At 37.5% G+C, this 62,056-nt stretch overlaps 2 protein-coding genes across 6 annotated transcripts; one reads left to right on the plus strand and one right to left on the minus strand.

The window, feature by feature from the left end:
* The first annotated feature begins 23,917 nt into the window (after nucleotides 1–23,917).
* On the plus strand, nucleotides 23,918–48,451 carry CIBAR1 (CBY1 interacting BAR domain containing 1). Of its 2 annotated transcripts, XM_060116585.1 has the most exons (9): nucleotides 23,918–24,034; nucleotides 24,555–24,789; nucleotides 27,031–27,099; nucleotides 28,072–28,173; nucleotides 31,069–31,074; nucleotides 32,153–32,257; nucleotides 41,032–41,145; nucleotides 46,219–46,338; nucleotides 47,364–48,451. In XM_060116585.1, the coding sequence occupies exons 1-9, from the start codon at nucleotides 24,009–24,011 to the stop codon at nucleotides 47,448–47,450; spliced, it is 864 nt and encodes a 287-aa protein (XP_059972568.1). In that variant the 5' UTR covers nucleotides 23,918–24,008; the 3' UTR covers nucleotides 47,451–48,451. The 2 variants fall into 2 exon arrangements, with proteins under 2 accessions (XP_059972568.1, XP_059972567.1); XM_060116584.1 differs by lacking the exons at nucleotides 28,072–28,173; nucleotides 31,069–31,074.
* A 149-nt stretch (nucleotides 48,452–48,600) lies between these two features.
* On the minus strand, nucleotides 48,601–60,052 carry RBM12B (RNA binding motif protein 12B). Of its 4 annotated transcripts, XM_060116581.1 has the most exons (4): nucleotides 59,890–60,052; nucleotides 58,724–58,789; nucleotides 56,014–56,060; nucleotides 48,601–55,432 (listed from the first exon to the last, which is right to left on the minus strand). In XM_060116581.1, the coding sequence occupies exon 4, from the start codon at nucleotides 55,402–55,404 to the stop codon at nucleotides 52,420–52,422; it is 2,985 nt and encodes a 994-aa protein (XP_059972564.1). In that variant the 5' UTR covers nucleotides 55,405–55,432; nucleotides 56,014–56,060; nucleotides 58,724–58,789; nucleotides 59,890–60,052; the 3' UTR covers nucleotides 48,601–52,419. The 4 variants fall into 4 exon arrangements, with proteins under 4 accessions (XP_059972564.1, XP_059972566.1, XP_059972565.1 ...); XM_060116583.1 differs by lacking the exon at nucleotides 58,724–58,789; XM_060116582.1 differs by lacking the exon at nucleotides 58,724–58,789 and having other exon boundaries at nucleotides 59,872–60,052.
* Nucleotides 60,053–62,056: the final 2,004 nt, after the last annotated feature.

Consider the following 62,056-nt stretch of genomic DNA (forward strand, 5'->3'; position numbering starts at 1 on the left):
CCTTCGAAGTTCAGGCAATGCATCTAGTAGGCCAGCATGCTGACATGGTATACAAGAAGGCCAGCTGGAACTTACAGGATGATAACATGTTAGTCCAGCACTGGGCTTTAACAATCATCATGTCCAGAAGATGGTGTAGTAGTGGGAGGATGCGGAGTTCACACTTCCTCACAACTAGGGCATCTACTAGGTGCTGGTGGGGGACCTCGGACACCTAAGGGGATGGGAGGAATCCCCACATGACCAGGTAGGATGTGGGAGGGAATGTAGCCACCACAAGATTTATAATTACAAACACAGCTCATTTTATATTTTTATTAGACAGTGGTATTAGTTCACAGCAATAGAACTTGTAACTTTAGGATATGACTTGAAGGATTAGTTGTGACTCTTGGAGATCACAAATAGAAACTGCAATCATAGGGATTCCTAAAAGTTCAGTGTGAATAGTAGATAACACAATACACTAGGAAGAAGGAACATTATTCATTCTGCAAATATGAATTTAGCACCAATTATTGCCAGGAACATGCCTGGCATTTGATCAGGACTATAGACTCCTTGATAACTGTATAACTTTGACCTTGTCAAAGCATTAAACTTCTCTGAGTCCCATGGATTCACGTGTAAAATTGCCCTTGACTGAAGAGAAGAGATTAGAATGAATGCACTCTTGAAATCCTTTTCTGCATCAAGATCTATGATTCTGTACATATTTCAATTTTGTAATCAAGGTCTCTAACTGGATATAAAACTGTATTAGAAAAGCTTACATCATAAATTTATAAACCACATTTTTGCACATAATTTACTATGAACATTTTCTCTCAGCATGTAACTATATTTCTTTAGTGTGTAAAACATTCAATTCCGTAATCAATAGTGAGCTAAAAAGAGAGAGAAAATCATATTGTGTACCATATTCTGACAGTTTTATTTTGAGGTACATAGATTTTTTTTTCATTCATTTATTTAACACATTTAATGAGTATAAGGCCAGATGCTATACAGGAAACAAACATTCATAATGATAGTCCCTGTTCTCAAGTAACTGATCGCTGTAAAGCTTCCCCAATTTCCCTGGCCAGAGTTACTCCTAAAGGTAGAAATAGTTACTCCACTGTTCATGCCTCTATTACAACATTCAACATACTTTTTCTGTTTATATTTCTGCTTCCTCCCTAGACCATAATCTCCTTGGCAAAGGGATTATCTTATTCATCTTTGAACCCAGTACTTAACATATAAGGGATGCATGTTGAACAACTGACATGTGACTATTACCATAATCAATAAGGAAAAGATGGACAACCTGTGCTCCATATGTGACACCCTGAGAAGAACACACCATCAACTACGTAGTATTTTTGCCAAGAATGCATAACCTCAGTCTGTTATTAGGAAACACCTGACAAGCACAAAATGATAAACATTCTACTAAGAAAGCGGGGCACAGAGGATTACATTCTTACAAAATATTAATGTCATAAAAGACAAAGAAAGGTTATAGAAATGTTCTATAATAAAGAAAGCTAAAGAAACATTGACAATTAAATGTGATACCTTATCCTAGACTGGATCTTTTACTGGGCTGGAAAAACTACTATCAGGGATATTATTAGGTCAATGGACAAAACTGGACTATGAATGATAGACTAAGGTATTGTACCAATACTAACTTATGAATTTGATAACTTCATTATGGTTATGTAAAAAAGTATTCCTATTTTTAGGAAATATACGTGAAGATACTTTAAAGGATTAAAATATATGTAACCTTCAAATAGGTCAGCAAAAAATGCTGCACGCATACACACACACACACACACACACACACACACACACACACCCATGCAAACATATGCAGAGAGAGCAAATGATAAAGCAAATGGGGTCAAATGTTAGCAATAGATGAACCTGGGTAAATAGTGTGAATATGTTCCTTGTACTGTTTTTTATATTTGCAGTTTTGAAATTATTTCCAAATGAAATGTTTTTAAAAGGACAAATATATATACATATATATGTGTGTGTGTATATATATATATGTATATATATATATATATGATGCTCAACTTCACTGCTATTCACAGAAATGCAAATTAAAACAAGGAGAAAGCATTATTCACTATTGACGAAATTTTAAAGAATAGATCATATTCAGTAAAGGCAAGGGTGTAGAGAAAGTAATACTTTTCTCACACACCGTTGAAAGGAACAGAAATTTATAAGTCTTTTTAGAGGATAATTTGGCACTTAAATCTTTTAGCCCAGAAATTTAAACTTTAAACCATTAACCTTTTAAACCCAAAAGTTCAACTTCTAGGAATTTTTCTTAAAGATTGCACACACCTTGTGCACATTGATAAGGTATAAAGTGATCACTTCAGTATTGTTTGTAATAGCAAAAAATGGTAGATAACCTACATATCCAACAGTAGGTTAATAGTTAATGCATAATGAAACATTCATACCATGGAGTACTACATAGCCACTAAATAGAATGAGATAGATGTATATTCTGTTATAGAAAAATTTCCAAGTACATTATCAATATATTTTAAACAATTTACAAAATAGCCTACATAGTATTTACAATTCCATAAAAACTTAACTTGTGTCATTGTATGTTTTATATTAATAGAAATAAATATATATATATATACATATACATATATATATATATACATTTCTTTTTTATTGGCTGGAGTTTTATATAAAATAGTTACCACACCATATATATATATATGTATATGTACCATCTAAAACTCTAGTCAATAGAAAAGAAATATTTACCAAAAGAGAGAGATCAAGCTGGCAGAGTAGGAGGATGCTGGGTTCATCTTCCCTCATGAACACATCAAAACTGTAATGACATATAGAATGACTCTTGCTGAAATTGACCTGGGGACTAGCAGAACAGCTCTTCTACAACTAAGGTTATAAAGAAAGACCCACACAGAGTCTGGTAGGAAGTGAGGAGAAGCAATTTGGTCGGCACCTGCACCCCTAGTGGGGGAAACAGAGAGGAGAGGACATTACAAGCTCGGGGATCCTCCCAGGGGAGTAAGGGGTCCGAGCTACATATTAGATATGCCGGCCCTGGGGTGTGACACCATGAAGATGAAGCATCTTAGCTGGTCTAAAACCCACTGGGGCTTATCCGAGGGCTGTAAGAAACTGAGACTCCACTCTTAAAGAGCATGCACAGAGCCTGGCTTACTCCCAGTCATAGCGCTAAGGCAGCACTCCCCAGCATGCCAGGGCTGCCCCAGAGCACTCCTCCAGCCCGCACTGGGCTCCTGCTCCAGCCCCTCTTGCTCCAACACTGCTCCCCACTAAGAGGGAGTCTGCCATTGCCAACAAGAGTGCACAAACTTGGAGGGAATGGAGCCAGCTTGGACTCTGACCCTGCCTCTGACCAGCATGGAGGCAGTCATTGCCAGCACATGCCTTCTGAATGCACACAACTGGAAGGGAATGAGGCTAACTCCAGAGCAGAGACCACCATCGTCATAGCATGAATCCCTGTGTACACTTGGGACGGGATAAGGCTAGCTCAGTGGTGTGACACCAACCCCTCCAGCCCAAACACAGGCTCTAACCAAGGTGCTTACCCCAGAGGAAAAATGAAACCAACACAGAAGTACAGCCCCAAGCCTCAGGCTCAGGCCACATCCCAAACCAAGGCAAAGACTACCATCACACCTGGGAGAAACCTAGCTTCCTCAAAGCTCCTGCTCCAGCCCCATGGGCCCTGCCCTAGCCCCTGATAGGGCAGTAACAGCCACTGATCATGGAGAAACCCCAACTTGCACCTGGCTCTTGCTCTAGCCACTCCACTTCCAGACCTACTCACCACCAAAGTGGTGGCTGCCAGCACACCTTGGGGAAGACATGATCCCTGCCTACTTCAGATCCAGTTCTCTGACCAAAGCCACTGGGCACACACAGACTAAAAAGGGATGCTCCCACACAAGGACACAACTTCAAAACCAAGTAAGGTAACTGGGTCACCTAATTTCATAGAGACAAAGTTGAACAAAATGAAAAGACAGAGGAATATGCTTAAAATGAAAGAAAAAGAAAAACCCTGAACAAAAAACCTGATGAAACAGAAAGAAATAATTTATGAAAAAAAAAAGAGCTCAAAACAATAATAAGCTGAACTGGGGAAAAGAATATATGAACACAGTGAGAATTTTAACAAAGAACTAGAAAATATTTTTTTAAAAAAGAATCAGTCAGAACCAAAGAATACAATAACTGAAATGAAAAATACACTAGAGGGAATTAACAGCATATTAGGTGATAGAGAAGAGCACATAAACAATCTGAAAGGTTGAATAATGGAAATCATCCAATCAGCAGCAAAAAGAAAAACACATTTTAAAAAAATGAGAATAGTTTAAGGGACCTCTGAGAAAACATCAAGCATACTAACATTTGCATTATAGGAGGCCCAGAAGAAGAAGAGAGAGAAAAGGGTAAAAAGGTATTTGATGAAATTATGGCTGAAAACTTACCGAACCTGAAGAAGGAAACAGATATCCAGGTCCATGAAGCACAGAGAGTCCCAAACAAGATGAACAAAAAGAGAAGCACACCAAGACATATCATAATTAAAATGGCAAAAGTTAAAGATAAAAAATAATTCTAAAGACAGGAGGAGAAAAACGAGTTATATACAAGGGAACCCCATAAGGCTATCAGATGATTTTTCAGCAGAACCTTTGCAGGCCAGCAGGGAATGGCAAGATATATTTAAAGTGCTGAAAGGACAAAACCTACAACCTAGGATACTCTACCCAGCAAGGTTATCATTCAGAATTGAAGAGGAGATAAAGAACTTCTCAGAGAAGCAAAAACTAAAAGAGTTCATCAATAATAAACCAGTCTTACAAGAAGTGTCGAAGGGTCTTCTTACTAAGTGGAAAGAAAAGGCTACAACAAGAAATAAGAAATTATAGAAAGGGAAAAATCCTGCTGGTAAAGGCTATGGATCAACCACTTAAATTAGCTAGTACAAAGGTTAAAAGACAAAAATTGTAAAATCAACTATAACAACAATAAACAGATAAGGGATAGACATCAAGATGTAAAATATGACATCTAAAACACAAAACATGGTGGGGCGGCTGAAATGTAGAGCTTTTAGAATGTGTTTGAACTTAAATGACTACCAGTTTTTAATAAGTAGAAATGGTTATAGATCAACATGTAAATACAAATCAAAAAGCCTACAATAGATATACAAAACTAGAGAGAAAAGAACACAAATATAACACTAAAGAAAATCATCAAACCACAAAACAAGAGACTAAAAGAAGAAAAAAAGAACAGAGAAGAACTACAAAACAACCAGAACACAGAAAAAAAAATGGCAATAAGTGCATATCTATCAATAATCACTTTAAATGTCCATGGATTAAATGCCCAATCAAAAGACACAGAGTGGCTAGCTGGATGAAAAAATAAGACCCATCTATATGCTGCCTAAAAGATACTCACTTCTGAGCTAAAGACACACAGACTGAAAGTGAGGGGATGGAAAAACATATTCCACGCAAATGGAAACAAAGAGAAAGCTGGGTAGCAATATTCATATCAGAAAAAAATAGACTTTAAAATAAAGTCTATAATAAAAAACAAAGAAGGACATTATATAATGATAAAGAGAACAATACAAGAAGCAGATATAATGTTCATCAACATATATACAAATATTAACAGACATGAAGGAAGAAATTAACAATAATACAATAATAATAGGGGACTTTAACACCCCACTTACATCAATGGACAGATCATCCAGAAAGAAAATCATTAAGGAAACACTGGCCTTAGATCAGGGTCCCCAACCCCCCGGCCGCAGACCAGTACCAGTCCTCAGCCTGTTAGGAACTGGGCCACACAGTAGGAGGTAAACAGTGGGTGAGTGAGTGAAACTTCATCTACCATTCACTCCCAATCACTGGCAATCATTCGCATTACTGCCTGAACCATCCCCACCGCCCCCCGGTCCATGGAAAAATTGTCTGCCACAAAGCTGGTCCCTTGGGCCAAAAAGGTGGGGGACCACTGCCTTAAATGACACATTAGACCAGTTGGACTTAGTAGATATCTACAGGACATTCCATCCAATACCAGCAGAATACATATTCTTTTCAAGTGCACATGGAATGTTTCTAGGAAAGACCACATACTAGGCCACAAAACAAGTCTCAACAAATTTAAAAGGATAGAAATTATATCGAGCATTTTTTGACCACAATGGTGTGAAATCAGAAATCAATTACAGGGAGAAAAATGGGAAAAACACAATCACATGGAGACTAAACATGTTAATAAAAAAACCAATGGGTCAATGAAGAAATCAAAGAGGAAATCAGAAAATACCTTGCAATCAATTAGAATAAAGCCATAACCTTCCAAAAATCTATGGAATGCAACAAAACTAGAGAAGTTTATACTGACAGAGGCCTACCTCATGAAACAAGAAAAATGTCAAATAAACCACCTAACCTACCAACTAAAGGAATTAGAAAAAGAACAAACAAATACCAAAGTCAGAAGAAGGAAGGAAATAATAAAGATCAGAGAGGAAACAAATTAAATAGAGACAAGAAAATGATGTAGAAAAGATCAATAAAACCAAGAACTGGTTTTTGGCAAAGATAAACAAAATTGATAAGCCATTAGCGAGACTCATTAAAAAATGGGGAAAGGACCAAAATGAACAAAATAAGAAATGAAAAACAAGTTACAGTCAGTATCACAGAAATACAAATAATCATAAGAGAATACTATGAACAACAAATACTATATGCCAACAAATACTATATGCCAACAAACTGGACAACCTAGAAGAAATGGATAAATTCCTAGAAACATACAATCTTCTGAGACTGAATCAGGAAGAAATAAATAATCTGAAAAGATCAATTACTAGTATTGAAATTGAAGCAGTGATCAAAAAACTCCCAACTAATACAAGTCCAGGATCAGACAGGGGAATTCTACTAAACATAAAAAGAACAGTTAAGGGCCTCCCTGGTGGCGCAGTGGTTAAGAGTCCGCCTGCTGATGCAGGGGATACGGGTTCGTGCCCCGGTCTGGGAGGATCCCATATGCCGCGGAGCGGCTGGGCCCGTGAGCCATGGCTGCTGGGCCTGCGCATCCGGAGCCTGTGCTCCGCAACGGGAGAGGCCACAACAGTGAGAGGCCCACATACCGCAAAAAGAAAAAAAAAAAAAAAAAAAAAAAAAAAAAAAAAAGAACAGTTAATACCTATACTTCTCAAACTATTCCCAAAAATGAAGAGGAGAGAAAATTCCCAAATTTATTCTACAAGGCCACTTTTACTCTAATACCAAAACCAGACAAAGACACTACAAAAAAAAAAAAAAGAAAGAAAGAAAGAAAGAAAGAAAAGAAAGAAAATTACAGGCCAAAATCCCTGATGAATACAGATGCAAAAATCCTCAAAAATAATTTAGCAAATCAAAATCAACAACATATAAATAGGTTCATAGACCATGATCAAGTTTGATTTCTTTCTTTTAAAAACTGTTTTTTTTTTTTCTTGGCCATGCCACACAGTATGTGGGATCTTTGCTCCCCAATCAGGGATCAAACCTGCAGCCCCTACAGTGGAAGTGCAGAGTCTTAACCAATGGACCACCAGGGAAGTCCCAAGTTTGATTTCTTCCATGGATATAAGAATGGTTCAATGTCTGCAAATCAATCAATGTGATATACCACATTAGCAAAAGGAAAGATAAGAATCACATGATTGGGCTTCCCAGGTAGTGCAGTGGTTGAGAGTCCGCCTGCCAATGCAGGGGACACAGGTTCCTGCCCCAGTCTGGGAAGATCCCACATGCCGCAGAGCGGCTGGGCCCGTGAGCCATGGCTGCTAAGCCTGCGCGTCCAGAGCCTGTGCTCCGCAATGGGAGAGGCCACAACAGTGAGAGGCCTGCGTACGGAAAAAAAAAAAAAAAAAAAAAAAGAATCACATGATCTTCTCAATAGGTGGCAGAAAAAGCATTTGACAAAACTCAACATCCATTTATGATAAAAATGCTCAACAAAGTAGGTATAGAGGGAATATATCTCAATATAATAAAGGCCATATATGACAAGACCACAGCTAACATCATACTCAATGTAGAAAATCGGAAAGAATTTCCTTAAAGTTCAGGAATAAGACAAGGATGCCCACTCTCACCACTTTTATTCAACATAGTACTGAAACTCCTAGCCACAGCAATCAGTCAAGAAAAAGAAACAAAAGGCATCCAAACTGGAAGGGAAGAAGTAAAACTGTCACTATTTGCAAAATAACATGATACTGCATATAGGAAACCCTAAAATCTCCACCAGAAAACTATTAGAGCCAATAAATGAATTCAGTAAAGTTGCAGGTACAAGATTAATATACAGAAATCTGTTTTTTTATTTTTTTGTTTTTTTAATTTGGCTGCACTGCATGGCTTGCAGGATCTTAGTTACCGACCAGGGATCAAACCCAGGCCCCAGCAGTGAAAGTGCCATATCCTAACCAGTGGACAGCCAGGTAATTGCCCTAAGAAAACAATCCCATTTACAGTCACATCAAAAAGAATTAAATACCTAGGAATAAATATAACTAGGGAAGTGAAAGACCTATACTCTGAAAAATATAAGACATAGATGAAGGAAATTGAAGATGATACAAATAAATATAAAGATCTCCCATGTTCATGGAAAGAATTAATATCATTTAAATATCCATACTACCCAAAGCCATCTATAGATTCAGTGCAATCTCTATCAAAATACCCATGACATATTTCATAGAACAAGAACAAATAATCCTAAAATTTGTATAAAACCACAAAAAAAACACAAATAGCCAAACAATCTTCAAAACAAAAATGAACAAAGCTGGAAGTGCCCTGCCTCTGACTTCAGAATACACTACAAAGGTACAGGAGTCAAAACAGTATGGTACGGGCACAAAAACAGACACATTGATCAACGGAACAGAATAGAGAGCCCAGAAATAAACCCATGCACATATGGTGACTTAAGCTATGACAAAGGAGGCAAAGCGATACAATGGATAAAAGACAGTCTTTTCAATAAGTGGTGATGGGAAAACTGGAGAGCTATATGTAAAAGAATAAACTTAGAACATTTCCTCATACCATATACAAAAATAAACTTAAAATGGATTAACGACTGAAATATAAGTCTGAAAATAAGAAAACTCAAGAAGATAACCTAGGCAGTACACCCTTTGACATAAATCTTAGTGATATTATTGGCAGGGGGGGTCTGTCTCCTCAGGCAAGGGATACAAAAGCAAAACTAAACAAATGGGACCTAATTAAACTTAAAAGCTTTTCCACAGTGAAGAAAACCATCAACAAAACAGAAAGGCCACCTCCTGAATGGGAGAAGATATTTGAAAGTCACATGTCTGATAACAGGTTAATATCCACAATATAAAAAGAGCTCATAAAACTCAATATCAAAAAAATGAATAACCCAATTTTAAAAATAGGCAGAATACCTGAGCTGACTTTTTTCAAAAGAAGACCTAGATGGCATATATATGATCATCTCAGTAGATGCAGAAAAAGCTTCTGGTAAAGTTCAATGTCCATTTATGATAAAAAAAATCTCCAGAGAGTGGGCATAGAGGAAAAATACCTCAACATAATAAAGGCCATATATGACAAACCCACATCTAACATCATACTCTATGGTGAAAAGCTGAAAACTTTTTCTCTAAGATCAGGAACAAGAAGAGAATGCCCACTCTCACCACTTTTCTTCAACATAGTTTTGGAAGTCCTAGCCACAGCAATCAGAAAAGAAAAAGAAATAAAAGGAATCCAAATGGAAAGGAAGAAGTAAAACTGTCACTGTTTGCAGATGACATGCTACTATACTTAGAAAATCCTAAAGAAGCCACCAGAAAACTACTATAGCTCATCAATGAATTCAGTAAAGTTGCAGGATACAAAATTAATATATAGAAATCTGTTGCATTTCTATACATTTACAATGAACTATCAGAAAGAGAAAATAGGAAAACAATCCCATTTACCATTGCAATACAAAGAATAAAATACCTAGGAATAAACCTACTTAAGTAAGTAAAATACCTGTACTTGGAAAACTATAAGACACTAATGAAAGAAATTGAAGAGGACACAAAAGATGGAAAGATATACCATGCTCATGGATTGGTAGAATTAATATTGTTAAAATGACCATAATACCCAAGGCAATCCACAAATTCAGTGCAATCCCTATCAAAATACCAATAGCATTTTTCACAGAAATAGAAAAAATAATTTTAAAATTTGTATGGAAAAACAAAAGACTCCTAGTAGCCAAAACAATTTTAAGAAAGAAGAACAGAGCTGAAGGAATTATGTTCCCTGACTTCATACTATTGTACAAAGCTACAGTAATCAAAACAGTGTAGTACTGGCACAAAAACAGACACATAGATCAATAGAACAGAATAGAGAGCCCATAAATAAACTGACACACTCATGGTCAATTAATCTATCACAAAGGAGGCAAGAATATACAATGGAGAAAAGACAGTCTCTTCAATAAGTGGTGCTGGGGAAACTGGATAGCTACATGTAAAAGAATGAAATTAGAACATTCTTTAACACTATATACAAAAATAAACTCAAAATGAATTAAAGACCTAAATCAGATACTATAAAACTCCTAGGGGGAAAAAAAAACATAAGAAGAACACTCTTTGACACAGCAATATTTTTTGGGATCTGCCTCCTAAAGCAAAGGAAACAAGAGAAAAAATAAACAAATGGGCCTAATTAAACTTAAAAGCTTTTACACAGCAAAGGAAACCATTGACAAAATGAAAAGACAACCTACCGAATGAGAGAAGATATTTGCAAATGATATGACCAATAAGGGATTAATATCCAACATATATAAACAGCTCATACAACTCAACATCAAAAAAACAAACCACCCAATTAAAAAATGGGCAGAGGGCCTCCCTGGTGGCGCAAGTGGTTGAGAGTCTGCCTGCCGATGCAGGGGATACAGGTTCGTGCCCCGGTCTGGGAGGATCCCATATGCCGCGGAGCGGCTGGGCCCGTGAGCCATGGCCGCTGAGCCTGTGCGTCCGGAGCCTGCGCGTCCGGAGCCTGTGCTCCGCAACGGGGGAGGCCACAACAGTGAGAGGCCCGCATACCGCAAAAAAAAAAAAAAAAAAAAAAAAAAAAAAAAAAAAAAAAAAAAAAATGGGCAGAAGAACTGAATAGACATTTTTCCAAAGAGAAAATGCAGATGGCCAACAAACACATGAAAAGATGCTCAACATTGCTAATCATCAGGAAAATGCAAATCAAAACCACAATAAGATTTCACTTCATGCCTGTCAGAATGGCTATCATCAAAAAGAACACAAATTACAAATGTTGGTGAGAATGTGGAGAAAAGGGAACCCCTGTACACTGTTGGTGGCAATGTTAATTAGTGCAGCCACACTGAAAAATAGTATGGAGATTTCTCAAAAAACTAAAAATAGAGCTGGCAAATGACCCAGCAATTCCATTCCTGGGTATATATCCCAAAAAACCCCCAAAAACACTAATTCAAAAAGATACATGCACTCCAATGTTCACAGTAGCATTATTTACAATAGCCAAGATATGGAAGCAACTCAAGTGCCCATCAACATATGAATGGATAAAGAAGATGTGTTATACATACACAATGGAAGGCTACTCAGCCATCAAAAAAGAAAATATTGCCATGTGCAACAACATGGATGGACTTGGAGGGTATTATGCTAAGTGAAATAAGTCAGACAGAGAAAGACAGATACTGCATGACATCACTTATATGTGGAATCTAAAATATATAACAAACTAGTGAATATAACAAAAAAGAAGACTTACAGATATAGAGAAAAAACTACTGGTTACCACTGGGGAGGGGGACAATATAGGATTTAGGGATTAAGAGGTACATAGTATTATGTATAAGCTACAAAGATAAATTGTACAACACATGGAATATAGCCAACATCTTGTAATAACTACAAATGGAGTATAAGCTTTACAAATTGTGAATCACTATATTGTACACCTGCAGCTTATATAATAGTGTACATCAACCATAACTCAATAAAAAAAGATAATATTACACACAACTTTCAGCTTATAGTCAACAACTTAGATAACATGGACTGGTAGGGAGCATTGAGTTGATGTAAATGTATAACCAAGACTAAACCACTGTATGGGTTGTAGTTTCAAATATATTGTTAGTAACATTGATAATGTGCCATGAAAATATTATTAATAAAAACAAAATGTGAGGAAAGGGAAGAGGTAGGAATTATGAAGATGCTAATTTCCTTATTTTTCATAGGAGAGTTAAACATAGAACCTGAAATTTAAGCACATGTTTACAAAATATGAAAACTTCTATTCTTAATGACTTCCCTTTTTTTAATCTTAGATCTTTTAGGAACTAATATCTTGTGGAACAGGAATATTATTTCCTAAATTTCAAGACCTCCTTATATTGTACTTTATTTCTTTTTTCTCTGTTATTAAATTCAATAAAATTAAAGTTAACATTTTAATTAAAAACAATGTCTTTAAAGGTATCCTATCTTTACCCCAATTTCAAAACAACTACAAAATTATAAGACTGTATAGTACTGACCCAAGGATCAACATAAAAATCAATGGCAAGAAGTTGAGATCCAGAAATTAACCCTTACATTAATGATCAGTTATTTTCAACAAGGGTACCAAGACACTCAGTGGGGAAAAAATAGTCTCTTCCATGAATGTTCTGGGACAACTATAATCACATGTAAAAGAAAGAACTTTGACCCCTCCTCACACCATACACAAAATTTAGCTCAAACTAGACCATAGACATAAATGTAAGTGCCCAAACTATAAAATTCTTGGAAGAAAATATACGAGTGATTCTTCGTGACCTTAGGTAGGCAAAGAAAGCTTTGCCTAAACTGAGCACCAAAAGCACTAGGAACAAAAGAAAAATTAGATAAACTGAATTTCATCAAAATTAAAAACTTCTGTGTTTCAAAAGATACTATCAAGAAAGTGAAAAGACAACCCATATATAGGAGAAAATATTTGCAAATCTATATATCTGATAAGGACTTATATCTAGAATATATAAAGAACACTTATAAGTCAGTAATAAAAAGACAAACAACCCAGTTTAAAAATAGACAAAAGATACAAATAGTTACTTCTCCAAAACAGATTTACAAATGGCCAATAAGAACATGAAAAGATGCTCAACGTTACTAGCCATCAGGGAATGGAAATCAAAACCATTTTGAGATACCACTTCATACTCACTAGGATGGCTAGAATCAATAAAGTCAGATAATAACAAGTGTTGGTGAGGATGTGGAGAAATTGGAGCTCTCACACACTGCTAGTGGGAATATAAAATGGTGCAGCCACTTTGCAAAATTGTCTGGAAGTTCCTCAAAAAGTTAAACATAGTATTATCAAAGGATCCAGTAATTCCACACCTAGGTATATACCCAAGAGAAATGGAAACATGTGTCCACACAAAAACTTGAAGGCACATGTTCATAGCAGCATTATTTGTAATAGCCAAAAAGTGGAAATAACCCAAATGTCTATCAACAGATGAATGGATAAGTCAAATTGGTATATCCATACAATGGAATATTACTCAGCAATAAAAAGAACAAAGTTCTGATACATATTATAAGATGAATGACCCTTGAAAACATTATCTTAAGTGAAAAATGTCAGTCACAAAAGACCACATATTGTATGATTTCATTTATATATGTCCCAAAGAGGTAAATCTATAGAGACTGAAAGTAGATTATTGATTGCCTGGGGCTGGAAGGATTGAGGAGAAATAGAGAGTGACCACTAATGTGTACAGAGTTTCTTTTGGGGGTGATAAAAATGTTCTAAAATTGACTGTGGTAATAGATGTACAAGTCTGTAAATGTACTAAAAAAGATGGAATTGTACACTTTAAATAGGCAAATTGTATGGTGTATAAATTATATCGCAATAAAGCTGTCCCCAAAAAATGGATTAGGAAAATAAATTGTGGTTACAGTTATTAAAAATTTTTTTCATGTTAAGGCCAACTTGATTTATCTTAAAAATCAATGAACAAGTTTCTCTTGTTTCGAGTAATTAGATCCATTCAGAATATCTCTAATTTAAATTGTTTAGAATTGGTCCAGCTATAAACAAATAGGCCAGTAGAACAGAATGCCTAGAAACAGGCAAAACTATGTATGGGAAATTGGTATAAGACAGAAGTAGTAATAAAAAAAAAGAAAAAGAAAAAATCAGTTGGGATAGGGGGGTGTTGAACCAAAAATTCAATACATTAATTTGGCACAAGTGGTTATCCATATAGAAAAAGATAAAATGAGATCTTTACCTCAGAATACATACAAAAGTAAATTTCAACTAGATTAAAGACCTAATATTAAAAACTTCTGCTCTGCAAAACTGATTACAAACAACATGAAAAGACAAACCATTTCTATACAGATACTCTAAAGAAAATAAAGTACATATACATTGCAGCATATTTTGTAAATAGGAATAAAAACAACCAATATTTACCAGAAGAACGAAAACACCGTCATTTATTCATACAAAAGAAATCTATACAGTACTAAATGTAACAACATGGATAAATCTCTAAAACATAATGCTGTGTTAAAAAGTAAATTTCAAAAAGGTATTTAAAATATTATACCAGTTATGTAAAGTTCAAAAACATAAAAATAGTACATCATTAATAAACACATACATGCAAAGTAGAAATATACAAACAGGCATGGAAAGAATTACACACCACCTTGAAGATAGCGATTATTATGAGACAAAAGGGACGGGGAACAAGATGAAGGGGTAGGGCTTTAACTCATCTGGAACTTTTGCTTATTTAAAAAAAAACTGAAGTGGGCTTCCCTGGTGGCGCAGTGGTTGAGAATCTGCCTGCTAATGCAGGGGACACGGGTTCGAGCCCTGGTCTGGGAAGATTCCACGTGCCGCGGAGCAGCTGGGCCCGTGAGCCACAACTACTGAGCCTGCGCGTCTGGAGCCTGTGCTCCGCAACAAGAGAAGCTGTGACAGTGAGAGGCCCGCGCACCATGATGAAGAGTGGCCCCCGCTTGCCACAACTAGAGAAAGCCCTTGCACAGAAACGAAGACCCAACACAGCCAAAAATAAAAATAAATAAATTAAAAGAAGGCTCAACATCAAAAAAAAAGAAAAAAAACTGAAGCAAATGTGGTAAAATCTGCCCAGTAAATATACTACTATAGGGGTCAGTTAATTATTTTCTGTATGTTTGATATATTTCATAATGTAAAAAAAAATCAAATAATGCCCCAAATAAAATATTAACACACATATAAAGATCTTATTTTTATAAGATTGTTTGTTTTCATGCCTATGTATGTTTATATATGTGTGTGTATATATATATGTGTGTATATATATGCATATATATGCTCTACCTCTACGTTTTAGATAGGTAGATAGATCCAGAAAAATGTTCACCTAATATTAACATAACATTTTATCATATAGCATCGGCATTTATTTTCTTTACTATGCTTTTCAAGTTTTGATGGTACTTCTAATAACAAATATATGTCTTTTTTTTCTAAAAGTCAAAGAGTTTTGCTTTATTTTTTTCCATACCTTATTCATATTTCCTTGGTTTTTACCTAATGTACATTTCCTGTTCCAGGACCCACCCCATCCAGTATATCACATTACATTTAGTTGTCATGTCTCTTTAAGGTCTTCTTGGCTGTGACAGTTTCTCAGACTTCCCTTATTTTTGGTGACCTTGACAAATTTTAGCAGTAATGGTCAGGTATATTGTAAAGCATCCCTGAACTGGAATTTATCTGATGTGTGTCTCATGGTTACACTGGGGTTATGGGTTATCAGGAAGAAGACCATAAGTTTAAGGTACATCATAAAAAGGGTACATACTAGTAACATGACTTACCACTGTTGATATTGACCTTAATCACCTGGCTGAGGTGGTGTGTGTCATGTTTCTCTGCTGTAAAGTTACTCTTTTTTTCCCTCTTTGCAAGGAAGACACCATGTGCTGCTCACACTTAAGGAGTGGGTAGCTATTCCCCACGTCTTTGAGGGCATAGCGTCTACAGAGAATATTTGGAATTACTAACATGGGAGATTTGTCTCTTCTTCTCCATTTATTTGTTTGTTTATTCCTTCCTTCCTTCCTTCAATCATTTATTTATCTCAGCATGAACTCAGGGATATTTACTTTTTAATGTGGGTTATAATCAATTACCATTTTATTTTATTGCTCAAATTGTGCCAACTTTGGTCATTGGTATCCCTTTCAATTGGCCCCTCTGTCTCTTTGACATAGCCCCCTCAGTGTGTCGTTTTGTTTTGTTTTGCATCAATTTTTCAAAGCAATATGCATAAAGATCAATGTATTAATGAGAGAGATGCTAATAGATATGTTAATAATGCTTAGTACACTGTCAAGCACACTCAATCATAAGTAAAATTACTGATATAACTTAGCTAACAATAGTAGCTCAACAACAATATTATTAAGAAGTTCTACGTTATTTTTTGAATTTTTCACATCGGAAAACACTGATAGATCTATTACTAGGAGTTAACCTCTGTGGAGCACTTACTATGTCGGGTACCATGCTAAGCGCTTAACATCTACTGTTCCATTTAACCCTCACAATAGCCCTATGGCTAAACCTTGAGGAATATAAGGTTTAGTTTCATCACTCTAGGAGTCAAGGATGGTGCTTCTCAAAGTGTGGTCCCTGGACCAGCAGCATCAGTATCACCTGAGAATTTGTTATAAATGCATATTCTTGGCTCTCATTCCAGACCTCCCAAATCAGAAACTTTGGGGTAGGGCTTAGAAGGTTGTGTTTTAACATGCCCTCCAGGTGGTTCTGAGGCATGTTAACAGTTCAGAAAATGATGGAGCCAGAATTTAATTCCAGGTATGAGGCCTCAGAGTCCATCAAAGCCCATGTGCTTTATCACTTAATAATACTCCCCCGACTTCAGACTATACTACAAAGCTACAGTAATCAAGACAGTATGGTACTGGCACAAAAACAGAAAGATAGATCAATGGAACAGGATAGAAAGCCCAGAGATAAACCCACGGACATATGGTCACCTTATCTTTGATAAAGGAGGCAGGAATGTACAGTGGAGAAAGGACAGTCTCTTCAGTAAGTGGTGCTGGGAAAACTGGATAGGGACATGTAAAAGTATGAGATTAGATCACTCCCTAACACCATACACAAAAATAAGCTCAAAATGGATTAAAGACCTAAATGTAAGGCCAGACACTATCAAACTCTTAGAGGAAAACATAGGCAGAACACTCTAGGACATAAATCACAGCAAGATCCTTTTTGACCCACCTCCTAGAGAAATGGAAATAAAGACAAAAATAAACACATGGGACCTAATGAAACTTAAAAGCTTTTGCACAGCAAAGGAAACCATAAACAAGACCAAAAGACAACCCTCAGAATGGGAGAAAATATTTGTAAATGAAGCAACTGACAAAGGATTAATCTCCAAAATTTATAAGCAGCTCATGCAGCTCAATAACAAAAAAACAAACAACCCAATCCAAAAATGGGCAGAAGACCTAAATAGACATTTCTCCACAGAAGATATACAGACTGCCAACAAACACATGAAAGGATGCTCAACATCTTTGCTCATTAGAGAAATGCAAATCAAAACTACAATGAGATATCATCTCACACCAGTCAGAATGGCCATCATCAAAAAATCTAGAAACAATAAATGCTGGAGAGGGTGTGGAAAAAAAGGAACACTCTTGCACTGCTGGTGGGAATGTGAATTGGTACAGCCACTATGGAGAACGGTATGGAGGTTCCTTAAAAAACTACAAATAGAACTACCATATGACCCAGCAATCCCACTACTGGGCATATACCCTGAAAAAACCATAATTCAAAAAGAGACATGTACCAAAATGTTCATAGCAGCCCTATTCACAATAGCCCGGAGATGGAAACAACCTAAGTGTCCATCATCGGATGAATGGGTAAAGAAGATGTGGCACATATATACAATGGAATATTACTCAGCCATAAAAAGAAATGAAATTGAGCTATTTGTAATGAGGTGGATGGACCTAGAGTCTGTCATACAGAGTGAAGTAAGTCAGAAAGAGAAAGACAAATACTGTATGCTGACACATATATATGGAATTTAAGAAAAAAAAATGTCATGAAGAACATAGGGGTAAGACAGGAATAAAGACACAGACCTACTAGAGAATGGACTTGAGGATATGGGGAGGGGGAAGGGTAAGCTGTGACAAAGTGAAAGAGCGGCATGGACATATATACACTACCAAACGTAAGGTAGATAGCTAGTGGGAAGCAGCCGCATAGCACAGGGAGATCAGCTCGGTGCTTTGTGACCGCCTGGAGGGGTGGGATAGGGAGGGTGGGAGGGAGACGCAAAAGGGAGGGGATATGGGAACATATGTATATGTATAACTGATTAAATTTGTTATAAAGCAAAAAATAAAAAAAATTTTTTAAAAATAATAATAATAATACTCCCCCACTTAATTACTAAAAAGAAAACCAGCTATAGGTGATCTCTACTTAAAAACTGGTGTTAAATGAGATAGGATTCTGGGGTAGTTTCATTCTATACTCTTGGCTTCTAGTGCTTGACCAAGTAATTTTAAATACTAAATTCACCACTAGAAGGAGCCCTTATATCCCCTCAAGTATTGACTCTTTAAAGCAAAAAATAAAATCATACAAACCAAGAAAAGCCTAAAATTTTACTGGAGAGAGGTTTTATTTCTGTGCATCAGCATTAAAACAATTTGTTTAAGCTTCTTAACATGGGACAGCGGCATCTGAAGTTATATTGTTTTGGCATAAACACTAGCAAATAAATACAATATATCATGGTTGGTCATTTAACATCTTTCTTCATTTCTAAAATGCGACAGACACTTCCCTGGTGGTCCAGTGGTAAAGAATCTGCCTTCCAATGCAGGGGATGCAGGTTCCATCCCTGCTCAGGGAACTAAGATCCCACATGCTATGGGGCAACTAAGCCCACGCACCACAACTATTGAGCTCACACACTTCAACGAGACGCCTCAGCTAGAAAGAAGCCCATATGCCGCACCTAGAGAGAAAACCCGAGCAGACAGTGCGCCTTAACGAAAAGATCCTGCACGCCTCAACAAAGATCCCGTGTGCCACAACTAAGACCCGACGCAGCCAGAAGAAAAGCATAAGGAAAATAAATAAATACTTTCTTAAAAATAAAATGGGACAAAAGGGTAGGGGAGGAGAAAGATTAACAAAATAATAACATAATTTAAATAAAATAATCTAATTTAAACATCATCACCTCTAAAGTTCTAAAGAATAGAAAAAAAATTTTAATGATCCAGTTATGCGTATAGCTGTCTCTTTCCACATTATTCAGAGCACTTGCATTAAAGATTGGTAAATCCAGCATCTGGTACATGATGAGTTCTCAGTAAGTAGGGCTAAATAAATGAGTGAATGAAGTTAATGTAACTCTGTCTCCACTGGACCTCTCTTAAGCCATCCCGCATTGGAATTTATTCAATTTTATGCAAAATAAGATTGTGCTGTTTTTCACAATAAATATACAAATATCATATAGTGGTTTAAGAAAAGGCAGTTGTAGTTTAAGAAAAGTCAGGTTACACTGCTTGTAACCTGGAACAATAATCCCGAGAGATTTTGGAATGCTACAACCAATGATGGGCACACCCTCTCCTTATTCCAAACATGAAATGACATTCATTGACTACTTAGTACTTTATTTATGTTTACATTTGTTTAATAACTTTGCAAAAAAGCATCATGGAGGGGGGTGGATCCTGGTACAGTGGAAAGAGCACTGGAGAGAGAGGGAAGACAAAGGATTTAATTCCAGCTCCCCTACTATCTCATCATGTGACCTTGGCCATGGCACTTGGCCTCCCCAGGCCCCCAGCTCCTCTTCTATGAAAGGTGTCCTAGGAGAAAGTATAGCCTATAAGAAAGAAAGTTTCTCCAAGCAGTGCAAAGACTGGAGAACAATTGTACTGATGCATGTTTTGAAATGTCTGTTGACAGGAGAATAAGATCAAAGAGACTAAATCTCAGGAGAAGGGTTCCTAGAACACATTCAGCCCATACGTTGGGTGGAGACTGAAAGAGTGCACTTCAATATATATTTATTCAACAATTACTATACTATATATGAGGCATCTGCTAAAAGATTTGAGTTACATGATGAATAAGATAGTCCTTGCTATAGCACATCAATATCTTCACATAGATACCAAGATAAGGACTTTGATGGTTAATCTGTGTCAACTTGACTAGGCCACAGGATGCCCAGACATTCGGCTGAAACATTACTCCGGGTGTGTTTGTAAGGGTGTTTCTGGATGGGCTCAACATTTGAATTGGTAGGCTGAGTAAAAGGGATTGCCCTCCCTAATGTGGGTGGGCCTCATCCGACCAATTTAAGACCTGACAAGAACAAAAAGGCTGAAAAAGAGGGATTTCCTCCTGCCTGACTGTGTGAGCTGAGATTTTGGTTTTTTCCAGTCTTCAGACCCAGCCAGAAACATCAGCTCTTCTTGGGTCTTGAGCCTTCTAGCTTTCATACTGGAATTCATGCCATTAGCTCTCCTGGGTTTCCAGCTTGCTGACTACAAATCTTGGGAATTGGCCTCCATAATTATAGGAGCCAATTCTTTATAAGAAAACCATATATATGGTTCTCTCTGGAGAACTCTGACTAATAGAAGAACCAAACTCCTTAGCATGGCCGAGATGCCCTACAAGACCTGGCCCTACCTACCCTCCCACTGCAACACATATCATCATGCCCATTTCCTCTACTCCAGCCTCACCGGTTTTCTTCCATTTCCTCACACACACCATGCTCCCTCTGTCATGGGGTTTTCACTTACTCATTCACTGACAAACTCAGCTAATTACTGAGTTCCTACTATGAGTCAAGGACTGTGGTGGTATGGAAAATCTAACATGAACATGACAGCAAAGTGCTTGGTTTCATGGAGAATATATTCTAGTCATGGGAGGTAAACAGCATATAAACAAAGAGTAGCATGTGCTTCAAAGGAAACAAAAAAGGGTGATATGGTAATAGCTAGGTGATCAGAGAAAGCCTCCCTCTGTAGGTCTCTTTTAAGTAGAATTCTATATGATGAAAAGGGGCCAGGCATGTGGAGATATGAGAATGGAGTGTTCTAGGCAGAGAAAACAAACACAAAACTGACTCTGAAATGAGCTAGATATATACCTAGAGACAGAAAGAAAGATATTGTAGCTAGAGCACACTGGGGCAGTGAGAGAAGGTAGATGGGGAGGCAAGAGTGAGATACAGCCTTAAGAGCCAGAATAAGAATTTAAAATTTTATTTTAAGTACACTGGGAGTGTGTCTTAGTCCATTGAGCTGCTATAGCAAAAATGCCACAAACTGGGTAGCACAGAAAAAAAAAAAACCCAGAAATTTACTTCTCACAATTCATGATCCAAGATCACGGCACTGGCCAATTCAGTGCCTGCTGAGACCGTCTGCTCAGTACACGATGTCAGCAGGAGCTAGGGAGCTCTCCGGAGTCTCTTGTATAAGAGCACTTAATCCCATTCATGAGGTCTCTGCCCTCATGCCCTAAGCACCTCCCAAAGGCCCCACATCCTAATACCATCACCTTAGTGGGTAGGATTTCAATATATGAATTTTGGGGAGACACAAACATTCAGACCCATCCAGTAGAGGCTCTGAAAGGTTGGCATGATCTGACCCACATCTTTTATTCTGCATTTCAATGTGTAACTATGGACATGAAGAGACCAGTAAAAAGGGTTTGCAGTAAAGGTGTATGATGCCAGTAGTCTGGATTATGGTGATGTAGAAATGAAGAAGGAATGGTTCAGGATACGTTTTGGAGGTAGAACAGGTGAGAACTGCCAGCATGCCTGGGGAAAAGAAAGGATGACTGCTAGGTTTCTGACTAGAACAATCAGCTGGAGGTTGGTACCATTTTCTGAAAGATGGAAGTTGAGGTATAGATGGGAACGGGGTGGAGGGGGGAGGGCAATTTGCCTGTATTATCCCTCTCTTTGGACTGTTTTTCCTTCCCTCTTCACCTAGTTACCCCCTTCCCAATTTTTGGATCTCAGCTCAAACGTCACTTTAGTCATTTCTCCAAATAGTTCAAAACAAACGTCTATATTCAGTATATGCTCTCTTGGTGTCATCTATTTTTCCTTAGTACTTGTGTCGCATTGCAAACGTGGCTACTAACATGTTGCCTTTTTTGCCCCTGCTGACAGCCTTCCCACCAGAAGACTTGGTAGGGAGACCATCCTAGATCATCCAGCCACCAGCAGACCCGCCAGCTGACCAGGAATGTATGAAAGAGCCCAGCTGAGCAGACCCAAAGTAGAAAAACCACCCAGCTCACTCACGGAATCCTGAGTTTGCTAAAGCATTGCTGTAAGCCACTAGGTTTTGTGGTAGTTTGCTACACAGCAAAAACTGATACAATAGCACACAACTCAGTTACAATCTTACATGTATCAATATTTGTTTGATTAGTGCCTATCCCTCCAAGTGGGCTCTGTAAGAGCAAAGACTATTCTGGTTTTAAGTTACCACTCCATGCTCAGAGCTGGACATAACATCTGGAACACACCAGGCAGTCAATGGATAACTTCCTGAATGAATGCAAGGGGAGAAGAGAGGCATACACTGTAACATGAGAGAATAAAAGTTCTGTAAGAGAGGTAACATAGGACTGGGGACATCCGTTTGTCCAAAACAAACTTTTATCAGCACCAAGTGCTGAGGAATACAAGGCCAAGATTACATTGCCTCTGCCTCCAAGAGCTCAAAAGTCTAGACTATGGGACAGGACACAGTACAAAATCAACAGAATACACGACTTTGGAAGGGGGCCCTAACGCTGTCTGGAAGAGGGAAGGGTGCAAGTTGTCACGGGAGGGTTCTTGAAAGAAATAAAGCCTAGATTTAGTCCTGATGGTGTTTACTTGGAAGAGCAGCAGAAGCGAAGGCCAAGGATAGGGGGTTTTGTTTGTTATTTATCTCGGGTTATATCGCAAAGGTTTAAGTGTCTCCTCATCAAACTCTAAGGCCCTTCAAGGCCGGGAAGGTTACTGGCGGGGAGGGGATTCTTATCTTTGTATTATTCCCAGTGTCGAACATTATTTTTTCCACAAAATGGGAACTCGGTAAATATTTGCTGAATAAGTGAAAAGCTGAATAAATGAATAAGGCGGAAAGCACTGCTCCTTCCAAGAGCCCACAAGTTCGGCTTCAACACAGAGAAGTGGACGATGAGCACAGTTTCTAAGACTCAGCGTCGCATAAGCAGAGACTGGCCTCACTGGCCTCCAGTTTTCCCTCCCTCCTCATTACCGTTTGACCCGCTTTTCTCCTGCTTTGCTCACAGTCCAGCATGTAGGGACGGAGGCGGGAATTTGGTGGCGGGGCGCCGCAAGACGCGGAGAGGCCCGGCAGCCCCCAGCCTTCCGCCGCGTTCCAGACGCTCGCGCGGGCAGGAGCGCGCAGGTGGACGCGCCGGCCGGTGGGCGCGGGTGGGCGCCAGGGCACCTCTCTCGCTTCCGCACCCTCGCCCTGCCGGAGCCCTTGCCGCGCTCCGGGACGCCGGCGTCGACCGCGCGGGCGCGCGCCGCGTTGCCGTGGAAACGCCGGGGCCGCCGCGGCGGCGCGCTGGGCGGGCTCTCGGCCTCTCGCGCCCCCGCGCACGCCCGGGCGTTTCGGAGCCCCTGTCGTTGGGCCCCAGCCCCGGGTCTCCGACCGTGCGCAAGGCAAGATGTTGAGGCGCAGCTTGGAAAACCGGTAACAGCCCCGGGGCCGCAGCTGCCCAGGGCCTCCACACACGAGGGCTCGGGTGGGGAAGTGGAGCCTTCCTCCGTGGGCGGCGCGGAGCCGGGGGCTGGACAGTCGCCGCCGCGCTCTGGGGCCTACCTCCCTGGGCTGCGGCGAGCCCCGGTGGCCGGCCCTCACGCTCCCCAGGCGCCGGCCTCTGCACTGCCGCGGGTGGTGCAGACGCCGGGTGGAAGCCGGGCGCCCGGGCAGCGCAGCGCGGAGCTGCTCCGGGAGCCGCCACCCCGCAGCGGCGCCGCCGGCCGGAGCCAGGCCTCTTCGTGCGCCTGCACTGTGGGATGTGGAAGCCAGGCCCCGAATGGGGACCTAGAGGAGGAGGATCGGCCTTGGGAGATGGTGGGATCTTTGAAGGTTTGCGCCGTCGAAGCTGCAGAATACCCCGGGAATGTTGGCGTAATCAAATTAACGTGAAGATGAAGCCATCTCGTCTCAAATGAGAATGACTTGCTTTTTGTGTCACCTTTTTCTCTAGGGATATTCAAACCAGACAACTGCAAGATGCTGTCACAAATGTGGAGAAGCACTTTGGAGAGCTGTGCCAAATCTTTGCTGCTTATGTGCGGAAAACTGCCAGACTGCGAGACAAAGCAGACCTCCTGGTGAATGAAGTCAACGTGTATGCCTCTACAGAGACCCCGAAGTTAAAGCAGGGCCTGAAAACCTTTGCTGACGAGTTTGCCAAACTTCAGGATTATCGACAAGCAGAGGTATGGAGTGAAGTCACACCGTCATGTTATGAATGAGCCCTGACGTAGTGGACGGAGGAGCCCTGAAGACTTGTAATCTACCTAACTGCAGTGGCGAACACGCTCTTGATGATAAACGTACCTTTTCATGTCGGTAACATTGTGTAAGTCTATTAAAGGGACGCTCCCTGTGATTTTACCGTTTTCAAACTAAACTCTAGGGTGTCTTGAAGTACTGAATTTCCCCACCTTACTTGCCAACTTTGGGCCATGGGGTGGCTATTTGCAGGGCGTAGTAAACATAGTACCCCAGGGAAGAAAAGGAGCATGATTTGTGTCTTGTGTGCAGGTAGGTATATTTTAAAGTATATATGGAGATGGAAGATGTTGGAAGTGGTAATGTGAGTGAATAAGTAGTAAATGAACAAAAGATTTTTGTTGCTGCTTCCGTGCTCTGGAAAGTTGACCAATGTTTCGTTGAAAGGCGGGGGGGGGGGGGGGGCGGAGTACAGTATTATTCATTCTAGTCACCATGGTATTATGCATACAAACCAGTAGTGAAATTTTGTGGAGTTGTTTGTTTTTTGTGGGTTTGTTTGGGGTTTTTTTGCTTTGGGGTGGGGGGAGGGAAGAAGGTGGTGGTGTAATTGTTTAAATTGTTAAAGCCCATTTACTTTAATACCTCTTCAGCACTTTCACTTATATTTACTTCAGGATTCAAGATACAGGTCAGAAATTTTCACTTTAACTTTTAACTTGTCGGAAGTTGCCCAGTTAGGGCTGCATTGCTTCTTATGTACTTTTCTCATCAGTGCTTTTCTTCCTTTTTAAAAGCCTAAAACAGAAATTTCAATTATCAAAAAACCCTCAAAATCAAAAAGAAGATAATGATCTTTGAACCTATAACTGCTAATCATACAGAAATTTGAGTAGTAATTACTTTTCGGGGTACTTTGGGGGAAAATGTTTCGTTCTTGTCATATGATATTTATTCTGTAATAAACAAGCAACTCTCAGGTATGTGTAACTGGGAACTTAATGTTTCAAAAGTAGTTTATACTCACAGATAATACTAGAACCCTACGTTAGCCAATAATTTCAGTGCCCCTTTCTAGAAAACCTTTATGCTATTTATCAAATAGCAAACTGAATTGATTTACATTTGTTCTTTTTATTTCACTTGCTTACCAAATGGTGGAGGTGCTAAAGAACAATGAACAAAAAAAGGTAGGCTACAAAAAGGAGAACAGAAAAAAAGACTTGGCTAATCTTTACACTGAATAATCAGTGTATGGATTATTTGAAATGGAATAAATAATCCTGAGTATTCATGGATTTGATTTTAGGATTCCTAATATTAAATGCTCAATGAGAACTTGATCTTCTCCATTTTCCTAAAATTTTTTAAAATGAAACATTCATATACATTCTGTTTATGGAAACTAAACAAAAATGAATATGAAGTGATATACACTCACTGATTATATAAACCTGTATCATCAAAAAAAAAGCCTTTTTCCTGCTACAAAAGTAATACATGTTCATTTTAAACAATTAAATACATGTCATCTTGTATTAGCTATCCTGAAAAAGAAAATTTTAATGTCCAGGAGTTATTTTTCTTATGCTATAGTTGTATACTTGCCTTTAAAAAAAAATCTGTTTCTTTAGTGCCTTCCACTAGTGCTATTAGTAAAAGGAGAAATTACTCAAAATCTGATAAATATTGTAATGTTTAAGAAAAACTGTTTAATACTAAATAAAAGAGAGATCAACCATACAGTATAACAGCTCAGAAACACTATTTATCTTGTTCTCTAAGTGGTCTGTAGGCTTTTTTGCTTTTGAGGATTGTGTTGTTTTAAATGTTTCCAATATGCTATATTTTTCAGCTTTGATTTTCTTATCTGGAAGGTTGGGATTTTACATTTCGTATATAATGTATGTAAAGTATCCATCCAAGTATTAAACACTCTGAAAGTGGTAGCTGTAATAAAATTTGAGGTGTCTTAAAACTTACCAAAAGCTTTTATTGCTGCTGCACAGCTTAACAGTTTTTAATGTATTTGAGTTTAGATTCTGAGTCTTAGCAGTTTCTGGTGGTTATTTTATTTATAAAGGTAACTGACAATTTAAAAATTTTCAAATATTAATCAGTGTAGTAATTATGTTCAGGTTCGACAGCACAGGTTTTATTTCAGAATTTAAATTTTGATATGTCTATGTTTCTTTTCAGTTATATTTTATAATAATTTTCAATAGGTTGAAAGACTTGAAGCCAAAGTAGTTGAACCTTTGAAAGCTTATGGAACCATTGTAAAAATGAAACGAGTAAGTAAATTCATTTTTTCTACTATTATTAGGTATTCTGGCAAAACATATGAGGTTTCCAATAACTGTCCTTTTAATAAAAGGTACAGAGTAGTGTTTAGTCATCCTTTTTACACACTCTGAAGCGTTCTTAGAACTTTGAGAATAAGGAAGTATTTTTATATACTACTGTAGCATCATAAAGCAGTTTTATTTATTATGGAAACTTTAAAATATTTAATATTTATATTCATGAAGAATATATGGACAGAAATTATTTTACTAAATGAATTTGTTTATATTTTTGTTTTAAAGCAGGCAATAACATGTAAACTAAAAATGAATGTGACAAAGTTTTTTTCTTAATTTTTTTATTGAGGTATAATTGACATATATTAGTTTCAAGTGTACAACATAACGATTTAACGTTTGTATATATTATGAAATGGTCACAATAAGTCTAGTTAACATCTGTCATGATACATAGTTACAAATTTTTCTTTCTTGTGATGAGAACTTTTAAGATCTAGTCTCCTAGCAACTTTCAAAATGCAGTATAGTATTATTAATTCTAGTCACCAGGGTATACATTACATTCCTAAGGTTCTATTTTTTAAATCAACTTTACTGAGGTATAATTTACATGCAATAAAATTCTCCTGTTTTAAATGTACACTGAGTTTTAATAAATGTGTATACATCTGTAACTACCACCACAATCAAAATTTTATGTGTGTGTATATACATATATATAAATATATATATAGTTTTGCATTGAAATTGTGTCATTATTTGAGAGGATATTAAACTACACACATGCACACAGCCTCACACAAAAAGACACACACTGATTATGCAATGGTAATAATTCCTGTGGTAATGATGCCTGGATCAAATAGGGAGTGTTCTTCCATTCTTAAAACAGAGAAGTGTATATTTTACTTCTTAAATAAGAGATTTTTATTAACGAAAAGAAAAAATGCCTGTTTGCAGGATGACCTCAAAGCAACATTAACAGCAAGGAATCGAGAAGCTAAACAGTTAACTCAGTTAGAAAGAACACGTCAGAGAAACCCATCTGATCGACATGTTATTGTATCCTTTGAATTTGGGTCTTTAAAAAGATATTTTGTAAGGTATGCAGTACAGAAGTAAATATATATGGAAATTATGCATTTCTACTTTAAATGTGCAAAGAATATGAATGTAAAGTTTGAAAAGAAACACATGCATTTACAAATTCTCACTATGGAAATTAGCTAATTTTAAAGACAATACACAACTTAATTCAGTCTTATGTTGTTTTCCACAAGATACTCAAAATATAAAACACTCATAAGTGTAGATTTTTTATAAAGAATAAATACAAAATTCTAAGATTTTTTACATAAATGATGACTAAATACTAATTATAAAGTTAAAAATCTATCATTAATCCTAATATATCAATGCCCTCTCAGCCCTGCATTTTCAGAAAAGGAAGGAACAATTTTTTTCCCAGTAAAATTCCCTTCATCTTAAAAAACAACAGCTATGTGAAACCACAATTATGACTTCCAGCCAGGGACCCTCAGGAGATTCAAGAGTATAATTGAGGTCCACAGCTGGACACAGATCTAAATAGGATTGTCTACTGTAACAAGGTTCTTCTGTTCAGAATGATTATTTGTTAAACTAGAATGTGCCTTGTTCAAAACTAAACAGGGCCTTCCCTGGTGGTTCAGTGGTTAAGAATCTGCCTGCCAGTGCATGGGACACGGGTTCGAGCCCTGGTCCTGGAAGATCCCACATGCCGCGGAGCAAAAGCCCATGCACCACAACTACTGAGCCTGCACTATAGAGCCCACGAGCCACAACTACTGAAGCCCGCGCGCCTAGAGCCCGTGTTCCGCAACAAGAGAAGCCACTGCAATGAGAAGCCAGTGCACCACAAGGAAGAGTAGCCCCTGCTCACCGTAACTAGAGAAAGCCCACATGCAGCAACGAAGACCCAATGCAGCCATAAATAAATAAATAGATAGATAAATAAACAAACTAAATAAAGAAAATAGCACCTGGCTAATTGCCAGCAACTGGGATAGGTGCAGTTGTATATAAAGTACTAACTTATCCCGCTGCCTCTTTTTCCCATTCCTTATGTCTCCTCCCTACTTCCTTAAGGTTTTTTACAGCCCACCTTTGCCAGAAACCACATGAGGATTGACTCTCTGGGGACATTTGAGGTTCCAGAACACCTCCATTTCTGAGGGGAATCCCTTGATTAGTGATTTTTGGGCTGCACCAACAGCCTGGTCCTCCTTCCTTTGGAACAAAAATACATACGCCCAACCTTGTAATAAAAATGGGCAGTCACATGGCTGGGATCTACAAACTGGAGATTATAGAGTCTGGGTTTCAAGCAAGTCAGACAAACTAGAGAATGCTGGAAAATGTGACAACTATGGACTAAGGCAGAGACTAGAGAATATCACCAGTTTTTAAGAATCAAGCCAGAGGTCAAAATTTTGCTGCTTTGTTTGGAGGAGGGGAGAGTACATAAGGGCAGAAAAAATGTCACATCTGGAATCTTGAGGAGGTGGTAAGATTGATTCAGGGGTATTGCTATGGACACTCGATGTGGAAATAAATGTCTTCCTAAGACAGAGATGCCTCTGACTTTGGTACTTTGCTGTAAACACTGCTGTGGAGGAGGCTGTCTTATACCATAGATAAAGCAGGTCAGGAGTTCACACGGGGAGATAAAGCAGCAACTGAATAGATTATGGCTGTAGATGAATTGCCACGCTCAGTGGGAAAGGTGTAGAACTCCAGTGGATTTTGACAACCTGAAACCAGAAAATAAAGGACAGTCTACGTATAAATGCATCCACTATAAATATAAAGATATTCTATCATAGCATCATAGAATATTTACCAGGATAGACCCTTAAAATTCATCTGATCTTCAAAAGAAGTACATTAAAGTTCAGTATATAAAATAAAAGAGTAGTTCCGGTATAAGAGGATGGGGTAAAGAAGAATCCCAGTGCTCTGCCTGGACCCCCTAAGGCCCCTGGTGGCTTCTGAAAAAGCTTCTTGCAACAGTTAGAAAAAACCAATCTGGCTCACTCTTTTATAAGCCATTTTGCACTCATGACTAATTTCATTAAATATACTGATATCCTTATTCATAAAGTTGTATCACAGTATTTTAATCAAAAGTATCTCCTACCCAAATTGGTATGTTATAGGATTTTGAAGAATTTTCAACAGAAGGAAGAAACAGAAATCTGTATCCACTTTGCTAAAAATAGCTGTGCGAATTTGGGCACGTGGCTATGCCCGAGTAAAAGGATTTGAGACTAAGAAATGAATCGTAGTTGCTGGGGTATGGTAGAAGGTTCAGATACCCATGTCCCAGCTGTGGCTTCTGCTTCCCTGCTCTTTGCTAATTTAGCCAACTCTACCTACCCTTCCAGATTTTAAAATGAAACTCAATAAACGGGGAGGGAAAAGATGTTAAGTCAAAAGTAAGTAGTCACGGTAAAGAATTTCACAAGTCACGTGTACTGAACAGTATTAGAAAAATAGTCTGCTTGAATATTCTCATTAGTAAAAGGTTAACATGCATCATAACTGTTAGAAATTTTTTCATAATAAATCCTGTGATAGTTATATTTTTAAAAATCTGAACATCAGTAATAAAGAGAATTGTTTTTGATTACTGGTTATGATTAAAAGCATAAAAGTTTGCATGGTTTTAAGGAAACTTTACACCCTATATAGCAAACGTACACACACAGAGATATATATAAATAAGTTTTAAATGCTTAGTTTCTTGAAATTGTATATCTGAATTAACCTAGTTGTAAGAGTATATAATCAATATAAAGTTATGATTAATGTATAATCTAATTGCAAGAAGATATTCTGTAATAGCATATGATTTTAATTTATTGGAAGAAATTGTTCTATTTGAAATGTATTTTTTTCCTTTATGAAAAATTTCAGTCACAGGTGGGTAATAAAGTGATGTGTGAAGAGATGGACCCCTATAGTAAACCTTTTTACTTATTTCAATTTATACATTTTCTTGAAAAAGAAAGCAAGGGCTTAAATGTCATAATATTATGTGTCACAAAGCTTTGATTCACAACTGCAAATTTTTCCTATGGAGTAAATATTAAGATGATGATATGTGATACTTTTGAGTAAACATAATACTAACATAGGAAACAGAACATTATTAGGAAGAATCTAATCAGAAAATTGGGCCATGTTTTTAAAAATATATTTTTGTTTAACAAAAAATTTTAAATATTTTGGGGCAAACTGTTGTCCTTAAGGAAGAGATGATTTTTTTAAAGAGAAATACATGATTAGATTGGAAATGTTCTGCACTTTACAGCACTGTAGCCACTAGCTATATATATGGCTATTGAGCTCTTGAAATGGCAACTAGAGTAACCAGTTTTTTAATTTACATTTGATTTTTATTAATTTAAATGTAAATAGCTACATGTTGCTAGTGGCCACCATATTGATTGTACAACATGGATCTAGATAGTATGAGTACTTTGAAGGAAAGTATTAGATTTTCCATCTAAGTTATTAGTTGCTGATATATATTTTTTGTAATAAGCATTAACTAAGTAGTAATAGTGTAATATTGTTAGCTTATAAGAAGAATATACAAATAGAAAATCCATGCTGAAATAAATATTTGTAGTATATATTCTACTCTACCTGATTAGGATGTTACAGAAGTAGAAACATTTCATGCATTTGGAGAACTAGAAGATTGAAAATATTTCAGTATTTGTGGGGAGGAAGGGTTAAAGGGGAGAGAGATAGTGAGGAGAAAAGGAGATTATGATAAATGGCAGAGACAGTGAAATATGTGAAAGCAGTAGAAAATATAGAAAATTGTTTTACAGTAAATCATCATTTTATTTTATGTGGTAAAGTATATTTTGAATGATTGACACTGTTATGGCAAAAAGCCAGTACCGCAGTGGTAGCGTTTACAGAAAGACTCAGTCGAATGGATTCTGACTTGAGTTTTTCCTGTACTTTGGCGGGGACACTTTTGTAGGCAGAAACTGAATTACAAAGGGCCACAATGGATGCTGCTCGAACAACTCGCCATCTGGAGGAGACTATTGACAGCTTTGAAAAGCAGAAAATAAAGGATATAAAGGTAACAAAGTAACTGTTAAGGTTCAAAATATGTTTTCAAACCTTATTTTTTATTTAAATTTATGACAAATTTAAATTACTGATTTTTTTAGTCCATAAATAGTCTGTGTGAAAAAGATGTAAACAAAAATATATCAAATGTTATTTTCTTATGGAAACAATGGTATTTAAAGGGGCTCCATTCCCAACCAAAGGCCAGATATTCAAATGTTATGACAAATAGTGTTAATCATAGAAAAATGACATTTATTATGTTTTTATGTATCAGGTATGGCTCTAGGCACTTTACATAAATTATCTTTTAATCTTTACAGCAACCCCATGAAAGTGAGGTGGTGTTATCATATATTATGTAAAAAAAAAAAAAAAAATTAAGCAGAGATATAAAGTAACTTTTCTGAAGTATCATAGCCAAAAGTCTGAACTATAAACCAATTATGTATTTTAAAAATCTGTGCTTTCCATTATGATACACTATCACTAATTTTTATAGCTTATAAGTTTCTAATACGTACTTAATATCAAATAATTAAGAGTAACTAACCACATAAACTTGCATCCACCATGGTATGGTGTCACAAGAATTGACTTCTTATAACACATCAGTAGACTTTCAGGATCATGGACTTGAGAAGGTCTTCAGTGACTTTCTCATAGGCATCTTGGAAAGATTTGGAGGATTACTTATGTTATGTCCTTTAAAACAAGTCATCTAAGGATGCCTTTTGGCTCACTGCAAATTTTCCTGGAACAGCTTTTAAAGAAAAGTATTTTTTGTCATTTTAATAACTTATTAACAAAGAAAATATCCTGCTTTCAAAAGTTATGTTCTTATCAATAAAATAGGCATTATCTGCCACTTAATTGTATCATTCCTCTCTACAATCCATGAAACAACATTAATTTGCCCTTTTATTTTTTTTTAATTTCCTATCATAGTTTCATAGGATTTCAGAACTTTGATTTTTCTGATAGACAGGCTCAAAGGTCTCTACTTTGGTCCTGAAGATTAAAAAAAAAAAAAAAATTTAAGCCTTTCAATTCACTCTGCACTCTGCTGTGTAGATTGCTACTCAGGAAGAGCACCTCAGGAGCTGCCCTGAGACAAACCCTTTTACTGACGTAGGAGAGTGTGGGCAGGGCATAACATTTTACAACTGCTGACATCCTCTCTTAAATTGAGGGAGAAGGGAAGTAAGATTAAAATAATTAGCTTTAATCTGAAAAATGAGATTGGAGACTTGTGGGGTATGTCTGATCCATTGCCACCTAAGTAAGGGCTGCTTTAGTGAGCCTGATGCCTCACTTTACCACTGTTCTTCATGCCTGAAAACTTCTCTTTTACACATGGCAATCTGTGTCTGATCTTCAGGCTCACTTCAGTGTTCCATCTGCATGCTGGCCAACTCTGCAGGTGCTTTTAATCCCATGAGCATCACCAATTACAAAACGGGCAGAGACAGTGAGTGCAGAATTCCCAACTACAATTCCTATGACCTGGGATTTCCTGAAGCAGTAGGACATGGAGTAAGGGACTGCATAGTGGAGGGTGCACAGAGAAGAAAAGGGCTTCCAAGCTTCTCTCTTGGCCCGCTATATCATGACCCTGGAAGAGGGAAGTCTTGTGGTGGTCACACACACAAAAAAAAGACAGGAAAAAACCTACTTTTTTAAAAATGGAGAGATAATTCATATACCATACAATTCTCCTATTTAAAATGTACAGCTCAGTGGTTTTTAGTGTGTTCAGATATTTACAACCATCATCAATTTTTATCATCTCAAAGTGAGGCCTAGTACACTTTAACTTTTACCTTCCTGCTCCCCCAGCCCTCACCCCCAGCCTAAGCAACCATCACTAATCTCATGTCTCTTTGGATTTGGCTATTCTGAACATACATTTCATATGAATGGAATCATAAAATACATGGCTTTTGTAACTGGCTTCTTTCACTTAGCATGCTTTCAGGGTTTATCCATAGTGTAGTATGTATCAGTATCTATTCCTTTTTATGGTAGAATAATATTCCATTGTATGGATATTAACCACATTATGTTTATCTTTTCATCAGTTGATGGACCTTTGGACTGTTTCTACCTTTTGGCTATTATGATTAATGATATAAACATTCACGGACAAGTTTTTGTATAGACATATTTTCATTTCTCTTGGACATTTCATTTCAGTTCAACCATATTACCTGTTGAACTGCTGGTTCATATGGTAACTCTATCTTTAATTATGTGAGAAACTGCCGGATTGTTTTCCAAAGTGGCTGTGCCATTGTATTTTCCCACCAGTAGTATATGAGGGTTCCAATTTCTCTGTATCCTCACCAATACTTGTTCATCAGACTTTTTCATTATAGCCGTCCTAGTGGGTGTAGAGTGGTATCTTACTGTGGTTTTGATTTGCATTTTCCTGCTGATGCTTACAGCCATTTGTATATCTTTCTTGAAAAAAGTGTCTATTCAGATCTTTTAATTGGGTTATCTTTTTTTATTGCATTTTAAGAGTTCTTTATATATTCTGGATACAGATCCCTTATCAGATATGTTTTGCAGTTATTTTCTTCCATTCTGTGAGTTCTTTTCACTATCTTGATGGTGTCCCTTGAAGCACAAAGCTTTTTAATTTTGATGAAGTCCAATTTATCTTTTGTTGCTTGTGCTTTTAGTGTCATACCTAAGGATCCATTGCCAAATCTGAGATTATAAAGATTTATCCCTATGTTTTCTTCTAACACTTTTATAGTTTTCATTGTTAAGTCTTTTATGCATTTAATTTTTGTGTATCATGTGAAGTGAAGGTGTTAAACCCCATTCTTTTGCGTGTGACTGACTACCCAGTTGTTCCAGCACCATTTATTGAAGAGACTGTTCTTTTCTCATTGAAGTCTAGGCACTCTTGTTGAAAATCAGTTGACGTGGTTTTGTTTCTGAACTCCCATTCTTACTGATCTGTGTCTGTCCTTATGCCAGTACCACAGTGTCCTGATTAATTAACAGTGCTTTGTAGTAACTTTTAAAATCAGGGTGTGTGAGTTCTATTTTTTTCCTTTTTAAGATTGTTTTTGCTATTCTGGATCTGTTGTAATTTGGTATGAATTTTAGAATCAGCTTGTCAGTTTCTACAAGTCAGCTGGGATACTGACAGGGATTGCATCAAATCTGTAGGTCAATTTGAGGAGTACTGCCATTTTAAGATTAATTCTTCCGATCCGTGAACATGGGCTGGTTTTCCATTTATTTAAATCATCCTTAATTTCTTTCAACAATGTTTATAATTTTCAAAGTGTAGGTTTTGCGCTTTTCTTAAACTTTTTCCAAGGTATTTTATGATTATTGATGCTACTGTAAATGATTTCATTTCAGTTGTTCATTGCAAGTGCACAGAAATAGTTGATTTTTGTGCACTGATCTTATATCTTGCAACCTTGCAAAACTCATTTATTAGGTCTGATAGTTTTTTGCAGATTCCTCAAGATTTTCTACATACAAGATCATGTCATCTGTGAAAGTGTACACTTTTAATACAGACCCCCATGACTAGCAAACTCCCAGAACTATGATTTCCAGAGATTAATACCAGAGTCTGTTAAGGTTATGAATCTCTGTTCTGTATGTCTTTCCTCCTTACTGTCAAATTGTTCCTTTTCCAAGTTAGGCCTCATTTGAGATGTTTTATGATAAAGAGGGATGCACAGATCCTATACCCAAAAGCCTCGAAAATCAATCAGAAGGGTTACTTTACCACCCCCTTATTTCTAACAAAAACAATATTCAGATATTGTCATGTTAATTTTACCATGTCTGACAGACACTTCTGTTTGTGAGATAAATTCTTGGAAAAGTCAAAACTGTTGATCCCGCTCATGTTTTGGGAGAAGCAGACACAAAACATTTTTTTTTTTAAGAACATTCTTATTGTACCTGTTATCAGGCTACTGCTTCAGATGGAGGCAGAGCTTCTGGGTCTTTCTTTAACCTCCCTGGGGGTAGAAATGATTGGCAGTAGTGAGCACTGCTCATAACTGTATTAACTGTGTTTGAGGTGGGGTTCAATTGACAAGTCCATCTGAATTTTAGCAGCAGTGTTAATTAGTAAGGTAGCACAATTTTTAGGAAAAGACTTGATAGGAACCTTGCAAAGAATCTGTCTTTCTGAGAAAAGCTGGTATGAACTTAGCTGTATAGAAATGTGGAAGAAAACTCACAATCCTATTTGTTTCCCATGTAATGGAAAAAGTCATCAGTTATATGGTGTCAAGGAAATTTCTGACCTACGAAAACGATCTTGACCAGGGGTCACTCCTGGAACAGGTAGGGACAGGAATTCAGTATTGGTAAAGTAGCTGACGTAAGCAAGAAATAGCTTCAAAACTTAATTTTTAGTAACTTTATTTTTCTTATAAATAAATATGAAATCACCATGACTTTTTTCATAAAATTATTGAGAAAAATGTAATAATTCCACTGCTCAGAAATAAGCCGTTAGCATTTTGGTTTATATCCTTCCAGACTTTCTTTCTATGAAATATACACAAGAAATATACTAATAATAACAACAACAAATATTTCTTAGACATTAACTATGTCACACATTCTAAGCATTTTATATGGATAAACTCATTTCCTCCTCACAGTGTCCTATGAGAAAGGTAATATTATTACCACTATAGTTTTATTTAAATGGGACCACACTATATGTAGCATCTTTTTAAAATTTAATATATCATGCATATATTTGTGCTGAGGAAACAAAGATCCATATTGTCCGTTATGGCATCCTCATATAGTATTTTGCTACATGGATATATCAGTTTATTTAACCAGCCCTCATTGATGGACATCTAGATTATTTTTGCAATTATAGATCTCATTGCATCATTAAACATCAGCCTTTTTTCTGGTCCAGTTATTCTTGTGGGATAAATTACTAGAAGTGACATTCTCATTCAAAGAGCATACACACTTTCAATTTGGATAGCTGTTTTTAACTTCTGTCCACAAAGCTTTAACTAGTTAACATTTCTGCAGAACCTTACATGAGCACACCAATGTAACAATGACGAGTAGAAGTATTTTTAATAATAGCCAATCTAATAGGTGAAAAATCAGTATCATCTTAATTTGCTACAGTTACTACTGTTGAGGCAGAGTATTTTTTCATATATTTAATGACACATTTTTTCTTTAGTAAATTACTCACATTTGACCTTAGCCTATATTTTTGTTGAGTGTTGGCATTTTTCTTATTAATTTGTAAAAATTCTTTATATTGAGAAAATTAACCCATTATATTAAAGAGAAGATATGCTGCAAATATATTTTCCCATTTTGTTGCTTATGGTATGTTTTTACCACCTTAAAGTCTTATTTTTGCTGCCAGATCTATTGATCTTCTCCTTTTTGATTTCTGCCTTGGTGTCATGCTTAGAAAGGAGCTTTCATCCCCAAGATTATATAATTATTTGCTCATATTTTCTTCTAGTATTTGTATGATTTTTTAATATTTTATTTTATGCAGTTGTATTTTGCACATGGTATGAGGTAGATGTCTAACTTTATTATTTTCAAATGGATAGAAAGTTCTCCTGACATCATTTATTAAATAGCCTCTACTCTGGAGAGCTGTCATTTCCCCTTTATTTGCCAAAATTATTAACAAGACCTTTTATGACTTTTTTGTTAAATATTCTGCTTTCTAATTAAACCAGATGGAGGCTTTAATGTTATGATAAGGAACATTTTCTAATTTAGCTGGTTTACTCCTTGGGCAATAAAAACAGCAAACTTGTGCTGAGCACTTACTCTAGGCCAGTTACCATACTGTACCTTTTCTTGGATTACATTTAATCCTTAAGGCAAAACCTGAGATGTGGAAATTAAGGGAAAAGAACAAACTGTTTAATGTTACACAGCAGATTTGTTTCCGTCTTGATTTGAACCCAGGTTTATCTTAATCCAGAGCCCCTATTTTAAACTACTAGGCTACCTACTTTGCAGAATACTTGCCGATGGGTAGAGAAGTTCATATTAGCTCCCCCACCCCCGCCACCAGTAAAAATTAAGTACATACCCAAATGGCCTTCTAGTCACACAAAATAAAGTTGAAAATGAGGAAAAAAAGTAATGCGTGAATGCCTCTGTCCCTGACCATACTGACCCATTCCAGATTAGCAGATTACATGAGATCATTGAAAGCTATGTTTATTTGAGGAAAATTTTTTCTAAATATGAATGGATCTTTCAAAGTTCCACCACCTCTCTGGTGACTCACTGAAATTATTTTATTTTTTATTTTAAAAACACAGTGTGTTTATGTTCTTTCTTATAACAGTTGTCATCTGATTCTTCCTTGCTATTATCCTTCTCCTTTCTGCCCATTTTCCCATGTTTTATGAAACTCTATCAATAGCTAGAAAGAAAAAGTATAACTGGTAGTTTTTCCTCTTTACTATACTCAGGGATATAACTGTCCTCTGTGATAATCTTAAGGCTTCATGGTTCTTGGGTCAAAAATTCCAAGTCTGGATTACTACCTTAGCAATGCCACTGATTCTCCATCACTGTTTTTGACAGAAGAGTTAACGGGGCCTTTCCCATCTTAAATAGATATATAGTATATGTTTTGTCAAGAAATAAAAGGTCAAACCATAAAGGATTAAACCAAAGTATCACAAAACTTGAGAGTGATTTTTCACTCATGTTCCAAGTAGTAAATAATAGCCATTTACTAATTAAAGCTACTTCTTAAAATGTTTTTTATCACTAATTGAAACTAAATTTTGAGACTGCAAAACGCTAACAGACTCAAAGTTGAGCTCTGTCTTTTAAAATGAGAGTGTAATAGATTCTCTTATCAGAGGATATGGATAAACCAAAATAATGTATCATTCTTCAGTGACAGACATATCAACATATTTTCAGGGCTTGCTTATGAGCTAAGGGGAATATAACTCCTATAATATGCTATTATTAAGAAATTGTTAGTTCAGAGATGACATCACATTCGGAGATTTTGGCATCAGGGATTTAATAACTATATTCAAATATTAAAAAAATATTTTAAATTATTTTGAATTTTTTCCATATTCCTCAAAGTTACCACAGTGGAATAGACTTGAATTAAGCCTAAACCTACAGATTTAGGTGTAATAAGGCTGTAAATGTTTGGATTTCATTAGTTATTAAATAGTGTGCCAGTCTATTAAAGATTTAGAATGTTCATTTGTAGAACTATTTAAAAACAGGAGTAATACCCAACTTAACTTGAGTGATTTAAGCTTAACCCCTTACTTTCTAGCTAGTCAACTATCTTAGGAAGACGGACAAGAGAAGTACCAGCCCTAGTCAAAAGCCATTCTACCTCTAAGGTATTCCTATCTGGAGATTCTTGGTGTGGAATCCAAAGTTGCACCTTGGCATAATGCTGTTTATTAGTCAGTTGCCAGTCCAGTATACCAGAGCACTTTGTGACCTATATGAAGTGACAGTAAAGGTCATCATCAGTTATAGTTACAAGGCATTTATCCCAGAGCCCAATCTTTGCATTTAGCCCTACATATGTGCTTGGCAGCTCAGAAGGGTTACTTTCAACTACAGATCTATTTCCACTGAGTAGCAATCAGAAGCCTGTTAGTTCTCCCTTAAATATTTTTCTAATCCTTAAGAATGGAGATGGAGAGGGGAAAAAAATCACAGGACACTAAGGGATATCTGTATGGCCACTTTCCAAGGTGCAGGACCACTCCTATCTGGGTGGTTAACACAGGAGAGCAGAAATGAAGGAAAATGAGTATTTGACTCTTGCCTTCTAGCCTAACCCATCTCATCTATATTGCCCCTTAAAGGACAATACTTCAGTATTTTCTGTCCTATTCTTATTCTGCCCACTTCTCTTTACATTAATGCTGATTTTTTATTTTGATAAGGGACAAGATAACAAAAGGATAGATCCTATCTTACTGAAAACTTGTCTGGCTTGTATACTTTCCCTACCTACCGATTATCTCACCTCTGCTTAGATCAACATGCACGTCTTTATTCATTCTCTTTGCTCATGGCCTTCCCTACCGTAAGTTGTCATCATCATGCTCATAGAGTTTACCTGTAGTTTATTTGCAAAGGAAATAGTTGATTCCAGCGACAGTACAATGAGCAAGAGCTATAACTTTGAAGAATCAGATCCAAGTCTTAACATTACAGCTGTGAGAACACTGGACAAGTCATATATTTGTAAACTTGAAAGCTCTATGCAAATGTATGGTGCTATTATCAGTAGTAGGAATATCATTATTACCAAGTAATCCCTTTGTGGTTAGAGAATACAAGTATCATATAAATATGATGGGATAGAATTCTTGCCTAAAAAACATTCTTTTAAACATCAGTTGGAGTTGCTAAAAAAAAAAACAGCTTCAGAATTAAACTGCTTTAGCTAATACTTATAGGCACTGAGCAACAAGAGTACATAATGACATACATTTTAGTCAAATCTTTTTTAAAATCATGAATATCTAATAGAAGAACCGACTAAAAAAGGGAAGTAAATAATAAGATAGGAAATATTTTGTGTCATTTGAAAGTTTTGCTGCAGAAGGTCTTTGCAACTATTTTTATTCCAGTTATCTTTTGTACTTCATCTGCCCTGTGGAAAAACAGATACCTCTGTGTCTCATAAAATGCCAAGACTATATAGTAAGGAATAAATTTACTAAATTCGTGAAGCAGTTTATATGATTGTTTAAATTCAAATCCTTGTTTTTTTAGACTATATTTTCAGAATTTATCACTATCGAAATGTTATTTCATGGCAAAGCTTTAGAGGTCTACACTGCTGCCTACCAAAATATACAAAAGATTGATGAAGAAGAAGATATAGAGGTAAGACTATGTCCATCTAAGCTCAGTTCTTCTATTGATATGGAAATGTTTAAAAGAAAGCATTAGTTTGGGTAAAAATAAATTAGAACACTACATGGTTTAGATGTTATTGTATGCAGTTCCAAACAGCTGAACCTGTATGACTTTCTATTTATTTCTATTTATTTTTTAACTGTTCAAATTAACCATGGTAGAGTTCCAAGGATTAATCCAAGGATTAATATCTAGTAAAACATAGAAATAAAGCCATTACATGAAATAATGTATCATTTTGACTAGTGATATGTCACATGTACTAAAAATAGCATTTATTGATTTGAGCTAACATTTGAGTGTTTATGCCACAACACCCAAAGCTTGACATGCATTTTCTCTCTCACTCCTGTGATGTAGGTACTGTTATCATTCTCGTTTTACAACTAAAGAAACAGGTGTAGAGGTTTTAAGTAACTTAACTTGCCCTTGGCCACTTAGCTAGTAAATAGCAGAATCTGGCTTCTAACTAGTTTTGTAGGACTGAATCAGTAAGCTATGAAATAAATGTAGGTTTGCTTTGTACTGATAGTTAAATGCAAATAAATCTTGCTGGCCAGCTAACATTAGAGCAATTAAATATCAAAGCCTGGTTTCAGCAAGCTCACCTGAAGAGTTAATGTCCTACAATATTACCTTCCAAAAGGGGAAAAAAAGGCAAAGTATTTTTGCTGAAATAGATATACTCTGTCTACAGTAGAAGTGAAAAAGGGCACATACTCTCAAGATATAACCAGAATTTTGTATTAATAAGTGATAGAATTTGACAGTGTCTGTCATTTCGTAATTTTGAAGATTCCATTTTTTTTTTAACTAAAGTATCTATAAAGAGATCCCCTGGACCTTCACTTCCCACTACTCTACTGGTTCCAAGAAACTTGAATTCAGTAAAACCAGATTATAGCTTGGCCAAAATGAAGAAAAGTACATGTTTTAGTATGTGTATATACATTTTCCAGTGCCAAAATCTGATCTCAGTTTTACCTCAGTTAAGCATACATGATCGTATTTCTATTACTGTTTGTTAATAGATGGCTTAAGTGTCTATTCCCTCCAAATACTAAAGCTAAGGTTTCTAAATTTTTACTCCTTTTTATATACTATTTTTTAAAAAAGATCAAGCTTTTATCTGTAATTTGTAAAAGTAGCAAATGTTTATATAGTGATTACTTTGAACCAGCTACTCATCTATGCATTTTCATTGTATTATTTTAACCCTACCATCAACTTTAATAAAAGTATTTATTATCCTCACTTCTGTGGATGAGAAAACTGAGGCATGGTGAGGTTAAGGAACCTCCCAGAGGATCCCATAGCTAGTAAGTAACAAAGCTGGGAGCCAAACCCAGAAGTTTGACTATAGACATTGTATTTTTATCTTATCTATACCGCCAGAAGCATGGTTCTTGATGAGTGACATCAACCATTTCCTACAAGAAACAACACTACATTGAGTGGCAGGTTCAAAATTGATCCCTCGCTTTTCCTACCAGACTTAAGTTTCCTTTACAAGTATTTTCATTCTCCTTTTTCTAATACCCTTGACCCAATACACTTGTCACTAAAGTCACTAAAAGTTCCTTCAAGCCCTTTGGACCCCAAGATTTTCCTTCTCATTCCAGAGGTCCTAGATGTCTTTTTTGTCACACCACTTCCTTTACCACTTCTCTTACCACTGTTCTTCATCAGCTAGCTAGGTAGCTTGTAGGATTCATTTAAAAAAATTCAAGATCTCAGGGCTGTGTGGTAGATTAGTTTTTGAGTATGAACTTCCCCATTTTTTCTAATGGGGCAGTATTGAGCAAGTTAACTTTTTCATGCTTCAGCTTCCTCATCTGTAAAATAGAGATACTTATAGTGCTTACCTCATAAAAAGTACATGCATCAACTGTTTATTTAGCACCTGTTATATGCCAGACACCATTCTAAGTGCCAAGGATTTAGCATTATAAGAATTGGTCCAAGTTGTCAAAAAGCAGAAACTTAAAAGGAGTTCAGACATTTAAAAAATATACTGTGTAACTATTTATGTTTTATAATGTGAAGAAAAAAATATAGAAAGAAAAAAATAAAGAAAAAAATATAGTGTGCTCCAAGTGTATGTGATGGAGGATTCTAAATAGTCTAGAGAATCAAAGAATGACTTCTTAATCAGAAGTTTGAGGGATAAGTAGGATACTTGGCAACAGCTTTCAGGCAGAGAGCTCAGATAGATAGATATACAAAGGTCCTGAGATGTAATGAACTATAGGCCTAAGCTATCACTACGCTGCCATACAGAAATTGTGGAAAGGAGAAGAGAGCAGTCTGGGGAAAGTTGTGTGGGACAAGTCAAAGTAAAATTACATCAAACAGCTACCAAGATGAGGAAGGACCATTTTAATACAAGTTTCTTGGAAACAAGTAGAGAAAATATGCAGAGAGGAACAGAGAAATAAGATGCTGTTCTTCTTAGATAGCAGTACTGACTTATTCAGGCAGCAGCTAATTTTTTGCATCTAGTTATCAGAAACCATCTTACCTGATGTGTTCTTCACATAAAAAGTACTGTCAGGCCCATATTCCCCTTCGAAAGATCACCTCTGTACATTCAGTTCAGAGCATATTCAGATCTTGAGACTCACTCCTAGAAGAGATCTTGGACCATATTGGAAATGCATTATTGCCAATAAATTAATATTCCTGTAAATCTGTTGTTTTGCAGTAGGAGACTAATATTCAGCTGGTTTAGACTTTTACCCCAAGGGTTGTAAATTATCTTCCATTTCCCACTTTTATCTTTGCTAGAAAAGCTAAAAAAGGAATGTTGTTCTAACAAAAATATATTTCTTCCAAATACCAGTGGATTGAGTCGTCCAGTTTTGATATCATACCAGGATGTCTGGCACCAAAATATAATTGGGTCCTCAGTAAACTGTTCAATAACCTAATTACTAGCATGCCTGAATTGCCCTTAAACCAAGTCATACCTCTTGCATTAAGTTTCATCCCTTGATTCCTTTTGTGTCCTGCACTTCTTTAAGGTTTAAAGAAATGTGTAGAGACATCCCCTAGTTTGGGTCATTTTTTCTCAAAACACCCAGATTAAGTTCATGTTAACATCATTCATTTACCAGGCTACTGTCTTAAGCTGGAAGGAACTGCAAAGATAAAACAAGGCTTCTTGCTCTAGAGGAACTTAAAACTAGTTGTAGAAACAGACATGTAATTACAAAACAGTGAGATAAAAGCTGTACTGAGGGTATAAACAACAGGAGCTACTGACTAGAGAACAGGGGAAAACAGAAAAAAGATGGCATTTGACTTGGCTCCTGAAGGATGAGTAAGTGCTCTGAAATTCCAGGCTGAGGAACCAGCACTGCAAAGTCACAATAGTATTACATGTTCTGCATATAGGTATATATGCTACAAGTGAAGTATAATGGGTAGGTTTGGGTGATTGTAAGCCTTGAATGTCACCTAAGGCATTTAGACTCTCAATAGTCAGGAGCCAGAGTTTTCTAGTAGAGAAATCATATTTTGGTCTGTAGTATGCTAATTCTAAGTAAGCTAAAGATGTATAGAGTCAATAAATTTAAATAGAACTACCTCAGGTGAGAAATTTAGGGAGAATGCCCAGGCTTCTAGCTTGGTCTAAGGTTTTGGTAATGTCTTTCACTGTAAAGGTGAATCCAGAGCTACACTGTCCAGTATAGTAGCCATTAGGCATATGTGGCTATTTAAGATTAAATTATACTTAAAAATTCAGTTTGTCCGTCACGTAAACATTTCCAAGGCTCAGTAGCCATATGTGGCCTTTTTGGACAGCACAGAACAGCAAGCATTTCCATCATCTCAGAAAATTCTATTGGACAGTGTTGGTCTAGAACAGAAGGTACTGGGGAGCATCAATATGGCTATCAGAAGAGTCTGCAGAGAATTGGTGGAAGGGTAGCCATTAAACACTAATATCTTTCAGAGAAAGGTGTCAAAAAAGGTAACGTGGCCTAAGGGAAACCCTTTAAAAATATTTCAGGTATATGCCGTAGAAAAGGGGATGTGAAGAAACAGAGCAGGTAGCACATGATGAGTTTAGTGACGGCATGCATGGAAAAGCAGCTTCAGGACAAGGTCAGCTGAGGACAAAAAGACACCTTTGGTGACTGACAGCAAGACCAATTTCAGTGGAAGGGGAAAGCCTAATTGTCGTTCGTTGACAAATGAAGTAGAATGTTTGAGAAGTTTTTTAAACAGTAAAGTTATACCTTGAAGTAATTTTTTTTTAAACGGATCTTGCTTGTTTGTGGGGGAGGAAAACTGGAGAAAGAGAGCTTTTGTTTGTTGAAGTTTCGCTAAAGGGAAAGTGCACCTTGGAGAGAATCAGAATGACATTTGCTTTAAAAAAGGAAAAGGATAGGGTGAAGAGTTGAGGGAAAAAAAGAGGGAATATGAAGAAATTCACATCTGACAGACTTGCCTTGTTTATGTTACAGAAATGGTGGAAAAGCTACAGGTAGGGAAGCTTAAGACCACAGTAAGATTTGGAACTACTGCTTTAAGGAAAAAGAACCGACAAGCGATGGCATTCCAGATCCTAGTGAGATTATAATCCATAAATTAGAGTGGCTCCATCTACTCTTGTGATGTACTGTGAAAGCCACCAGTGAATTTAAACTGATAAAGAGTTGAGGATAAGCAGAACAGAAAGAATCAAAGGTGTGACTTAGTCTTCCCACTGGCTTGCATACTCTGAATGTAGGAACTTTTCACGTTTCACCAGCAAAAGCTCTTAAGTGATTGTTTCAGGGCCCGTCATCATCTTAGGTGGTTCAGTAGAATTTTTTAGCTTACATCTTTCCAACTTAAATTTTTTTTTTAATTTTCGTTTTAAATTTACAATAAATAAATGAAACTTTGTCCCCAGTGTGGGCCTCGAGGGGAGTTGCTTAAAAAAATTCTAAGCTAAGGGGAACTTAACATGATAAACTAAGGGGAACTTAACATGATTTTCTAGATTTCCATTGTTTAGTATCACTTTATAACGTTTTATCATTGCAACAGGTTTTCCGAAATTCTCTGTATCCACCAGATTATTCATCCCGTTTAGATATCGTAAGAGCAAATTCAAAGTCACCTCTTCAGAGATCACTGTCAGCTAAGTGTGTATCTGGAACAGGACAGGTGAGCTAGAAACCATAATTTAAAGGAATGTGAGGTGAGCTACTGCCTTTGGAATTGTTCAGTATTAAAAATGTTTCCCTGGGCCTCCCTGGTGGCGCAAGTGGTTGAGAGTCCGCCTGCCGATGCAGGGGATACGGGTTCGTGCCCCGGTCTGGGAGGATCCCATATGCCGCGGAGCGGCTGGGCCCGTGAGCCATGGCCGCTGAGCCTGCGCGTCCGGAGCCTGCGCGTCCGGAGCCTGTGCTCCGCAACGGGGGAGGCCACAACAGTGAGAGGCCCGCATACCGCAAAAAAAAAAAAAAAATGTTTCCCTTAAGTCACAGGACTTCGAATAACTTACCCTCTCTTACCCTCTCTTACCCTCTTATGTAAAATAACAGAAGACTGCACTAGGTTCGGGCTCTTAATTCTTATATCATCTGTAACATACTACTCTCTGAAGCAGAACATTGCCAAATGTCCCCTGGGAGGTATAATCACCCTCAGAAAAGTTTGAAGCAGGACGACCCAAGTGGCAACAGTCAGGACTTAAAGCCAAGTAGTGAATTCAGATTCTCAACTCATTACATTTAAATCACACTACTTTTAAAGTTTAATATTTCAGTTGCCTAGTTGAAATATCCTTGTGTTTTTGCCATCCCTTTAATGACTCTCATTCAGATACCTGTTTTTTTGACCTAAGAACTGTTTAACTTAAAATATTTTTTGACATTTATAATATACGGAGACTATACTTTTCTCTGAAAGTCGGTTATTGAAGTACTGGTACCCAACTGGAATCAAATGGCTAATTTCACATTTTTCTTCAAAAAATAACATGAATGAAAATTTTTTGCATCTGTTTTCAAACCTTAAAATACAATAATTCATAGGGAATTTTCATTACTAAAAATTACTACTTATGGACATTTTTCTGAAATATTTGTTCTACGTGTACTTCTCTATCAGGGCGTATTATAAAGATACCAAGCATGTAAAAATATTTTTTTAGTTAGTATTATTTAAAATGTTTTAACTTTTAACAGGTATCCACCTGTCGACTAAGAAAGGATCAACAAATAGAAGATGATGAAGAGGATGAAGACTTAGATGTTACAGAAGACGAAAATTAAATTTCTTAAGTAAACTGTGCATTTCCATTTTCCTCTTAAATGACTTGGAATCCAGAATGACTGAAACTGTAAAACTTTATACTGGCTGGAAATCCTACTGGAAATGGAGAAATTATTAAAGGAAATGTATGCTGACCAAAAATGAAGGTTTTAAAAAATATTACACACCAGTCATTTCAACATTCTGTCTAGCAGCATGTGATCTTTTTGTATAAGTTCCATTTTTTTAAAAAGATTATGTATGTCAGAAGTATTTCATATTAATGCATTATACCTAGTTGAGGTTACACTAGTTAAATAGATAACAACAACAAAAAAAATCTAACAATTCCACTTGCTTCCTTTAGGTTAAGACACCATGCTTTCAATACCAGGAAAGGGTCCTAGATAGTCATTCTGATGAAATACAAATTCTGTTCCATAAAGCTTTAATCAAAAAGCCAAGTTTTCTTTTTTTACTTTTTTTTCACTTCTACTACAACCTGAAGTTTCACCATTCAATATATAAATTTACTTTTCAACGAGAGTATTATAGTCACTCTTAACAATAATAGGACACTAGGATATTGGTGTTTTACAACTATACATAAAGCATAAATTTTAGCTTTAGAAAGCTACATTCAGCTTGATTCTGGTTTTAAAACGAAGCCACTGTCATACTAAAGCGCTATATATGGCACTACATCTTTTGCAAAGCTATGATTTGGTGGAATGTTGCCCTAAAAAACATGGAAAGCCATAAATCAGTAAAAATTCTATAAAAGTTTTACCAGATTACCATCTAATCAATAAAAGAGTGTACAGTCACTCTGGTTCCTGAAAATATAAAACAATTTAATCAGAGCCTTTCAGTATGTCTGATGCTTTTATTCTTTGGATGGGGAATTGTACTTCTGTTGTTTCATAGATCCCAGTCAGGCATATAAAAATTAGGAAATGATCATTTGGGATTACCACAAAAAGATAACAGAAAAATAAAACTTTCCAGAAAGCTTTTTTGACTTTGTTATTCATGATTCTGTTCTTAACAAAGCACTGCTTCATGAAAATAGCCCTAAGTGATAAATTTACTTAGTTTTTAAGTAAAATATTCAAAACATTTTAAAATCCTAAATAATTTGATATTCTTAAAAAACTGAGGATATCACTGCATTTTTATTTTCTCAGTGTTTAATCTTGGTATTTGTAGCTGGGAGAAAAAAAAACAGTTCTAGTATTGCTCTTGCTGCTTATGATAGCAATTCACTTCTCTTGAGCATCAGTTGCCCTATTTGTAAAGTTAAAATAGTGCATGATATATAAAGCAATCAGCAAATAATTCTGATATAAAATGTATGCTTTGGCTGCTTCAAAAAAATATTCTAAGGACAAAAGGAATATTATACAAAATACTTTTGATGTCAAATTAAATTTTAGACCAGACGTAGGTTGGCAAACTCCTTAAAGGGTTACACGGTAAATATTTTTACAGTTTGTGAGCTGAGAGAGAAAATCAAGGCTATTACATAGGTACTTATGTAACCCTATTTAAAAATGTAAAAACCTCTTTTAGCTTCCTTATAAAAAGACAGGCTATAGGCGTCCATTTCTTATCTCCGAAATAGGTTTATTAGGGTTATTGGAACTAAATGATATAGTTAATTCATATGTAATTAAACATCATAAATACACAGTATCACAGCTCAGTAAATATTAGCTTACATTTAATACAAAGATGGAGGTGATAGGGTCACTGCTTAATAGGTGATATATGGACCAAGAGCCAATGCTCTTGACAGTGTTTTCAGTAAGTGGTAAGTGTGTGCTCCTAACACAATGATTCTTACCTATCTCTTGGTTGGGATGAAGTTTACTTTCTAGGCATGATCTATATTTTTCAGAATACCTCGAGTCAAAAGTGTTTGGCTTGGGCTTCCCTGGTGGCGCAGTGGTTGAGAGTCCGCCTGCTGATGCAGGGGACACGGGTTCGTGCCCCAGTCCGGGAAGATCCCACATGCCGCGGAGCGGCTAGGCCCGTGAGCCATGGCTGCTGGGCCTGCGTGTCCGGAGCCTGTGCTCCGCAACGGGAGAGGCCACGACAGTGAGAGGCCCGCGTACCGCAAAAAAAAAAAAAAAAAAGTTTGACTTTAAGATAATTAAAATGCCACTGGATATTAAACTAGAGAACCAATATGCCACTATACCTGATACATCTAGGAGAGGAAACAAAACTGGCTATGAGATAATTATTGAAGCTGGGCGATGGGTATATGAGGATTTAGTACACTATTCTCTTATCTGTTTGAAATTGGTGGTGTGCTGGTAATTGGCTCTCTGGGGTGGAAAATGCCCTGATTTTCTGCATTTACCAATTTCCATGGTGTAAATACTCCTACCATGGCCAATTTAAGTTATTGACATATCACTGAAGGCAGAGTTGGGAACAGATACGCAAAAATGGCTCCCAAGCAGTAGAAGCCAGCTTTCTGTAATAAACTTTATAAAGTTAAAAAATATATTGAACCAAAGATTATGGAGTAAATTAACTATTCATATCAATCCATTAATTTTACAATCAAAATACAAAGCCTGTGTTTACTACTATTGTGATGGCTTCTTATCTACCACCACCATCCCAGCCTAGATTGAGAAGCAGTTCAATATTAAGTGATACTGCACTTTAAGCTTCATCTTAGCTTTTATTGATATATATTTAAGATGCATTTTTAAGTCTTCCCATATACTCCTCAAATAAATCATCTAAATAATCTCTGAGCAGTTAAAAATATCATTTCTTGGGGCCTCCCTGGTGGCGCAGTGGTTGAGAGTCCGCCTGCCGATGCAGGGGATACGGGTTCGTGCCCCGATCTGGGAGGATCCCATATGCCGCGGAGCGGCTGGGCCCGTGAGCCATGGCCGCTGGGCCTGCGCGTCCGGAGCCTGTGCTCCGCAACGGGAGACGCCACAGCAGTGAGAGGCCCGCATACCGCAAAAAGAAAAAATATATATATATATATCATTTCTTCCTACTGTCATTTTCCTAGCTGCTTGTAAGCTTACTAGTTTCAAGAGCCATACTGATGTGCTTTTCTGAACCAAATTTACCATTTTATTCATTCCACTAGCAAGAACGACACTCAACATAATTAAAAACACACAGAAACTTCTGTTGGTTTTTATTAGACTTCTTTAAATCACTAAAGATTAATCCAAAATACTTATAGCACTAACTGGCTAAATACTGACAAAATATTCTACTTCTGCCATACCCTATTATTAAATGACTAAACTACTGATATAAATTCAAACTTTATTCTTATTTGCTCACTGTGGGAAATATCTAAATCACAGAATTAAGGAAAATTAACTTTGTTTTATGTAAACTATAAAAGGCCAACCAAAGTCAAATCATGTTTCATAAGATGAACAGTTTTAAATTAGAAGCCAATACATAATGTTTGTCTCCCAGAGAAACCCTGGATGTTTTAGTTACTTTGTCTTTTATTAACAATGCTTGGGCATACAAATTTTACCTTTTCTTAATGCTATTTTTAAAGCAAAAATGGAGGTAAGAAAATATCCTTTACTCTTGAAAATATTTTTAGCATGGTCTTACTAAAATTAAAAACAGCACTTAACAAAGTTAGCAGGCAAAAGTATTAAGAGCATGAACTGGAGTGTGTAGTCTGTCTGGGTTGAAACTGGCTCCATGATTTACTAGCTATGACTTTAGGCAAGTAACTTAAACTCTCTGAATTTCATTATCTCATTTGTGAAATAGAGCTAAATACTCTTAAGCTTCTTAGGGAATAATTAAGATTGACATTATGCATGTAAAGTACTTATACTGCCTAGCACATAGTAAGTGCCCAGTGTAAGCATTAACATTATGATGGTATAGAAAACCAAATCCAGTATTTGCAAAATGTCTACACTAAATGTCAAATATCAAAGAAGTCAAAATTCAATCTCACAAAAGTCGTTATATTTAGTCATTGAGTCTTTGGATAAAAAGTTTTGAAATTAGGAAATGAGAACCTAATTTTAAAAATACAAGTTATATGAATCATCAGTAAATTCTTCCTAGAAACACAAACTATGTCCATTTATCAGATTCTTCCCAGCATTAGCCTGAAAGTCCCCTTGTACTTATAATTACTTTTTATTTTTTTTGTCTTTAAGTATTTTGAGTAAGTCTTATCAGTTTGGTTGATGAGATGTTGGAAGAAACCACAGAACTATACACAGCACTAATACACTATTATTACAGAATGTTTGGTCTCTCCTGTCATAAATATTACCTTATACAGCTGTTGGAAACCTTCACAAAAGAAGCTATAATTCTTTTTTCTCTTTATACAAATACAAGTTAGTTGGTCTATTCAGTTGCAATTTTTTTTATTTTTATAAAATCTTGAAAGTTATGATCATCGAAGTTTTAAGAATTTCCTAAGCTTTTTACATAAGTAAACTTCAAGTTCACAGTCTGTCAATTTTGAACTATTAAGGGGAGGCTTAACACAGTAATATCTCAGACAAGGAAGAGGGCATTAATTCTGCAGGCAGTTAGCAATGAAAATGCTAACCCTGAACAATCAGTCACTGACCATTTCCTTATACAGTTTGAGTAAAAAGATGCAGACTACAGAATGGAAACAAAAGTGAATATAAAACTTATCTTCCCCAAATACAGTTCTACTATACAAGTCTTGACGTTTACCCATGACATCAACAAAAATTAATGCACTCAGGGAATTAGTTCTCTCCCCCACTGGTCAAAAAAAAAAAGCCATATATATTTTTAAGTTAGAAAAAGTGAACGGCAATTTGCAAGCAAAAGAAAACCAGATTCACATTCTACTATTTACATTTGTTCTATTCACAGGTCAAAATTAAAATGTTTCTTTTCATTAGTAAAAAATAAACACAAAAAAGTGCATTTTACTGCATCAATACTGTGGGGAGGTAATTCTGAATTTAGAAATGCTCTCTAGAGCAAAATTAACTTAACTTTGCGGGGGCCAACTGGCCTATCATTCAGATCTTTAATAGCAGCCATAGCTTCATTGTAGTTTATCATGGCAACAATGGCTTCCCCTGTAGGTAATCCTTGCTCGTTATACTGTATTGAAACTGAATCAGGTATGATTCTGTAACCATGGAAAAAGTCTAGAATTTCATTAACATTAGCTTTAAATGGAAGATTCATTATCTTAATGGGTGTTACTCTACCTGAATTACAATTTAATTTTGGATCAGGCATAAATCTCCCCTCAGGAAAACTTCCCATATTACGCTTTCCAAAATCAAACTTGCCACCTTCTGGGCGACCAAAATTCACAAAAGGGCGATGACTTCTAAAATCATCAGGGGGGCTCCTAAACTCCTCACCAGGAACTCTAAAACTGTCAGTAAGTCTAGGGTCCTCCTCTGGAGCTTCCCTGAGGTCTTCCTCCGGGAGCCGCCTGAAGTCCTCATCAGAAGGGCTTCTAAAATCTTCCTCCTGGGGACTCCTGAAGTCCTCATCAGGAGGGTGCCTAAAGTCTTCATCCGGAGGGCCCCTGAAATCTTCATCCAGTGGGTGCCTAAAATCTTCCTCTCGAGGGCGCCTGAAATGCTCCTGGGATGGCCGCCTGAAATGTTCCTGAGGCGGCCGTCTGAAATGCTCCTGGGGTGGCCGTCTGAAATGCTCTGGGGGCGGCCGCCGGAAATGCTCCTGAGGTGGCCGCCGGAAGTGCTCCGGGGGCGGCCTCCGGAAATGCTCTGGGGGGGGCCGCCGGAAGTGTTCCGCAGGTGGCCGCCTGAAGTCCTTCTCAGGAGAACGCCGGAAATCCTCCTCAGGAGACCGCCTGAAGTCCTCCTCGTGGGGCCGCCTGAAGTCCTCCTCAGGAGGTCGCCGGAAGTCTTCCTCTGGAAGTCGCCTGAAATCCTCCTCAGGGGGCCGCCTGAAGTCTTCCTCAGGTGGCCGCCTCCATTCCCCCGGGGGAAGCCGTCTGAAGTCCTCCTCAGGAGGCCGTCTCCAATCCTCCTCAGGTGGCCTCCTGAAGTCTCCCTGGGGGGGCCGCCTCCAGTCCTCCTCAGGGGGTCTCCTGAAGTCTTCCTTGGGAGGCCGCCTGAAATCCTCCTCAGGTGGCCGCCTCCAGTCCTCCTCCCGAGAGTGCCTGAAATCCTCCTCCGGAGAGTGTCTGAAGTCCTCTTCCCAAGGGCGTCTGAAGTCCTCCTCAGGAGGCCGCCTGAAGTGTTCCTCCCGAAGGCGCCTGAAGTCTTCAGGGGAGTGCCTGAAATCCTCCGGGGAATGCCTAAAGTCTTCTGGAGGGCGCCTTTCAGGAGGTCGGAAATCCCCCTGGGGATGCTTGAAATTGTCCAGTTGCCTCAAGTCCTCTTGCTGATGCCTAAAGTTTTCAGAAGGGCCAACCGAGTAGAATGGTAGATCATTTGAGTCAAATGAATGGGAATGATCATCTCTATCACATGACTGTGAATGGTCATGCATTCTCTCACTGGACATTGAAGAAAAATTTACACCAAACTCCCGCATTTGTACCTCAGATATGAGCCTTAACAATACCTCTGTCCCCAAGAATCTTCGTCGGTTTAAACGTTCAGCTTTCATGGCCTGTTCTTCTGATCTGAATTTCACCAATGCTTCTCCTAGACCAACTCCCTTGTCATCATAAAGCAAGTAAATGTCATCCTCAGCAAGAGAAAAGTCTGCAAAGAACTTCTGCACTTCAACTTTTGTAACATCAAATGGAAAATTTCTTATATATATGCACAGTTTCTGGCCAGAATAGCCTTCTTGAGAGTATTTTTGTGAAACATGTCCAAGCCTCTCTTTCTCTGTTGATGCTGGTCTTTTCTTTTCATAACATTCAATGAACTTCAGCATCTGTTTTCTAGAAACTGGATCAATATGAACTGGACGATACTGTAAAACAGTCTTATGTAAACCCAGAGCAGTGTTATAGTCTTTCAGAGTCTTGAACATCACAAAGGCATATCTTGTTCTTCTTTCATCCTTATATAAAAACCTAATCTGTTCATTAGTCAGATCAGTATCTCTAAAGAAATTTCTCAAATCTTTTTTGTTAATACTTAGGGACAGATTTTTTAAGTGAACATAAAATCCAAGAGGAGAACGAGAACGTGTTCTTCTGGGAGACTTTGAATGAGATCGTTTCCAAAAATGTCTATCGTTAATTCCTCTTGGTGGAGAATGTTCTTCAGTCCTCATAGAAATGTCACCCTCCTTAACTGCATTACCTCCAAACTCAATCCACTGTTGTTCCGAGCCTTGCATTACTTCAATAAATCTTGAACCCATAAAACTTCTATGACATTTAAGACCTCCTGAAGCATCAATACATGAAGCAAATTTTACTATGGCATCACCATTATTTCGGCCATCATGATGCTTTAAGAAAATTACTCCATCCACACACAAGCCAGAGAAAAAGACACGTACATCATCTTCGTTTACTAAGTAAGGCAAGCCTCGTAGAAACAAGTAAGGATTCTCTGCCTTCAATGGCCGTGTCTTTCTTGGCCTTAAATCACCTTGTCCTGTACCATTAGTATGAAACCCAGCATCTTGATTAATCGGAGAGCCATATCCAGAATTACTTGCTTCTTCTTTAGTAGCCTCAACAAAATTAGATAAGCTGCCAACCCCTGGTGCCCCAGATCCTGGTCTCTCTCGTCCCATGCGATCAGTTCTTTTCATTTCTATAGTCTTCTGCATTTCTGCCTTACTACTAAGAAAAAGCTCTACAGATGAATCCTTGATAAACCCTCCTGAACGACTTACGGCACGTCTTGCATCTTCATCTGTTGCAAAAATAATAAAAGCCTCCCCAACTTCCCCTCCAATTATATGCACTCCTCCATCAGGAATAGTCAATCCCGTGAAGAAGTGACGAATATCCACAGGCCCCGCAATAAAAGGAAGCCCCAGTAAACGGATGACTACAGCCATGCTGAGCTCAAACCACAGCAATAATGACCTGCAGACAGAAAGGTACACATAATAGCAAGTCTTATTTTTGAAGTACCTAATCCCAAACTAAGCTTAATAGTTACTTGGTTCCTACCTTCTTCAGCATTTATAAATGAAAATAAGACATGAGTTCACAAAGATATTGACTGCATCTAATTCTTAAGAAAAAAAAAGGAATAAACTTTCTCCCAACTAAACATACAAATAAATAAACCAGCTACTTTGAAGAAACATTTCCTATCACCTAACCTATACAGTATGAGCATCAAAAACATCACATCTTCTTTGTAAGTCTGCCAAGTGCTACTTCACAAGACCAAACAATTTTCAGACGTATCTTCTACTGAAACATGGGAGAGAGCTTTGGTGATTAAAGAATTTTACCAACCACAACGAATTTTACATACTTAGAAAAGACATCTATGGTCAGTATATAATTGCTGCTCATGATAATAAACTGCTTACCACTATTGCATCACTGACCAGACATAAAGTACAGAAGCCATATGTACCTAGATGTACTATTCTACTTTGCTTTTTTTTTTTTGTCAAGCTTCTGTGAAACGCCTTAAGCTCTGGGTATCTTACCTTTTTTTATTTCTTGGAGACCTGTTAATTCTGTAAAAGCAACTTAACTGTGGAAAGAAAATGAAATATAATTAATCCTTGGACCCTGCAATTGATCTTAAACAACGCCAGATTAGGATATTCACTTCAGAATTACCTATTAAAAGTGAAGCAGTATAAGGAAGCACAACTAAGGGCATTACAAAATGGTTATCTTTGTTCCAAGGGGAAATTAATCATCCTTCAGCAGAAAGAAGGTACAGATTCCAAGTAGACATCGGCAAATTATTTAGAAACAAAAAACCTGAAAATTTAACAATCGGTCCTTGAGTGGAAGTGACACGAGGAAAAAGGTGATGGACATGTTATATATTTTGATTGGAGTGTTGGTTATATGGTTGTATAAACTTATCAAGGCTAAATGAATTCTATCCTTAAGGTCTGTGCATTTCACTGTATATGAATTTTATATCCACTTAAAAAAAAAACTGTTCTACAAGTAAAATGACAATTTAACACCCAAAATTCCCAAAACACCTTCTATTCATTTCCACCTATGAAAAGACCAACATCTAATTCATTATGTCCAACTCTCCTGCAAATCTCCTCCCTTTCAAAACATAAGACCAAATCAAATTAATGAATGATACAATGAACACGAATGTTTCAAATTCAAAAACCAATTTTTAAAGCAATAAATCCAAGACCAATGGCTACCATTTGGACACAATTTTACGTTCTACATATACATCTCACATTTCTAAACATGGAACCAAATTTCCTGATTCCACTATAATTAAGACAAATAATAAAATATCCCTAAAATCTAAAATCTCAATTACTACTACTCTTATACTCACCTATTGCTACTCCTTATCTTAAACTCCTAAAAAACTATTAAAATTCATCTTAAGCCAGAAAGAAAATATTCAGATAAACACAGAATCTTATTATGCTAATAAGTTTATTCCATTTCAAACAACTATCCTGCATTCTACCGAGGAAACCCAAATGACAATGTAGAAAGGTAAAAATATAGTAAGAATATATTAGTTTGGGGCTTCCCTGGTGGCGCAGTGGTTGAGAGTCCACCTGCCGATACAGGGGACACGGGTTCGTGCCCCGGTCCGGGAGGATCCCACATGCGGTGGAGCGGCTGGGCCTGTGAGCCATGGCCGCTGAGCCTGCGCGTCTGGAGCCTGTGCTCCGCAATGGGAGAGGCCACAACAGTGAGAGGCCCACGTACCGGGAAAAAAAAAAAAAAAAAAAAAGAATATATTAGTTTGGAATGTTTGGGGACATCAGTATTAACAACTGAAAAATCTCAATTTAATATTCCTTAAGGAAATTACATGTAATACTTTCAGAGGTACCCAAACAAAGTAGTCTAAACCAAGTAAGTTTTTAAGACCTGCTAAATTAATGATTATAAGTTTATGTTTTTAGTGTGCAAATAAAGGTTTTAATTCAGTACTTACACCTAAGTACCACTCATCCACAAAAGTGGTGTCTGAAAACATGTTCTTTGAGGTCTGCAAGGCTTATTTTCCTTTGAAAAATGTCCAAAGATTACTTTTTAAACTACAAGCTAAACTAACAAGGATAGCAAGAAATTAACTGGCACATTTTACACATCTGAATTATCAATGCCAAACTGATATTAAAAATATTAATTAGTTTTACTATAAAATATTTGCATGGTATATGGGGGGAGGGGCAGAGGACATATGGGAAATCTTTGTACCTTCCACTAAATATTACTGTGAAACTAAAAAACCGTTCTAAAAAATAGTCTATTAGAAAATATCTGCACTGTCTCCCCAACCCCACCCCCACCCCACCCCCGCCAAAAAACGTGTATAAGCTTAGTTTCTTCAACAAACCAACATCCACACCAACATTATAACAAAAACTACAAATGGCTTCTGAAATAGTTGTCCACATTACTGTTCCAAGACTCCTTCCTATGCAAAATGACTTAGCTCCTTTTTTGCTTTTAAAATATTTTAGAAAGCAGTGTAATAAACATCATTTTGTCCCTCCTAAACTTCTTTAAAAATTCAAAAGGGAACAGAAATATATCTACAGAAAAAGCTGAGAACATTTCACGGAATAATTAATGCCAAATAAAAAAAAAAAAGTCTTATAGGGGCTTCCCTAGTGGCGCAGTGGTTGAGAGCCCGCCTGCCGATGCAGGGGACGCGGGTTCGTGCCCTGGTCCAGGAAGATCCCACATGCCGCGGAGCGGCTGGGCCCGTGAGCCATGGCCGCTGAGCCTGCGCGCCCGGAGCCTGTGCTCCGCAACGGGAGAGGCCACAACAGTGAGAGGCCCGCGTACCGCAAAAAAAAAAAAAAAAAAAAAAAAAAAGTCCTATAATTTATCCTCCCTAATTTGTAAACAATATTCTAAGTAGTTCCACAAGTACAAATTCGTGAATTGCAATTCAAGTAGAATATATAAAATGTTTCTTCTAATTTGCCACAAATGTAACTATTGCTTAAACTTTTCTGCCCTTGAGATAGAAAGGTAATGTACCATTTATCCCTCTAAAAAACACACCTAGGAGACCACCTGTAAGAAACCAGCTCTGAAAATGAGCATCTTTCCTGTGGTTCCCATGTTATTTCCTTAAGCAAATTCCCCAGAAATTCTATTCTTAGAATATTACACAAAAAAAGGAAAACACAGAAATACCCTAAAATACTCTACACTTAAAATTTTTCTACTTACGAATGCAACAAAAGTATTTTTGTGGCTGTGTTGGTTTGAAGACAGTGATCTGTTACAACTTCTAACCTATGAAAAGAAGGAAGTGGGTCCTTAAGAGCTCATTTAAGGGCAAGTCGCTGAAATTAACAAGCTCATTTTAAATAATTTTCCTAATTTTATCCAACGATTCATCCCACTTAATCATCATTATCACCAAAAAAACCCGCGAAATGTGCATTCTTCTCATCAAGACTGAAAGGGAAAAGGGAGGAAGGCTAAATTTAAATGGTATTATTTCAGATCCATTTATTTTAACTAGAGAAGAGCAAGTCATTTTCCAGACATGGTGAGGGGGAGAACACACTGCCACTATTTCTTAAAACCTAAAGTTAGGATGAAGCACATACGCAAGAGTTTCCCCTGCAGAAAATAATCTACCCCAGTCCACAATGATTCTTTATGACGATCTGCCTTTTATCCTTTTATAATGTAGACGGTTAAAATAAAAAACTAAAGGCATGACGACATAGAGCCAAGTCCCCAGTAGGAACCGTAAATGAAGATGAATCCACACGGCACAGGAATTCCCATAACATCCGTCATCCTCAAACGGATCATCCGAAGGCATTGCTTCTATAGCCCAAAGCCTTTGTCCATACTCCCAGGGGTCAGAGCTTCCTTCTTTCGCACCAGGCCAAAGTTGCTACGTGGGATCCGATGCTGTAGCCAGACCTTCAGCCAAAAATCAGCCTTCATATTAACCTGGACCGCCCAACCTCCATGCCTTTCCGTTACACCGTCCCAAGGGCAAACGTTCCGCCCTAACTCGCCAAAGCGTGAACTGTCCCCAAATCTACCTGAAACACTTAAGCTCCCCTCAAGCCTAATGAGCCAGGCCTTCAGCGCTTTTCTGCCACCGCTGACTACGATGACATAGCAAAGAAAAAAAAAATACCTATGCAATCCTTCGAGATCTTCACTCTCAAGCAGACTGGCAAGTGCACACACACCACCACATGGACGGGGGAGTCGGTATATAGCAAGGAAAGAGGGTGCCCTAACGACAGAAGCTACGCTAGTTCCTGGCGCGGCCCCGCCTTTCCCTGTGCTTCCGTCCCGGCCGCCAACCCCTCCCAGCCCCCGGCGCCCCAGGGGTTACTGCTTCGCACTTGGCAATAAACACACACCGCTGCTGCCGAGTCGGAACCACAAGGCTGGTGGCGGGGGGCACTCCTCGTCGCAGCAGCCTCCCCAAAACAGGCAGACCCCTCAGTGAGCTTAGAAGAAGATGGCGCCCACTCTCCCCTCTGCTCCGGACAAACGGACGTACAGTTTGTCTGCCCATGCGCTCTCCAGGCGTAACCCACCACCCCGGCGCCCCGGCCACGTTTGCGCACGCGCCCAGACGCTCACCTACTTCCCGTCGTCCAGGGAAGGGAGGTGGCTCCCACAAGCGCGCTCGCTCGCCCTGGAGTTGCTGAGCTCCTGCGCATGCTCAGATTCCAACCAAGCCGGGAACCTCAACAAGGGACAGGAGAGAGCTTCCGAGACAAACAAAGTTCGGGGTTAACCCGTTGCTGCGGTGAGAGGCTTCAGTAAATAACAGCCCAAATACACTGGACAAACGTTCGTGATTCCCAGGAGTTAAGAAAAGAGACGCAAAACCGGAGAAAATTTTGCGATTTCTTCATCTTTTCAGCGCTGCAGTTATGTGTTCTAAGCATCTAACGAAAGCCTCTTTGTAAATACTTTTAAAAGACCAGAAAAATGTTAGTGTTGCTGCCTTAGATGTTCCAGGTACAGTGCCAACATCCAAGGGGCTTAATAAGTGCATACATATTCAACTTTAGAGACATTTATGAAGTCTGTAAATGTCTTTATACAGTTCTTCCTACCTTTGGGTTTTTTGAAACAGAACACATAAGCCAATTTTGCAAATTGGGAAGCGAAAAGCACAGTTACAGGCACGTTCTGTGGTGCCTGCTTTGTAAGAACTGGTGAACAACCTTGTGTTTTATTATTTGCAAGTAACAAAGCAGCCCACCACGTTTTATAATTACAGGATACATTTATGGGTGGATTCAAGGCTCACTAAGAAACTATTACTTTAAAGCATTGTTACATATGAGAGAAAAAAAATGAGTTTTCAATATCTCTCTCCCTGCAAAATACCCATTCTCTTTGAGAAAGAAGAGGTAGTTTAACAAGTGAATAAAAGGTGGTTCTCTGAGTGAGCCACCATTTACTCACTTGGGCAAATTACTTAGCCTCTCTATGCCTCAGTTTCCTCATCTGTAAAATGGGGATAATATTAGCACCTGCCTCTTAAGGTTGCCAGAAATGTTGAATGAGCAAATATATGTAAATATCTGAGACTACATAAGTATTAGTGACTTGTTTCAAATGTCAAGGTGATCCCATAGACAAGCAGCAGATGTCACCTCAGGGAGCTAGGCTCAATGACTAGGCAGCATTTACCTTGATTATTTCCAAAACTCCAGTTTGGTCCTAGCCTAGCAAGCTCAAGAACCTGAATTTTAAAACTAACATCTATTGAGAGTTTATTATGTGCCAGCCCCGGTGTATTATCTCATTTTATTCTTACAACTACTTTTAGAGGTAGATACTATTATTTTTCCTATTTTACAAATAAGAGAAACTGAGGCATAAAGGATTGCATAGCTTGCCCAAGGTTACAGAGATAGTATTAACCAGGAATTGAACCCTAGTTGTTTGCTTCCAGAGAACACTGCTCTGAATTATACAGGGAAAGTATGCTATCTTCTGAGGCAGACTCCATGTAAACAAGCACACAGAAACAATGCTCCAAAATGTCAATATTGTCAATATTAATTCACAAGAAGAAACACTAGTAAAGTGAAACTGAGATCAACTCAGGCTGACCAGCACTTTATGGCTGTAAACACTCTCTATATGAAGTCAAATGATGAGAGGGTTGTTTGCTAAGCATGAAAATAGAACATGAGTTATCTAATGTCAAAAACTGTTTTTCAGTTAAGGGTACCTAAGAAACCCATCTAACCCATCTTAACAAAAATACAGCTGTCATTTAATGAGCACTTACTATAACGCTCATCTGAGCAAGTGTGCTTAGATCAGACTCCTTCCCTTGGAGAGGCTTAGACAGATATTGCCAGCTGCCCTTGTTTTTCGAAGATGACCATCCCCCTTCTAGTCACATAGATTTTCTCCGAACAGAACAATATAGTGAATGGCTGTTTTTTTCTAGTCTGCCTTCTGCCTTTCTCTGATGACTACACCATTACAATCAAAAGAAGAAAATTCCAGTCAAGGTAATTGAGTTTACCTATATGGTATTCTGGCTATTGAACA

This window comes from Mesoplodon densirostris, chromosome 13 (assembly GCF_025265405.1).
Source record: "Mesoplodon densirostris isolate mMesDen1 chromosome 13, mMesDen1 primary haplotype, whole genome shotgun sequence".
NCBI lineage: Eukaryota > Metazoa > Chordata > Mammalia > Artiodactyla > Ziphiidae > Mesoplodon > Mesoplodon densirostris.

Excerpts from the sequence above, each read along its gene's own strand:
- CIBAR1 (XM_060116585.1), top strand. The coding sequence starts at position 24,009 with ATGTTGAGGCGCAGCTTGGAAAACCG. Across the intron at positions 24,035-24,554 it reads AGGCGCAGCTTGGAAAACCG|GGATATTCAAACCAGACAAC; the intron begins GTAACAGCCCCG and ends CTTTTTCTCTAG. Across the intron at positions 27,100-28,071 it reads CCATTGTAAAAATGAAACGA|GATGACCTCAAAGCAACATT; the intron begins GTAAGTAAATTC and ends GCCTGTTTGCAG.
- RBM12B (XM_060116583.1), bottom strand. The coding sequence starts at position 55,404 with ATGGCTGTAGTCATCCGTTTACTGGGGCTTCCTTTTATTGCGGGGCCT.